At 45.0% G+C, this 71,743-nt stretch overlaps 1 protein-coding gene across 1 annotated transcript; it reads left to right on the forward strand.

Moving 5' to 3' along the window:
• The first annotated feature begins 3,176 nt into the window (after positions 1 to 3,176).
• FGF9 (fibroblast growth factor 9) lies at positions 3,177 to 32,478 on the forward strand. Its single transcript, XM_037376533.1, has 3 exons — positions 3,177 to 4,424; positions 10,853 to 10,956; positions 29,542 to 32,478. Exons 1-3 carry the CDS (start codon positions 4,148 to 4,150, stop codon positions 29,785 to 29,787), a joined length of 627 nt encoding a protein of 208 aa, XP_037232430.1. The 5' UTR covers positions 3,177 to 4,147; the 3' UTR covers positions 29,788 to 32,478.
• The last annotated feature ends 39,265 nt before the right edge of the window (positions 32,479 to 71,743 follow it).

Below are 71,743 nucleotides of genomic sequence, written 5' to 3' on the forward strand. Positions count from 1 at the left end.
TTATGCAATCGGGGGGAATGAAAAAAACCAAACCAAACACCAAACCACCAAAACTCATTTTCTTATGGCAGGCTGATTTATTTTTTTAAATTACACTCAAAAATTGGTATGTGAAAAGTTCATGTAAAGCTGAAGTGGCTGGCAGAGTACAGGTGAAACAGTTTTTTTAAAAAAAGTCATACTGTCTAAATCTTGCCAGAGGCATCACATCAATGTGAGGAAAACATGTGCCAGGAACTCCTCAAGAAATGCAAGATCCTTCTGACCAGCTCTGCTTGCAGGAGTTAAAATCCTGCATAAATCTGATGAGTAAGCTCTTGATGACTCATTGTGGCAGATGCAGCCTTTAATTCCAGGAGGGTATAAGGGAAGTGGGTGTGAATCTTGAACAGAGGAGAGCTAGGGGCAGGGATGTTCCTGCCCCAGCGTCTTGGGGATAAAAGTACAGGTTTTTAACATGGCCTCAGCTATCAGTAATGCCAAACTTCTGTAAGGGCTAAGTTTGACATTACACATCACACATAGATTTTATGTGAAGCAGGGTTGGAACACCACCTACTCACAGATGGGTATAATTTTGGGGATGTCCTGCATAATTCATGTGTGGCTTTGATACTTATGAGTAATTCAGACATCAAAGCCTCAACTTAGATAACACTTTTATAACACTAAACTTCCTATAGCAAATAATCTGTGGGGTTTCATTTAAGTTCATTTAAAAAAAAAAACAAACCCAACGAACAGCTATACTATTACTTTCTTCTTTACCTTCAGATATTTTTCATAAAGTATGCTGCTGGTGTGAAGTGCAAGGTAGAAAATACTGAAGCATGGACTAGAGAAAAAAATAAAAATCCATATAATACTCTTCACTGGGACTAGAAATGTAAATTTTAAAGCACTGGAAAGGTGCTGGGAGCCTCTTTCCCAGTTGTTTCTAGATTGAGAGCACACCAGATACCAGGCCCTCCAGTCACTCTGCAACATTCCCTCTGCTTTGCCAGTGGCACAAGCCTTCACTTTTCAGCAGTCCATTTCCCTAACAAGCAATTTTATGTTCTCTTCCAAGTTAGCCATTACGCATGGAAAAACCTTCCCATTAATAACCGTAAAGCTCCTTTATTGTTCCCCTTCAAATCTCCTTAAAACTTCTTTCTGACACCAAACACTTGTCATTGGCCAGGCCTGTTGCTTTTTATTCTCAGGGCTGCTTTTCCATTATCCTTCCCCCATGGGTCTGTAGTATACACCTGTTGTCTTTCATCATGGGTTAAGATCATAAGCTCTCTGGGCATAGACCATCTCTCTTATTACATGTGTCTGCAGTATCCGACACAATGGGACTGTGAGCCCTGAACGGGGGCCTCTGGGTACTGCCATGATCCAGTTGATAAAGAATAATGATTTTTGACATGGTGAGTTCTGTGGGTTTTCCCAAGTCATTCTGCAGTTGTTCACGCTGATAGAACCAGTGTGCATGTGTGAGCAGTGTCCTTAAACCCGATACACGGGGTAAATGGTATGGAACTATTTACCGGAGAGTGCCAACTTTCCTGCTTTGGTGTTGGTTGGGGGGCTCGCTTGCACATTGAAATGCACGGACTGACATGCAGCAACTGTTTCTTTTTGTGGGTTTGTACAGAGCTAGCGCGATGGGACCCTGCTGTGGAGCTTCTGCATCCCGTCCTTCACATAGGAATAATGACCAATGGAGTCAAATGAAACAAGGTGGCTCAAACACCACTGGCATGGAGTGTGTCAGCTCCCTAAAAGGTCTGTGGGGGTTCAGGACACAGCCTCGCTCTGCTGCAGTTTCCCTGCTAGACATGGAAACTAGAAGTCTCTTTCCCTCCTTTCAAGTGTTAAGTCACAGTGTCGAGTGGGGGGATGCAGAAAGGCTGCACCAGTCGGAGCTGGGTTGCTGGCTTCAGTGGTGGGGAAGGCAAGGGGAACTGCCCCCTCCACCACATGCCCACTGAGCAGGAGGACATGCAGGGAGTCGATTATTTTTAATTAACCCCCCTGCAAAATTCTCCTCTGGAGCTGTTCCCAGACTCCACCGGTGACCTTCCTGGGCCTCGCCACCTCATCGATGCACATCATCATTCACACCGTGCAATCTCTCCCCCCAGCACCAGATACTATGTTTCTTCTCCTTTTCTCCATGCCTTTCTCCCCCCAAGACCCCCAAAAGAGCCCATCTTCGGGATTTGCCCTTCATTCAAGGGGCTGCCCTGCCCCTCATGCGAGCCTCTGCATCATGCCCGGTCCTTGAGCTCAACCCTCTGCAAAGGCAGGAGACCCTTTTGCTTCTTTGCCAATTAATGCAGCGATATCGAAGGGCAAAACCACAGTGACACCAATCCCCGGCCTCGTAAGAAGAAACAGCAATCCTCTCAGTCTCGCCGGGTCTCGCCGGGCGGTGTTAAATGACTTTTTTTTTTTTTTTTGGGGGGTGTGTGGGTGTAGAACACGTACTTTGCACCGGCACTCCCGCCTCCCCCATGCCTCCTCCTGCCCGCCTCCCCCTTCCCTCCATCGCGCTCCTGGAAACTTGTGCCGAGCGCGGGCGCGGGGAGCCGCGGCCCCCGGAGCGCCCCGGGCGGAGACGGCGGGTGGTCCCGGCGCGACCCGCTCCCGCCGCGGCATCCCCGAAGCTGCCCCCCCGGCACCCGGCCGCCGCCGGTAGCGCAGGGGCAGAGCGGGAGCGCAGCGGGCAGCCGGGCGGGGAGGCGGGGGGGAGAACGGGAAAAAATGCGGCGTGAGCGATAACGCCCTACCCCCCAACCCAGCTCCCAAACTTCCCGCGACCCCGCCGGTCCGCCGCCCCGAGCCGAGTTTGAACCCCACTTGGGACGGCGGCAGCGCGGTTACCTGAGGAGCGGGGCGGCCGGGGCCGGGGCCGGGGCCGGGGCCGGGGCCGCGCCTCCGCCCCCCCTGCGGCGGGGCAGAGCGGTGGGGCCGGGGCCGGGCTCCGCTGGCAGCGCGCTGCCCGCCCTGCTCCCCCCGCCAATGTCAAGGGGGACTCGGGCTATGCGGGCATCTCCCGAGGAGCCCGCTCCCCGCAGCGGGCGGGCTCGGTATATTTAGCATCGCGCCGCTTTTTTTTTTTTCCTCCCCCAAAGTTTCGCCCACTTATTTATTTATTTGCCTGCGTGCGCCGCGCTGCCGCAGAGCAGTAAGAGCGGCTCCACGCCGTGCTTAGCGCTGGAAGCGGCTCTGTATTGCAGCAGGTAGGGCTGAGCGCTAGGACCTCGGAGAATCCTTCCAGCAGCAATCAGGACTACCTTAAACCCAGCCCAATGCCTCTTCCTGCGCCACTCTGCGTGCTGGATGGAGATCCACAGTCAAGAGCTGCAGCTCAGTGCTGGAGTACAACATTTCACAGGGAGCCCTGCAGAAGCAACACCTGTTTCGAGCCAGCCAAGAAAGACACAAGCACTTGTATGTTGCTGCTTTGCTTGTGGATCGTCAATAATCCTAAACCAGTGGACATCTGCTGAGCCTCCTGAGAATTCTGGATAATAGATTTGGACGTCAAAAGTTTTTTTTTTCTTTCTTTTTTCCTTTTTTTTTTTTTTTTGGATTTATCTCAGCCAACAACGTGAGATTTCCCCCCTCCCCCTTTGCAGGATTCATGCTGATGTATGCAGTCTGTTATAGAGTAAAAACAGCGCATGCCTTTCTGGAGTCAGAATCCATAAATCCTGACGTAGCCTGTGCATCTTAAAAAAAAATCCCTATAACGCCTAGGTATTTAAGTTGCTATGGTCATTCTTATCTTAAACCAAATGGAGAAACTACGGATTTTTTTCTTTATTACAGTTGGATGGGCTGAAGACCGTATTGCTTGCTAAGAGCTGGGGATATATGCATTTATATAGATATACACATCTATATGTTTATAAATATGTCAGTGTGTGAGTATAAAGTGGTGGTTTCTTAGACTAACTGGTTTGACCTTGAACCTGTACCAGTCAAAACAGAATATTACTTTTATTTATGCATTTAATGGATTGAAGAAAGAACATTTTCTCTGTAACTGCGCTAGGGAGGGGAGAGGAGTGGAATATACCTAATCTTATATCTCCTGGGTTTGGCACCATCATTATTGTTTATTCTTATTCTCTAAAAGCAGAATCTTCTGATGGCTCCCTTAGGTGAAGTTGGGAACTATTTCGGTGTGCAGGATGCAGTACCCTTTGGGAATGTGCCCGTTTTGCCGGTGGATAGTCCGGTTTTGTTAAGTGACCACCTGGGTCAGTCTGAGGCAGGTGGGCTACCCAGGGGGCCTGCGGTCACGGACTTGGACCATTTAAAGGGGATCCTCAGGCGGAGGCAGCTATACTGCAGGACTGGATTTCATTTAGAAATCTTCCCCAATGGTACTATCCAGGGAACCAGGCAAGACCACAGCAGATTTGGTAGGTATTATCCTTAACCCTTCAGTGGTCATGTGATGAAATAATGGGGAAGAACTGCGGGCGGGGGGACGGCGGGGGGGTGCGAGGCGGGCGGGGAGGGGGGTTTGTGCCGATGGCTGAGCCACCGAGGGGAAAAATGAACGTGTCCGGGATTGCAGATGGACACAAGCGGCACCACCGCAGCGGAGCAGGAGCCCTCGCCGAAGTCGCCGGGTGTTTGGTAGCGATGTTTGCGTAGCCCCCAAGTTCTGCCTGAGAGCAGACGCGTACTGGGAGGTGGCGGTGGTGGAATTTTTGCCTAGGACGTTTCTGCTGAACGGTTTGATTTCGCGAGTTTAAAGGGGTTTTAATCATTAACCACTACAATTTAAAATCCACCGAGTTTCCTGAAGGGAGTGGCGGTCGTCCTGTACGCAAATTAACGAGGGCTTTTCTTTCGTTTTCCCTGCCGATTACCTGCCCTAGTAACTGCTTGAATTGCAAACCCAGCCTATCGGGCTTCTCGGCGAGCATCCACCGGCAGCGCCCGCAGCCCGCAGCGGGGCCCGCAGCCCGCAGCCGTGCGGCGCGCCCGGCGCCCCGGTAGAGAGGGAGCGCAGGTGGGGGCCGCGCTGCCCCGCACCCGCCGGGAAGCCTGCACCAAACCCGGCCTCTGCCGAGCCGGCTGGCGTGTCAGGCTGGCAGCGGCGAGTCTGAAGGAGCATTCCCTGGGTTTCATTTCCAGGGGACGCTATTTGTGACTCAGCAGCGAGGGCTGCAGGACTCATGGCTTCGGCCACTCTTGGGAGCCCGGCCATGCACACCCGCACACCCAGTCCCGTGGGCTTGCGGGCTGCTTTGCTGCCGGGGAGGCTCTTAAAGGCCCGCCAGATCCAACGTGCCAAAGTCACTCAAACAGCCTGGACCAGCCGATTCTTTGTTTTGTTGTGTTTTGGTGTTGGTTGTGGGGGGTTTTTTTAAGGGAGGGTGAGGAAAATACGCCAGGTTAGCTCGCCACGCTCCCAGCTGTTGGAAGGAGTTAACTTGTGAGTGAACCAACCTGACAGCACTTAAATTCGGTCGTAAAAACAAAGTCCTGTGGTGATTTCCCCCCCCCCCCCTCTCTCTTCGTATTTTAATGCCAGATGTTGAGCGATATCTAAGCTATATTTTATTGCTTTGTGAAGCTGTTTAGATGATGTCGGTGTTGCAGGAGATGATCTCCAAAGGGCGCAGAAGAGAAGGGGCGGGCGGGGGGGGTGGGAAGAGGGCTGAGGCTCGCATGGTCGCAGGTTTATCCTCCATCCCTCGCCAGCCGCTGCTCCCTGACACTCTCCCTGCTCCCAGGCTCTGCCTCCCTCCCTCCCGCGCCGCTAGCCCGCCCGGGGTCCCCGGGGTTGGGGGTTGGGAGGGGGGGGGGGAGCGTCATGGCTCTCCCGGGGATCCGACATCCACGCTGGCTGGCGAGAAAAAGTGCGGAAAGTGTTTTAGGCAGTGAGGAGAACGGGGGATTTTTGCCTCTAGGCATTTCCCTCGACACTGGCAGGCGCCGTGCGGAGCTGCCGAGCCGCAGCCGCAGGTCTGCCCCTGCCGGGGCCGGCGGCAGGTGTAGGGCACCGGCGGCGGGGCTGGGGGGGCGGCACCGCGGGGCCCCGCCGCCCCGGGGGGGGCCGCCAGCTGCTCCCTTCGCAAGGCGGCCGTGACCACATTATTCGCGGCGTCTATTTTTAAAAATGGCTTTCCAGCCGCAGTTGTAGGAAGCTGACAATTCCGAGGGGCAGCTCTTCCAGCCCTTGCAGCGCCTTGGCTTTAAATAGATTTTTTTTTTTTCCTTCTCGGTTTGATCGCCCTCTCCTCCCCAGGATGCACCCTCGTGATAACTCTTCCCGCATGGAGCGCGCCGGTGATGCGCCTGCTCAGTCCGGGGTCGGGCAGACCGGGCACGGCAAAGCTGTGGGATGCGTTGGGGCTCCCGGCTTATTTGGGGGCGGGGATCTCGATGCTTTTGTATCGGTGCCGTGACATTGCTGTTGTGTTCGCCGGGAGGTCACCGATTAGCAGATGCTATTTGGGTTTTGATGGTTGTAAAATCTTCTGATGATCCTGGGAAGGTCTGCATCCCAACTCGGGAGCTGCCCAGGGGAGAGCGGGCTAACTTGGGCTCCTCTGAGCGTGTGCGGGAAATCTGCGTGTGTGTGTGTGTGGCGGGGGGGGGACGGACACGGGACACACGAGTCGGAAGGAAGTTTTCCTCTAGGAATAAGGAGGACAAAGAAAAAACCCCGGGGGCTGCGCGTAAACTCCTCTCTGGGCTCTGCCCTGTGGGAATCCCCCTCCCCGCGCACACACACACGCGCACACACCTCTGGAGAGACATCAGATAAGAGTAATTCTTCTGTGATGCTATGTTGGATGTGTGCCTATTGCATACAATAAACCGAGCCATATTGTGTGTCTATACTCGCCCGGTTCTGGGAGCCCTGGCATTTCGCAATTCCTGCAGCAAGATGTCCATCTCTAAAAGAGAAGCTCCCCGGGAGACCCCGGCTCGGTCCCCCCCGTAATGCGATCCCAGGTGATCAAAGCTTTATCTCTCCTGGGTCACAAAAGAAAATTTTTTGATGCAGTCTCCTTTAGTCTAGGGCATTTGCTAGACAGTGGAGTCATTGTAAATTCAGGAACTCTGTAACAGCGGAGAGGCGTGCCTCTCTGCGTCAGCACAAGTACTGCATGCACAGCATTAAAAAAATAGGAGCATGCAGGAAAAGGAAAAAAAAAAAAAGCTTGTCAGCAGGTGACCTCCGCACCCCGGGACCTGCTGCTACAAGGAACCGCTGCGTTCATCGTCTGCGGGAGCCGCGCAGCCGCCCGCCCCCCCGCGCCTCCAGCTCGCCCTGCTTGCGCCGGCTCCCGGGCTGGCGGGGGGCGGCTGCGGCTGAGGGGTCCCTGCGGCCTCTCCCGCTGCTGGTGCGGGGGGCTGGGGCTGCCTCCCCCCATCCCGCCCCCCCCCCCCCCCCGCCCCCCGCCGTGCTGTCTCCGGGCGGAGCCGGCAGAGCGGGGCGGAGGGGCGGCGTGTGATGCATGCGGAGGGCTCTGGCCCCCGGGAGTGGAAATCGGGGACCAGGTTTTAGGGGGAGGGAAGAGCCCCGAGCAGCCCCCGCAGTCTGCCCCGCTACTGAGCGTTGCAGAGGGGAGGGGATGCGGGGCGGCTGGGGGCGGGGGGGGGAACGGACAAGAGCTCTGTAAGAGCCTGAAACTGAAGCAGGGCCCTGCTGCCTCCTGGGGGGCTGTGGCTGTCTGCGCTCCCGTCTCTTAATTGGCATCATGTGGGGGAGCGGGCGGAGCGGTGACAGCTGCGCCAGGCGGGACGCATCCCGGGCGGAACGCTCTGCTCAGCCGAGCGCCGCAGCCTCGGCCGGCGGCGGGGGCAGGGTGACGCTGGGGAAGCCCCTGCCCTCGCCCCATCACCGCGCTGACCCCCCCGGCAGCTTCTTGGCCACCAAGGGCTCTGCTTTCCTCGCCCCTCTGCTCTTCCCTGGGTGAATCGTGGCTTGCGAGGTGCGGGGCAGCGCAGCCCGCGGGTCCCTGGAAGTCCTACAAAGAAGTGGCTGGCAGAGGTGCTTGTTTACCGTATTCGTTGTCGTAGATGGCGTGTAGGGTGCGAAGTGGAAGCTCAACTGCTTCAATCCAGCAGTACAAAGAGAGCCCATGTATAGCCAAAGACAAAAATGTGCAAAGAGCGGAACAGCAACAACAAAAAGATGTGTAGCTGCAGAGATGTTCGTTGCTTAAAGCCATGGCAAATGCTCCTGTAGGTCTGGCCTTCACCCCAGCTAAACCAGAAGAAAGTTGAAATTTGTGTCAATGACCCAGCTCCTCTCCCCTTGAGCCTGGCAGCAGAGCAGGGCTGGCCCACCCGCTCAGCACCATCAAAGCTGGATCATGCGGCAGAAGGTGCTGCTGCTGTGGACATGCAAGGAACAACTTTCCCCAAAACTTTCTTCCTGCCCTCTTTGTGGAGGAGTGGGTCTTTGCCTTGAAGTGGTTTCATTAAAGAAAATGCTCCGTGTCTGACAAGAAGATAGTCAGAATCCCATGTATTAAGACAGTCATTTCTTCTCTTTCCCATTTTTCTTCTCTTTCCCATTTTTTAGCTATAAATAGGGCCCTAGCTTTTGGAGTTTGGAGCTGTCCTGATTTTTCATTTGGTCCAGCCTCATTTTGTAGAGGAATATCTATCTACTTTAATATCTGGTTCAGGTCCTAAGCACTATCTGTGTATTACAAAAACTATGCAGTGCAAATATTCACAGGAGTGTTGGGCCAAATCATGCAATCCTTAAACTGGCAAGACTTGTGTAAGACTGCATGCTTGGCTCCAGGTAATATCTTGAAGGACTTAACAGCATGGCACATAAAACTTGCTGTGAATAGGCTTTTGAATATTTCAGATGAAGAAATGTCTACTCTGATCTCAAATACATGGATGCTCTTTGCCCAGTACTTTAAATTATTCTTCTGCACTTACAATAGGATGTGACAGTGCTTTTTTGTTCTTTTGACACACTAAGCAGCATATACCCACATGTTTGAAATGAGGACAGCAATTAAAGACTACATTTCTACTGATGTGAAAGATGTCAGACTTGCTAACTTAGCTATAGCATGGTATAATACATGCTTAAGATTCAACCTCAGTTAAAATTGCTTGGTAATATGTATCAGGTAATATGATAGTTTGGTAAAAGCTTTACAGAAAAAGCCTTAGTAAGAAATCTGGAAGCACTGCTTATCCAGATATAATAGGAATGTTTAAGCTGTTTCAATGGGTCGATTGTATCTCAGATACTGCATATAGCATATAAACAGCATACTACCACTTTTTATTACTTAAAAAACCCACCATCCATAATTATAAATATTTCCTCCCAGTATTTTTTTGTTTGTGCATATGTAGAGAATAATTTAAGATGCCCAGGCCTTAAAACAGGGTTATCAAAACAATAAGACTATGGTGTTTGTAGTACTGAATAATATATAAGGTAATGATCAATAATCCCTTACAGGGAATACATTTCATCTTTACATTAGCTTGGCCATAAATTTTCCCTATTGGCTTCAGATTTTGCTGTGTTAGATTTATGTGATTCATGCCTGTTATTGATTAGTGCACAACTATTTTGTGGGAGATGCCAAATTAATTGTTAAAAAAATCCATGAAAGTGCTTTTTTATTGGCCACGTGAGGCTCAACACATACTATACTGTTATTATATTATTTCATGTAAATGTAGTTTCCAATAAGCTTTAAAAATAGTTACATGCTGTGCTTAGACATGAAAATTCACAAAATATCTGGAAAATGCTACTCTGTGCTTGATTTTGTGGCTCAGAAAGTAGCGTAATGCAGCAGCGTGCTTCTGAATGTTGCTGGATAACTCCTGTGAAATCATGACAGTCTTACACGAGCACTCCCAAATAGGAAGCAATTTCCATTTTTTCCACAAGACTTCTAGGTTCACACAAGGTTTGGCTGGTAGCATCCTCATTGAAGAGGTAAGCAATTTGCAGGGAAGGCTGCCAAAAAAAAAACCCCAAACCCTCAGAACTAGATGAGCTGATACTTGAGACAGATACTTGCTCTACTGTGCGCGCTGATGCTGAACCCAGGAGCTTTGCAGATGCAGTGCTTTTCTGCAAAATGTTATCTCCACTGCACAAATGTCTGTGTGAGCTTGCCGTTGCGTGCATGGGAAGACTTAATCATTTATACACTATTACTTAGGTTTAGAGTATTTTAAGCTTTGAATTTGAGATGAGTAAAAAATAACACACCAGAGAGAACAGTTACTATCTAGACAGAAATGTGTGAGACTGGACTGTACTAAGGATTTTCTTTTCTCAAGCCTCTGGGAGATCATACTGTGAGTAAACCTTTCCCCGTATTCTTAATTCATTGATGCCTGGAAGTAGATCTTTTGGTTTCATGTGTAATGTTGTTTTTATCTCACAATTCTGATTCAAATGTATTTTTTTTAGAATTCATTTTGCCAGAAAAATTTCATAGGCTTTTTAATACTGCTAATTTTGGCCATCTAAAAACTTGGGTATTTCTTCTTTGAATGTATTATTTGTTGTACAAATCAGAATATGACTGAACTTTAGATCTGTGTTTAGAAATTATGAGAAAGTTTGAGAGTAATTTTTTAACTTGGTACATTAATGCTGTCTGCAATGCATCATTCTAGCAGAGACTCAAGGACTTCACTGTTCAGCTATCATACTTTAAAATGTATTTGCTTGTTCTTCATCTTCCTCCAAACAACTCTGAAAATAGGAAAACATCTTTGAAAATATCTGCTTGTCATTCAGGGATCAGTCACACCTGAAAAAAAAAATATTTCCATGGAAACAGTATGTACATTGTTTGTTTTTTCCTGCATTTTATAGGTATACTGGAATTTATCAGTATAGCAGTGGGCTTGGTCAGCATCCGAGGAGTCGACAGTGGACTCTACCTTGGAATGAATGAGAAAGGGGAACTGTACGGCTCGGTAAGTTCCTGCTGGCCTTGGGCAGTCATGAACCTTACAAGCTGTGGGGAAAATACTTGCTAGCTTCTATAAGCCCCCGTTGCACTAGGTGCTGTACAAGCACTGCTTCTGCTCTAAATGTCTTGCAGTCTAATTTGAAACAAGACCCTGTGGGTGGTGTAACGAACACGGGAGAGGGAAAAGGTGGCACAATCGGGAGTGAGTAATAACGAGGACGGATGACAATTTAGATACAGGCAATTGGAGACTGATGGCCAGAGCTGGTCACTGAAGACTAAAGGATGTACTGTAAGATTTGTAAATGTGTCCTTCCAGTAGAGACCTAAACCAAGACAAAGTCGCTGCCTCTTGTGTGTAGGCAGAGAGCTTTCTAGGAATTGACAAAAGAAAGTGGAGGGGGAGGTAAAGAGTGGCATATGTGCATGAGAAAATGAGAAATAGGAGTAGATAAAAGTTATAAAAAGTATAGGAATGAGGGCAAGAGGCTTGATGGTCTTGATCTGAAACTTCAGCTGGTGCATCCTGAGGGATGGCAGCAGGAGTGAGTAACGGGTGGGAGGGAGGAGTAAAACTTGGTATTTCAGATGTGGGAGTTAGGCTGGCGAAGCAGCCTACCTGCAGCTGATGGGTGACGGTTCTGGGCAACACAGGCTGTCTTGCAGCAGAGAAGAATGTGTGTGTGTGCATGCATGCACGCGGCGTGACCCTGACCTGGGAGTACTCAAGACATCTGATGTACACCGGGGTTCACACCCTGGGCAGGTCGTGGGTGGGGGAATCTGAAGTCGAGCAGGTAACTCCCCACACAGCAGAAGGCAACCTTTTCTAGCAGTACAGTATCAACCTCCAAAGTTGACAAGGACTAGAGCAGCAGTTGCATTTGAGGAAGAGGGTGACAGGTCGGAGGGTAAGCAAATGTGTAAAGTGGAGGGAGGCTGTGTATCCACTGGGGTTCGTTAGAGGCACAGAGGAGAAGGTGACAACACTCAGCTGATGGTGTAAATGTTGCAAAGAGAGACACTCAAAAAGGAGTTACAGTGACAGAGAGTGGCTTTGGCTATAGCTGAAGATACAGGTGTCAGAGGGGAGCAGTGGTGACTGGGAGGGAACTGAGTGGGACAGCAGGGATAGAGGGAGGACACATGAGAAGATGGTGATCAATGGGCAGGTGAAAATGGAAGGAGTGAGAAGGAAGTCCAGCTTCCGTATACGTGGTCCATGGAGAAGTGTGAGGAAGAGAGACCAGGAAGTCCAGCGGAAGTGTTTTTGTATGGGTGCCTGGGTTCACTGATCCCTTCCTAGTTAACATTTTGTGTGAGAGAAGAAGGTAGAGCGGGGAAGGGGACTGTCTTCTGAACAAGAGCAGGCTAGGGGAGGAAGCCAGAAGGTACAGATCATGACAGTGTGTGTGGAAGGCAAAAAAGAGGCGGTAGAATGAGGGTAAAGGCTGGGATGGAGAATGTGTGGACATGGGAGTAGGGAAGGTGCAGAGACAGTGAGAACCAGTGAGTGGGAAAGGCCAGAAAATTAGCACAAATGGCAATATGAAAGAAGAAAATATTGGAAGGATGGAAAGGAAGAGAAAGGGAGAGGGAAAGGGAGACAGATGTGCAATGACAGATGTAAACATGTTGCCTGTGAGGAGTAAGTTGTCTTAAGTCACAATCCTTGTGCAGCTGATGAATGGGATAAAGAACCAGTGAAGTCATGAGTACCGTTATGGCTCAGTTAGGCAGCAAAAAGGCAGAACAGCAGTAATATGAATCAGTAATGTTAATAATCATCAGTAAGAGTAATCTTTTAAACAGATAAACATAGTGTATCAGTTGCTGTACACTTCAAATATTCAGAAAAAGAAAATGTGGTTATTAATAGAGCTTAAATGTATGGACTTAGTCAAACATATTGCAAGCACAAAATATAAGTTGCACAGAAAAGTGATGTAACACTTGCTTTCCTATCAGAGTGGATTACTCAAAACGTCCTTTGCTGAAGAAATGTGTGCAAGGAATTCTTTATGTATTACTAAGCTCACTGTGTTAATAAAATAGTTGTTCCATGAACAGCCATTCTAAAGGAGCCTGCTTTCCTAGGGGTTTGTGTCTCACAGTCCAAGACATGGGTCTCCCTGACCTTCTGTCCCTGCAGTAACACAAATTTCCCAGCCTTTTGTGTTCCTTGCATGGAGAAAGAGACAGTGTTAGCTGTCCATGCTCACTGGATTTGCAGTTTGCGGGGATTACATAGCTCACCACTCCCAAGCGGGATGTGCAAATGCTCTCTCTTCTTTACCCTGCCTCTGATTAGTTGCAAAGCTGATAGGAACTTAATTTTCTTAAAGACCTTTGCCTCCTGATTGAAACTGGTTGAAAAGCTAAGGAAGGACAGACAGGCAGGCAGATGGATGTACTATATAATTGGATAACCTCTTTTCCCTAAGAAATGATGCTAAAAATATGAAGCCATTCATAATGGCGAACTGGCAATCTATAGGGCCAGAATGCAAAGTTCAGGTTAAAATCTGATGGATGATATGGCTTATTGTCAGCCTCCAGAGATGGGACATACTAAAGAGTGATGGTAATTGAATTACATTACTTCCAATGAAATATAACCTCTAATGGCTAGTCAGTGTGACGATGCTTTAAAGCCTTGTCAACACTAGCAATCCTAGTGCCTATATTTCAGCAACTGTCAGCCCTTGTAGAAACACTGAGATAAGCAGGCCTCAGAGCAGATTTTCGTGTAGAATTGGCTGGACATTTTTAAGTGACAGTGTTTTGCTTTTGGTTTTGGTCAAAAAATGCAATTAATTGAAAGTGAAGTTCTCTGATAGGAATAAATGTTGCAGTTTGAACCAGAAGCAAGGCACAATCCTGCACAGAATTATCTTTCTGGTGAGAGGGAAGGTCAGTTTAAATGAAATTAGTTTCAAGGCTGATACGTAAAAGACTGAAGTTCAAGTTTTTCACCTGAATTAAGCAGAGCGGTCACTTGAGTTGAACTGTTCTGTAGCACCAGCAAGCTGTCCTTGTGCTGCCCATGCTGGGAGGTGGGTCCCTTTGTCTTGGTTTCTTCACTTAGGGCTGTGAATAGCATCAGCTTTGTCATGGAGCAGGTACGCTTAGGAGGCTGAGTGTGTTTTGTAAGGTGGGAAAACTTTCCCATGCAGAACTGAATAGCAACTGAAGAAATTCCTGCTCTGCATCAGCGTTGTGGATCTTAGCAGGTGTGTTTCTGCAGGCATTCAGTATTGCAGCACTTGACACTGCCAGAATAGATGCCCTGTGTCTATGACACTATCACATTTATATGCAAATTACTGCACGAAAAATATATTAGATGTGACTCAAATCAGCTATGGAAAAGACTTCTATCCTTCTATATTTGTGTCTGAAACATTTGGCACAGGAAGATTTTTCCCAGCATATTTGTGGTGCCACTGGAGATGGGACATATGGCGAAGCAGAACAGCCAGGATGGGTGATCGCTGCCAATTTTCATGAAAGGCAACAGTAAAGACAATTTCAGTGTATCTTGATCCAGACACGTTCCTCTTGGCCTTCTTAAAGCACTGCTGTCCTCCCAGATTAGCTACCTGACAAACTCTTCCCAACTTGCCACCATTACAGGGGGCAGTTCCTACTACATCTTCTGGTTAAAAGAGCACAGTGACACTCCTGTTGCTCTCAGGCAGCGATGTATAACATAGGGGAGATGCTCTCAAGTTCCTCCTCATCTTGTGGGTTTAACCAAGGAGAGCTGAACATATATGTATGTGGTACTGCAGAAAAGCCAGCGGTAGCTATGTAGACGATGACTTAGAGGCTGGTTAGTGACCGCAGCTTTCCCTCCATCTCACTCTGTTCCTGCTCTCCCTTTACCTTGCCTTCCCCTTGCAGCCTGCAGCTATGACTCATCATGTTTCACAACAGCTACTGTGCTTGTCACTGGAGAGGAGGAAAAAATCCAAACTACAGATAGGACCTGAAGAGTGTTAAGAGGAGACACAAAGACCTTTTTCCTTCCTCAGTGCCAAAAGGCTCTTGCCAACAGCTCTGGCAAGGGTGTTAGCAAATGCGTCTTAGCTGTGCTCCTCAGTGCCATGCCATGGAGGTCTTCCTGATCAGTCCCATGACCTTCATACCTTCATGGGCTGTCCCTATGTAGCCTTAGGAATATCAACAGTTGGCACCCACATGGCAGGCAGTGATGAGCACCCACACCAGGGGATGCCCATCAGTTTGCACTGCAGGCTTCCTCTGAGGCAGTGCTGTGCTACTTTGAGCACAGCAGGACCATGGACATCCTTGCCTCAGCTGCCCTCGCTGTCCCAGGCTCTCCTGCAGTAAAGAGGTGTGCTACATCCTGCTGCTTGCATGCCTGTCCCACTGTTCTCCCATGGACACAGATCTACCCCACTCCTCTTCTCAGACTAGAGGAAGAAATTTGTTACGATGAGGGTGGTGGAACATTGGAACAGGTTGCCCAGAGAGGTTGCAGATGCCCCATCCATGGAAACAATCAAGGTCAGGTTAGATGGGCTTTGAGCAACCTGATCTTGTTGAAGATGTCTCTGTTCATTGCAGGGGGATTGGACTCAATGACCTTTAAAGGTCCTTTCCAACCCAAAACATTTTATGACTCTATGATGCTGTGAAACGCTGATGTCTCCATTGTGCCTTGTGTCCTTGGCAGGTGGAAAAGGCAGCTCAGGCTGAGTGCTCAGGAGCAAACTTGGGACTTGGAAGATCTGGAGCAGCTACAAGGGGAGCTGTACAGGGGCGAGGAGGAAGGTGGGAGGGGAGATGATGGAGGTTCTGGGGAAGGGAGAGGGGGCTAGAATTCTGCAGGGAGAGGAGAGGAGAGAGGCTTCGTGTGTCCACGGAGCAGCTGGGACGGAGCCAAAGAGCCCACCCAGATCTGGAGCCAGGGAAGCAGACTCCTCACCTTTGGGTTTCAGACTTACAGGGTGTGTGCAGAAAAGGGGGATTTAGGACTGCTTCAACAGGGTAATGCATTGCTGTCCTTCAAAAAATTATCTAAAAACTTGTTTGTCCCAATGTTCTTGGGACACTAAACCTGTCTTTTGCTCCCAAAACTACTGGGAAGGAAAGAAAGTACTGTCCTTGAGGAAACATGTTTTCCCAGTAAGCGTGTGGGGAGGTGATGATACGCCTCTTTATTGTCCCAGCAAGGCTGCACCTGCAGTGTTTTCTGCTTTTCTTTGGGTCACCACAGTCCTGGAAGGACTATGCAGCTACAAAGATGGGTGAACAGAAACTTTTTGGACAGAAAAGGGGCAGTTTTTCATAGTTTACTGAAAATTACTTGGCATAGGTAACAATTTGTTTTGCTGCATTGTAAAAATATCTTTTACTTTCCCATGCAAATAAGGGAGAGTAATTGTTCAGCCCTTCAAATGGTAGGTCAAGGTGCACGGAAACAACGTGAAGAAAAAACCAGGTTGAAGGTGCGTGTAGGGAGCAGCATGTGGGCCAAGTATACAGTTATTACAGATATCTAACAATAGGATAGATAAATAAATTACCCTGCAATATCATTCACGCTTTCCTGTTAAACACCTCCGATCTAAAGCGATGCCATATGCTGCAGATTGATTATTTTTAAAAAATAATTTGGATTATCTATTCATCAGTGTACACGCAGATGCCTGTAGCTGAGGTGAGCTTGGATACAGGACAGTTACAGGGCATAATTTTTGGAGGAAGAATGAAATGCAATTTCCCTGAGTGAAGGTGCAGGGTTCTAGACTGAAAGTTGTCAGATCCCAGAAGGGATAACGGCTGTGGCAGCAGGTTTAACACCCTGCTTGTGTATAAAATAATAAAGCACCTTTTGGTAAATGGTACAAATGGTGGCGAGACAGAGGGCAGCTCCTGGGGCAGCTGAGTGGCGAGGAGTGGTGAGGTGGTGCCCAAGGCACAAGCAGCATTGCTCAGGGAAACCTGGCCACCCCGTGATCAAAAACCCTGTGGTGTCTCTCAGCAGTAGCAGTGACTTGTATCTTCCTGGATAAATCCACTTTAAGCAGAAGAGTTGTGAGAAACAGGCCTGTAGCTGATCTGACAGGGCAAACTTTGGGATCTGAAGAGGCCCAGTTCAAAAACGTGCTTATGGCTCTCGATGTGGAGGAAACTTGAAACTTCATCAGAGATGTAGAAATCCTGTGGAAATGGTATCCCAGTAAGTGTGAAACTGCTGGGGAGGATTTTGAAGCTAGTAGGCTGTGGGTGCTTGGCAGAGGGTCTGTGAGGAATGGCAGGAGGGCAGGTTGCAGAAAAGCCTGTGCCTTAGAAGTATGGAAGCACGGGGATAAAATGGAAATTGCTGCAAGAAAGCTGACTGGGGCCCTGAAATGTGTACTAAAATACAGGGCAAAAATGTTTTAAGCTATATAAATGAGAAGGGAACAAGAGTATTTACAAACACAGTGTATTCAGGTGGGAGTGTAAATGCATTGTAGTCTGAATGTGACTGCTGACTGGGCTAGCCAGTATTTCTGACAGACTCCTTGGGGTGGTAGCGCGGGGAGGGGGGGCTCCCTGTTGTGCAATTAACAAAGGGAGTGAGGGCAGCTGACACCACCGCTAAAAGAAGCGGCAGTTTTCCCTCCAGCCACCCTTCTCCTCCCTTTTGCTGGCACAAGCATTTCTGTTGCTGCCCAATGAATTGAAGCAGGGAACTGGAAAACAATGTGGTCAAGCAGAAGGGCTGTCTTCAGCCGCAGCAGTTCCCTCCCAGGTCACTGCAAGATGTGGTGCAAAGGTGGGAGCGAGCCCGACTGAGGGAGAGCTTGCTCCTTGCTGAGGAAATGCAGGTGTTTGCTGGCTTCAGGTGTTTGTGGACCTCCAGCCACGTGGTTTGTGTTTGGCTGGAGGTACAACCTAGGAAGCTGGGAGGGCTATCTGTCTGATTTGGGTTGTGCTCGGGGCATAGGAACGTGCTTTTAAATGAAGGAGTAGAGGACAACCTGAATGTATGTACAAGATGAGTTTACTGAAGCTGGATAAAGAGTTTCAGGCAAGCCTAGTATTCTATTTTTGGTAGGAATTTCTTTTTCTAGAAATGGGAAATACGATTGTGCTAACCTGTATGACCTGCAGAAGAGAGCATTTGCTACAGTGGGTAAAACGGGTGTTAGTAGAAGACTTGTATGATAGATGGTGAAAAAAGTGAAGACAACAATGGGGAGTGTTGAAAAGTATTTGACTGGAGAGAAGCTGTAAGTAGAGTTTTTATGGACTGGCCCCTGGGCTAGTTTTACTCCCTGTTTTTATTAGGGACATTAAACATCTTGTCATAAAAAAGTAGCAGTGTGTTATTGAAATTGTTGCAAAGTTGGGAAGTATGTTCAGCACAGAAGGCAGCTTCACAGAAGGGACCTGGTGACCTAAAGTCCCCAAGATATTTCACACGGGGCGCAGGGAGAGCTCTGTTGGTGCCACTGTGTACAGCACTGGTAGGATCCAGCCTAAATGCAAAGTGCAGTTGGTCACTTGTGTTAAAGAAGATGAATTGAAACTGAAACAGGTGCAGAAGGAGCTTACTGGGATGATCAGAGGGATGAAAAGACTATCAGATGATAGACTCTAAAGATCTTGGCTTGTTTAGCCTGCAGAATGAAAACTGAGAGGGTACGCTCTCCGTCTCTGTAAATACACTGAGGTTTAACACCAAGGCGAGAAAAAAAGTCCTTGAAATAGAGAACAAGAATGAATTGGTTTGAATGGGTAACAGGAAAGCTTAGGCTGGATAATGAGGAAGTTTCAGGTCATGAGGAAGTGAGATCTTGAGCTGGTCTGAGGAATTTTTGCAGGGAGGTGGGAGATGAAGAACAAACGCTTCCTCTCTGCACTGCACAGTAGGAAACAGCTTTGTAATTGTGGACGTTTTCTTTGTGGAGGGCATAGGTCCGAGAAAAGCCCTGAAACTTTAGTTTCTTGGGAAGATTTGCCTACAACCTCATCTACTTCACCTTTGCAGAGAGCCTCTCTGAATTCAGGTGGGCAGCCTTTCTGAAAGCTGGGTACTGTTAAATGGTGTTCCTCACAGGTGCTGGCGTTGGTGATGAGAGCAGAAACTGCAACCCACTCAGCAAGGTATGAAGCACTGTAAAAAAGAAAGGTCTTTTGAGACGTTGCTACTGGTGTAGGAAGAATTGGTAGGTGAATGCATATGCTTAACACAGGTAATATGGGAGAAAGCTCTGTGAGAAACTGCAGCTGTTGTGGTTCTTTTTAAACTAAGGCTTCGGTCTGTTTTTTAAATCAGAATTTCACAGGTTGTAACACCTGTCACCAAAGAGGGACACCTGCTAATAGCGTCCTGTGGGATAGATACTACGCTTTTCCTCAGGTCTTTGATTTTGCTCAGAGGACTTCATTCCAGGTGCTTACTACGTCTGAGGCAAATTTTATATGAGAGAAAGCCCTCAGCGATCTTTACCTTGGTTGGCAATTCTGTGCTGAACTTAGATTCTCACTACATGCCTGGAACAGGAAAGTATTAGAATATCTCCTACACAAATTGTATATTTTTATAAATGTGTGTGTGTATATAAAGCCAAGCTTTGGTAAAGCAAAATCCCCCTCAAACCTTAATTTAATGATATACTTTTCCCTCATTAAACATGTCTGCAATTTTGTGTTCCTACATAAACAGGAGATTAGAGGTGCTGCTTGAGGAGGCAGCCAAGGTGATCTAACACCTTGCAGAAAACCCCTTCCAGAAAAGGCAGCCCTGCTTCCCTGCCTCCGCTGCGTGCTTCTGCTTCCTCCCTTGCTCTGACACCAGCACGCATCTGACCTGTCACGAGGCTGATTTAGGGACCCAAAGCCACAGAAGAAAGCTTATCTTTTTTTTTTTTTTTTTTGCAAGGTTGTTTCTTTGCAGGTTTAGCTCCTTGAACTGGCTTGTTGCCTGTTTGGGCAAGCACTAGCGCTCAGTGGGGGAATCACCTACAGCATGGGGTGGGACAGGGCTTGAGTACCTTGCTGTTGACGGCGGCTGGTTGTTAAAGTGGCATAACTGCACCGCAAACCCGAGTCCTACCCAGCGAGCACGCGCGGGGTATGTTCAGTTTGAATGCCTTCAGATTCACATCTTTGCAGTTGTGTAGGTCCCCAGTCACTGCACATTTCTGGAGCTATAGCCCTGTGAATGATACGGAGGTGTGAAAAGGTTCAGTGTCTTCATTTGATCTGAGAATGCTATGTTGAAGTGACATGCTAAAAGAACATCACCAGCGGTGCAGTGACACACTGCGATATGTTTGGGGATTATTCGCTGCATCAGATAAAGATCTGATGTGCTCTGTTTCTGACTCAGGAGCCAGTGGGATGTGAATGTGGCACTCTTTCCCATTTACCATTCATCATTTTCTAAGACGGAGTAGAAAAAGTCTGCCCTGCGGGGACTTCGTTAGGGATTTTGTCTAGGTTGAGATTCGCTTTGCAGTTTGAATGTGCTCAGGCTGATTTGGTGATGTGCAGTAATGCAGTTCATTTGTGTCACATTCAAAAAGCTTAAGAAATAAAGCTTGTTACAGTGCAAATCCGTTTCCCCCCCTTTTATAAAGCCCTTTGGTTTCTTTTTAATTCTTTTTATAAAGGCAGACCTCTGCTGTTATTTTTGATTTGAAGATCAGATTTTATATTCATGCTCCATGACTGCTGCTGAGGAAAAACTGGGCTTGTGGTGTGGATGCTGCACGCTTTTGAGGTCTGGCCCAGGCTGTGCATCTTTAATCTGCTAAACTTTACTCTTCAAATTTAACACAATTATGGAGGCAAATGTGACTCAGGAGAAATTTTGACTTGATTCTATTACGTTTGAAATGCCATTGACTTCAATGGAATCAGGATTGGACCTGTTCCTGTAAAACCACCAACTAATTTTATGGTTGTGTCAGCAGACCCCACTGAAGATAAGAGCTCTACTGTATTCATCATTTTAAAAACCTGAATCTAGATAGGGTTCCTGCCCATGAGAGTCTGCAATCTAAAGACAGCCTTTTAACATGTACGTGTTTATTGCTTTTGCATAGCAAGAGGGATTTTAGCCTGCTGACGCGTTTGTTAAGACAGCATCTGGTATATAATCTGGACTCAGAACAGGAAACTTATTGGGGAAGACTTCAGCAAAATCCTTTGGGTCATTTTAGCATATACAAATGTTGTAAAGTTTAAACAAAATCATCAGGTTGTTTGGTTTTTTTTTCTTTATACTTTAAAAATCTTTGGAAGGTCTGTGTGCTGCTGGTACCTGGTAGACCAACTGTCTGGTCTTTGAGTTCTTCAGTCACCAGTTCTGTTGAAGTTATTATTATGTATCTTCTTTTTTTTTTTTCAGACAGATTGACAACTTCTTTCATCAAAGCTGAAATTAACTGCATGGCTGAAGTTTGACCCATTGAAAGACAGGTCCACTGATGTGCATGTGTGTGTGAGGAGTAGGGGGCTCATGGAGGAGCAGAGCCACCCAACTTCCTCCAGCATTTCTCAAAGGCTGGGTCAGCTGTATCACTGAGAACCTAAGTCAGGGCATAGCAACACCAAAGATACGTGGATTTTCTGAGAAATCTTAGGGAAATCTTTTTCTATCCTACTCTGAAAGTGAAATACTAAAAATTGTGTATCTAGATTCATGACTTTATGGTGGGATTGCTTCTGGGAAAAGGAACGGGGGAAGTGTCCAGAGAGTCCTCTCTGGAGAGACTGCTTATATGAAATGCTTGCCAGCGGAGGAGCACTGCTGTCTGAAAGGGCAAACATGACATCTTTTCTTCAGCAGCAGCTCTTTGAAATGCTGGCCTGCTCTTGTGTCCAAAAAAGGTGGGAAATTAAAAGGCCTAATTTTTAAACAGTTCAAACTGAATACACAATTGAGTCCTGCTGGGTAAAGGTCTTGGAGTACCAACCCTTTGCTCTACTGCCCACCAATGCACTGTAGGTTTTAAAATGTCTCTGGCAATTTTATTGATTCCCAAGACTCCAGTGGATGTTTGGCATTTCAGCGAGGAGGGCTGGATCTTTCCAGAATGTGATAGCCTGTGATGCTTTGTTTGTTTGATGACCCCCCTATCCAGAACAACTGCATGGCCAGTGATGTCCCTGTCCTTTGAGCTAGTACCTAGCAGTTAGCTTTACATGCAGTAAATAACAATACAGAGACAGGCTTTTGTTCATCAGTCCTTGACCAAGTCATCTTGCTGAAAGAATAAAACATGAGATACTTCTGTAGTGCACAATTTTATTGCTACATGTTTATTATAATCACTTGGCCCATGTGGCAAAGCTTTTATGAAAGGCCCAAGCATTCTGCTGTTTTTATGATGACACCTTGTAGCTAAGGTGCTTTGCTAATGATGGATAAATTCAGTTTGAGAGGGGGACTCGCTGACTGTAGAGACTTGTGCAGATGAAGTGCTTTTTATCACCCACTTTACAATGTCTTTCAGTGTGTGAGTTAAGCTGCTCCTGCAAAAGGCAGCACTTTCTGCTGAAGGAGGGCTACCTTCCCTTTAACCCAGCATTCTCTGCATGGAGAACCACAAAAGAAAGTAAAAAATACTGACAAAACACTATGACGCTGTGCTCCATCTCAGCTGTATTTAAGGGAAGCATGTTTTAGTTAAAATTCTCTATTCAGTTAAAAGCGTAACTAGTATTTCAGGCTAAAGAGCATGTGTGTAGCTGTAGGATAACAGCCCTGGTTTGACACAGACGTTGTCTTTTGATAGAAGAGAATTTGTGGAGTGGGGAGCTGGGTTAGTTCAAGTTACAGCTTTCAGTAAATCTGAGCGTGCCTGAAATGGTTCTTTTAGTGTCTTAAAATATTTGTTGCCTTTTTATCATTGCAAGCCTGATCCAAGTTCCATTTAAGCTGATGGGAACTTTTCTCCTGTCTTCTTTAAAAATTGGCTCCGGCCCTCGTATCAGATTGCATACCACCTTGCTTTCTGATTCTTGGAAGGGTTCAGCCAAGCGTTATGAATTAGATGCTTAGATAACATTGATGACTGCAGTTCTTGACTGTGCCAGGGAAACCAAAAATAAAATAGAGGTCAGAAGTTTGACTAGTAAATGGCACAGTGTGGGCCCGGTCCTGCTGGCGCGGGAGGGAGGGGAACACACCTGCTTGTTTGTTTGTTTTTTAAGAGTTGACATTGTCCGAGTTCTGCTCTGCTGTGGCTTGGAGAAGGAAGCTCTTCAGCTTCCAGAGGAACAGTGCTGTGCAAGCTTATGTGGCCTCAGGACCTACCCCTGGAGATGTGTCATGCCTTCCAACAGAAGCACGAGCAGACCCTGGGTGTTTAGGTGAAAATGAGTTTGCATCTGATGCACTTGGCTGGGAAGATCTAAATCAAACCTTTGTGGATGTAAGCATGGCGGCGGATAGGCAACCTGTGCTGGCAGGTGCAAGCTCAGGCACGGTGGGGTTGTTTTTCCTATAATGATTTCATGTTCAGGGAGGGCATGCTTAAAGCTTGACAGATGCTGCAAACTTGAAGTCTCAAAGGAGTGGATATCAGTAAAACCAAGAGCTGTGGATTTGGCAGTGGCAAAAATGGATAAAGGCCTAATTGGTGTCTCATCCTCCTGCAGTTCATGTCAGAAGGGCTCTGCAAACAGCCCTGGTATAGCGTAGTGCCGGATCCCAGACTGGTCCCTCTAGAGGAGGTCCATGATGATGTGGAGAGCAAGGGAGGGGGAAAAGAGGGGCAATGGGCCAAAGGGGAGAAGCAATGAAATCCCTCCTACATTGGCAGTTTCCTGGGCTTTTATTGTTGATGCTGCAGTCCGCTTGCTTTGTTGAGGAAGCTCTGCTTTTCCGTCTTCTTCAGGACATGGAAGCATCATGGTGTCTGTATCTGTGTGGTTGTTGCAGCTTTTGATGATAATTTCCCAAGGGGACCAGGTTCTGCCAGGTCTTGGGGAGTTTTACAAGCTTTTTGTATGAAAGATACTAATCTTTAAGCACTCTTATAACTGCTCCATGGCAGCAATACAGAATGGTCACACTTTTTTTTTTTTTTTTTTGTAAGTGCAGTTTTATGTATAATAAAACCTTTATACAAATTAACTAGAAGTTGAGGAGGAGAAACTAAAATGAATACTCCATCTCTCTGAAAGCACAAGGTGACCTCAGGTAGGGAGAATGCAATTGCCCAGCTGTGGTTTTGCCAGGACACCTTGCCTAATTTCCCTCATCTTATAAAAAGTGCCATGGAATATGAAATGCGTGTGAGAGGCAGCACAGGTACCTGGCTGTTTGCTTGGTCTCTCCTCTGGCCCTGCAGGGCAGGGTTTCCTGCTGTCTTTCTGAAGTGCTTGTGGAGAGGCACTGACACAGTCAGCTAGTCCTTTTGGCAGACTTTCTTTTTCCTTCTGCTTCCTTTTATCCATGTTCTGTCAAATTATTAAACAAAGCATTCTGAAAAAAACACTGCTTGGAGGAACTGTTCAAAGAAAACCCTGCGACACTCACCGAGTCAGGCACTCCATGTGCAGGGCTTGCCTGGCATCGCTGTCTAACCTGGAAAGGAAAGTGGCACTGCTCGGACACCGGTATTTGGCTTCTTGTTGTGGCTGGAGGTTGCCTGCCCAGCCACAAACAGGCTTAGCATGGGAGGTCAGGCAACACCACAGCAAATGCTGAACTACACCTTTATTTATGACAGCTCTGGGTGAATGTTAATTATTAGCTGAATGTAGTATGTTCTAGAGGGTGTTTGCATTACAGCATGGGAAGGGCCAACTGCATGTAAAATCTGTGTGTTTGTAGGCAGAAGAGCAAAGAAAACCACTTTGGATGAGAATAGGGGTGGGGTTTGTTTCTCTTCACTACATTTGCTGTTTTTATTAGTGTCATATAGCCATAATGAGGGATTTGCATGAATTTATTTAGGAGACTATATTTAAACATGATTTTGTTAAGAGTGTGGATTAACATGGTGATAACATGCAGCAGGTATGTAGGAAGTGCTGACTACATCAGATATACTCCTTGCTAATAGTTGCTTCAACTTCTGCATTAGGTATTTTCTTGTGGAGTGTCTCTACGGAGTCAGCATAGCAGTCTGCAAAAGGGAAAACTATACGTGACATAGAACAGAATAGTTTGGTAGACATGAAATGAATTTGTTGTGATTTTAGAAACGATGATCTAAAGAGGTTTCCTTTTGTCAGGTTACCAAAAAAAAAAAAAAAAAGTTTCAGCTCTGTAGGCTTATTTAAAAGAAAAAAAGAATATTGATATGTTTTATACAGGACCCTGTACTGTGCTTTCAACAACTAAGCAGCACAGATGTCTTACCATTCTTTAGAGTCATGAGACCATTCTCTGGGCACTGTACATATGTTTTGCCTATTTCTACTTATTTCCAATATGCTGCTTCACAAGAGATATCTATTTTTCAACAAGGTGGCAAATCTTTTGTTGTGGTGGCTGTAACTTTATTAATTTGCGATCTCACTTTTAATCAATCTACCTGGAAACAGGATAACATTATTTTTCTCCTTGGTCAGATGGTAGAAAACGTAGGAAGGGGAAGGAATTCTGGGATTACTAACACTGACCAGGCATTAGCAGACTTTTGAATTAAATCTGCCTTGGGTTTCTGCCCTTCTGGTATGTATATCTTTGCACAATTCAGTTATTTGAATGCTCCAAGTTAAATAACAGGTGAATAAACCCAACAGGTTAAGCATGGAAATGTAGTAAAATGGGAATCACTATGTAGTGGAATACTCTATGGACAGTCCTCATAGAAAATATGTTGTATGTGTTGTAACATTTGATTTATGTAATTTTGAGGTCACATCATTTGGCACCTGATGATTTGATCAAAGCATGCAGCCTCCCTTTTTGCAGGAATGCAAGTTACTTTCCATCGCTGTTCCAGTTGGGTATGTTTGGTATTTGTGTCAGCCTTCGACAAAGATGTCTAGTCACATTAAGTATGGTGCAAGGAAATATTGGTACTGGAAAAATGATAGAGAGGTCAGTTGCTAGAATAAAAATATGCAAAATTTGCTGTATTCTAGGGCTGAATCTTGCTTGTGCATACAGGGACTTTCTAAAGGTCATAGCCAGAAGGGGAAATGCAGGACACTTGGGATGTCTTTCCCATACTGGGAGAGCTGGCTTTCATCAAGACTTTCTCATCCTAAGCTGATGAGGCGAGAAGGTGCTTGTTGGCAGGATGGACCAGCCTCACCCCTGTATTATGCTCATTTCTGGCTTGAGTAAAGGTCTGTGTGCTCAAAACATGACTGTAAGCTAGTTTAAGTAGTGCTGTGGTAGTACTTGGTTTAGTGGTGGACTTGGCAGTGCTGGGTTAACAGTTGGACTCAATGATCTTAAAGCTCTTTTCCAACTTAAATGATTCTATGATTCTACTTCTGTCTGTTGTGGTACTAGATGAGCCTTTATTGTAAGGTTCTCCCAGGGCATGGGAAGAAGGATACGCTGGCATTTTGATCCCCACATTATTTACAGGGCAGGCCTGGTCCAAAGTCACCAGCACTGATTTACTCCAGCGGTCTCTGACTACAACCAGAATTTCTAGGTGTCTTGTTAGTGTCCCTACATATCTCAACCTGTGTCCTGATTGCTTGGTCAAGTTAATGTTGAAGTATTTACTTACTGTCTATACATGAATTTCTGAGAATTTTGATGAAGGACAAAAGAGATGTAGTGGTGTCGTAAGAGGATAAAAATTAAAACCAGGATAAGCTGGTAAAACAGAGATTGAACTTGTAAGTTTGAAATCCATTGAACTCATCCAGAGCGCAGTACCGTGCAAACCCCTTTATTCAAGGTCTGCTAGTTAAGTGTACCACAGCACTGTCATGATCCATCAAACCTGCCAGATAAAGAGAGGCTATTTTAAAATTTCTGCTTCGGGGCATGGGGAAGTTCTGTTCTTGCAAAGATAGAAATTTATGATGATGCTAAAAAAAATGCAGATGAAGTAAATAATTAATGAATTCAAGACAGGACTGAAATATCTTCCTAAAATTATGCTATTTTTAGCAGAGAGTGCTTCTGCAGTGCTTGCCATGTGATCCCATTGCCTTCTGAGAGCAGGAAAACAATTTAAAGTAGTTTCTCTTTCCCCATGGACCTATAGGCCAAGCATATAATACCCTTAGCATCTGTTTTTGCCTTAAAGCAAACAAAGTGATTTTAGACCTCATGCAAAATAAAACATTAATGAAAGCTGTATTTAAAGACAATTTTTATAGCAGCTGAATAGTTTTTATAATAGTTTGTATGCTGAGGCTGTACAAGGGGGCTACTGCAATGTGTGTAACTTTAAGTTGCTGTTGATGTCCAGTAATAAAAATTGCTCCAGTTTCCAGCTGTCCAAGGACAGAGGCAATTATCAATAGGAGGCTGCAGGATATGCCCCGTAGATAAGGATTTAACGTAAACAGAGTTGTTCTGCTTTTCCCTATAACCAGCACGGAGTGTTGCTGTGCTTGAGCTACTTCACGCATTAAAAATGTTGTAGTTAGAAATGCCTCTAAAATAAATTGTTACATACAACCAGCCTGCACACATGCTCATCCACAAGTGCTCATGCTTCTGCACGTGCTGCTTGGTGGGACCTGCAGGGAGGGACGTCTCCTGGTCCAGCTGCAGGACAGGGAGTGAGGGATGGGACTGCTGTCTTCTTCTCCACCATAGGCTTCTCCTTGACCATGCAAGCCTCAGCCACCTGGGCCCATGCAGGGACATGGCCACTGCTGTAGTGAATACTCAAGTGTTTAATATCCCAAACCTGGTCCTGTTGGGGATTTCCCTTTCCCCAAGGGGTGATGAGGTTCCCAATGCCCATCAAAGGGGAAGTCAGGACCTGCTTAGTTGCTGCCTTCCTTGCCTACTGGAGTTGCCACAGGTTGAATTTAGAGGAAACCTCCAAATCCCAAACTTTTAGGCACTGAGGAGGACCCTGTTTTTGCAGTCCCGTACCCAGTTTGCAGGGGTGCAGAGGGGTGCTGACTTGCTCTCACCACTTGTGCAGGTGTTGCTCTCCCCAGGTAGGTTCCTGAGTGGCTCCTGTAAGTTGCATAGGGCTCCCTGGAACTGGCTAGGATGCTGGTCCCAACCCTGGCGCACTGCAGAGCTCTATCCTGGGAGCAGCATGCTTGCCAGACAAAGCAGAAGTGAAACACCTGGGCTGAAGCACATCGCTTTGGGAGAGGGTTGTGAGCTGAGTCCTGAGAAGCAGAGGTGGCCCCAAAGGCATCTGCAGCCCCAGGGCAAGCTACAGGCTTTGGTGATGTTGGATTTTGGGATGCTCCATGGATGGTGGCTTCTTGAGAGCATCGGAGCTTGAGCTGTGGCTCCTTAGTTGTTTTTCTGGCACACGTTTACAGCTTAGATGCCCTAAATGCTTTGCTGCATCTGGGCCTTGGTATTCATTTTCCCTTCTCTGTGTATCTATCTAAAAGGACTGTTTTAAGATTTAATGTCTGTAAAACACATGCACAGAGGTCTGTGTTGTGTGGAGCTTTGTAATAATTAGAAATTGATTCACAGCTGGAAGCTGAGTTTGGTCATTGTGACTGCTATTCAAGTGAGAACTCTTCTTATGTAAAAATGCATTAAATTATCATTATTATATTTTTTTCGCCAGCTGAAAAGACTATATCCAGGCTTATTTTTCCCAGCTTTCTGGCCTTAGACCTTACCACCTTTTTTCCAGTCTTCTTGCTCAGTCACTTGTGTGAGTCCTTCCTAAGATGAATCTGGTTATCAGGTGGCTGCTTTTTAAGCAAACCCCATCTATTTGGACCAAAAGGATATAAAGGAGTACACACAAACTGAATGAACCAGTGGGTGAACTGGAAGGAGTGGGAGCCTGTAGCAGGGGGGCTCTGATGAATGGTTACTGTCTTCAGTGGGTTCCATCAGTGGGACAGGACATGTGGACAGCACTAGCCTGGAGGAGTTTCCTCACCTAACTTCATCTCAGCACATGGTGATCGTGCTCCTTCTTGAATCTCTCTTGGGTTGTGGTTCTGTGATACAAATTATAAACCAAACCAAGGGTAGTCAATTGTATCTTTTAAAATTAAGGAAACATAGCGAGTTCTCCACGCAATGAAAGGACATAGAGATTTTAAGGCTCCAATTTGTATCACAGCCCTGAAAAGCAGTTCTAGTTTTCTTATTTATTTCTCTTTGTTTGAATGCCTGCACTCACGATTCAAGCAATCAGTTACACAAGTCCAGTAACTTCTTTTGAGCTGCTTGGGAATGGTCAGGAATCAAATTATCTGTTTTCGGTTTTGTTGTTGATGTTTTGATCTGGGCAGTGAAGCTTTCTGAGAATCATTTTTGCTTCACATAATTATCCACCCTTGTGACTGCTTAATGAAATACCCAGCAATACGTCTTCACTTAGCTAAAACTGGGAATATCGAAATGGTTCATTATGAATTGAGCAAGGAGGTACCGATTTCAAGCCGTGAAAACGGTAATTCTTTGAAAAATAGCTTATTTTTGTGGCTATCTATCTCCTTACTGCTTTTTCTTTTCTTTCCATAGGAAAAATTAACCCAGGAGTGTGTATTCAGAGAGCAGTTTGAAGAAAACTGGTATAACACATATTCATCAAATCTATATAAACACGTGGACACTGGAAGACGATACTACGTTGCATTAAATAAAGATGGGACTCCAAGAGAAGGGACTAGGACTAAACGGCATCAAAAATTTACACATTTTTTACCTAGACCAGTGGACCCTGAGAAAGTACCGGAACTATATAAGGATATTTTAAGCCAAAGTTGACAAAGACAATTCCTTCACTTGAGCCCTTAAAAAGTAACCACTATAAAGGTTTCATGCGGTGGGTTCTTATTGATTAGCTGTGTCATTACATCAGCTCCACTGTTGCCAAACTTTGTCGCATGCATAATGTATGATGGAGGCTTGGATGGAACATGCTGATTTTGTTCTGCACTTAAAGGTTTGTCCTCCTGGAGGAGAGCCTATGCCCACTCGCTTGATTTAGTACGAGAGGGAGCGCGAGAGAGTGAGTGAGAGAGAGAGAGAGAGGGAGAGAGGATGAATGGGAGTGAGAGCGTGAGAGAGAGGAGCCAAGGGGAGGTGGAGGAGGAGGAGGAAGGCCTGATGCATGCTGGGGAATAGACACGCTTTTAAATTTTTGATCAGTTGTACTTCGTCATATATCAGCATAGCTGCCATACTTTGATTCATCAGGATTTTTGGCTGGTGGCCTGCTCAAGTGTACGCTGCATTTACAAAGGCATGGAGGGTGCAGTCTTACTTAAACAAGAGACTTTTCAGTTAATCGCTCTCTGGGTCTCACCCCACTGAGTTTAAAGCAAAGACCTCTTAGTAAAAAAATAAAAATAAAAAGTTAAATTTATTTATAGAAATTCCAAAGGCAACATTTTATTTATTTTATATATTTATTTATTATATAGAGTTTATTTTTAATGAAATATGTACAGGCCAGATAGGCATTTTGGAAGCTTTAGGCTCTGTAAGCATTAAAATGGCAAAGGCCACTATGAACCTGTGGTAAATTCATGCAAGTAAATATAAAGGTGCATGGATAAAAAAAAACAAAACAAAAACAAACCAACAATAAAAAGATAATAATAATAAATTCTAGTGACCCTCATGTACTAAAGGCGACAATCTCTTTTGTGCCCGTATTATTGTACAAGTATGCACACACTCATGACACTGAGTCCTCACTCTTCTGACTGCTTGTTTCATAGCTTACCCCCAGAGGATTAAAGAGAAAACTGGGTCTTACCTTTTTTTATGTGTCTGTAATATTTCCTCTCTGATAAAGTGACTTCTTACATCATTGTAAACTTCACAGCTGTGGAAAATATAGGGGTTGGAATATATTCTACTTGTTAAAACCTATTGCAGTTTATACCAAAGCTAAATGATAAATATGCTTTTTTTTCTTTTTTTTTTTTCTAAAGCAGAATGCCAGAAACAACATAAGTAATATCAACAATTGTACTAATTTTAAGATTCCACAATTAGCACATAATGGTTTCAGAGGGCAAGAACCAGGTTAACAGGATCACTCTTGTAAACATGTTTATTTGTGCACTAGACTATCTACTATGAAATTATACAAGTTCCATAGGGGTCATTGTAATATCTTTTATGGAAAATTGCTTTCAGTGTGAACTGTCATGATACATGATATTAGCACCCTTCCTAAAGTAAAACTTGCAAAGTGAAACTAATAAATCTATCAATAACGACAATGAGGGGGACAGTATTAGACTTGGGTTTGTTTTTTTTCCTGAAGTACATTCAAATATTCATGAACCGTAAGTGAGCTGACAGTATGTAATATTTAAAGGATTGTAGCATTTTACGTTAAGCACACAAACATGCTGATTAGCAGTTACTATTTCAGATTTAACCCTTAGGAAGAGGCATTTTTTTCCCCAGCACCCTGAAGGGAAAAAATAAAAAAAACCAAAAGAAAAAATCACATAAGGTCCATATGACAAATGGATTTTGTGGTTGTTGTATCCCTTAGGATTTGAATCCAATGCCATTAAGTTGAGTGTGACTGTTGCCATTGGATCTGTCAGGAGCATGGCTGGTCCTGACACCCTTGGCTGTCCACAGAGGCAGGGAGGCTAAGCACAGATGTACTTTGGAGGAGCTATACCTAAGTCTGTAGCCTATTCGTAATCAAGTAATTTTTGCTCTGAGGTACTCTTGTCCATGTGATATATATTATTTGAAATGTAATTCTGTTCTGGAATAACCTCTGGCTTGGTGTCCTGAATGAATGTGACCTTTCTGTTCTTGAGCAGGTAGCAGGGGCCATGCCTCAACCAGCGATACCAGTGATATTAAATAAGCTGTGGCATTTTATTATAATTGTTTATGAATGAAAAAGATACATAAGTTACATTAATTGATTTGAGAGATACAGTTAGACATGCTTGTCTAGGGACTGTTATTGCCTGGGAATTTACAGCCCTCGACTGCAGCCCACTAGTTTGTTTTTAACCCTTTGGAACTGCTGAGACCTGTGGGCAGTTTGGCTGCTGCAGGACAAGCAGGTGCCGAATCATTTATCTGGGCGATACGAAGCTGTGCCGGACTGCGGGAGAGGAAAGCGAGCTTCTAGGGAGGGCTAGGGTTCATTGCTCAGGGTTAAACAGATCAATCCTACTGCGAGGAAGGGTACAACTCTCAGCTTTTTCAGCAATCTGACATACACCGAGAAATTAATTGCAAAGGTTAAAAATACTACGAGTTGAGGCCACAATAGTAGGCCACGGTTTGAGTCTTAATGTTAAATCGACTTGGATTTTTAGTCATAGGCAAATAATTACTACTAGTTAACACATTTTATTTAATTTATTTTTTTTTATTTGTATTTTTCTAAAGAAAGGATTAAACCCAAGAAATATGTTATGAGTTTATGGCAGTCCATATAAATAAACTGTAACTGATTTACTCGAATAACCCGTAATGGTGTGTAAATACTGACTTTATGTAAATACAGAAACATGAAATTTAACGTAGGCATTATCGCGAGGCTGGATGGTCTGGGAGCGGGCAGTTTGCCGCTCCCTGCAGGGTCACTGGGTCAGATTCAACCTGTTTCGGGTAGCGAACGACAGATTCTGTTCAGTCGCTTCTGTAAAATGAGTTATTTCTGTTGGTTTTCTGGTGGGGGGTGGGCAAACCCACTGTCACCTGGGTGCTGCTTAGCTCCTTTGGCAAGGCGTGAAGGGCTATGGGTGCCCTCCTGCTCCTTACATGACCCTGCTAAAATGGGGCTGGGGAGAGCTGAAATGGCGGGGGGCGGAGGGGCCTTGCAGTGCTGCTTCTCCTGTGCTGCGGGCAAACAGAAGTCTTCATTTTCTAGTGCTAGCCCCATCTGGCACCTTTCCGGAGCACTAAAATTTCCTTGAAGAAAAATCTGAGGGAAAAACAAAAGAAAAATTGGTGTTATTTACTTTATATTCTGTAATGGTGTGTAAATACATACAGAATTCTGTAATTTGTATAAATACATTGCTATAGAATTTTGAAAATTGGTATTATTTGCTTGATGTCCCTTCAGAGCATTTTCTTATAACCATGCACCTATGTAATAATGGGATTGCAAAAAGATGTCCTTTCTTTTTCCTAGAAAGGGATTGAGAAAGTTCCAGGAAGACCAAAACCATCAATATTTTCTATGTCTTTTTGCTAAATTGGAAAAAAGCCGGGGGATATCTTTTTGGCAAGAATTGCATTAGCGTTTCACCCAAAAGAGATATGTCTAGGCAAGCAGCATAGGCAAAAAAATATTGGAGATGAGAGCAATGTTATTATTGTATGGGCTGGTTTTCAGCTGCATCTAGTAATGTGGCAGGCAGTGCTCCCAAACTTAAGTGGGGTGGATGAAACCTAGCAGAGCTGGGCAGTACAGAGAGTGGAAAGAGAAAAATCAGAGGAAAATTGTCTTAAATTGTCACCGATCAGTGCAGAACTTAAACTGCCTACCAACTGGAAGGAAAAAAAGATGTCTTTCATAAATGACTGAGTGCAATATGTGGAGGCTGGAGATGGGACTCTGGTGTAAAACGTCAAGCATTGTTCTTGTCCCCCTGAAGAAGAGAAATGTGTGTTTAATAAACACAAGTAGGAGGGATTTGAGGAGACTGCTTCCAAGGCAGCCTCTTAAGTTTCTTTGGAGACAGAATACGGCAAGAGGTAAGACAAGATGCACCTGCAGCATGTCTTTCAGTCCCTTGCGTCATCTTCTTAGCTTATGCTCTGCTGTGCATACTCTTGTACCAAGTAAAGAAGCGAATGTATGTTCTAGTTCTGTTTCCCATGATTATAGGAGTAGAAATAGATGGGCTGTGAGCCATGCTTAATACCTTTTCATGTGAAGTCCTGTCCCAGCCAGTGAATTCTCGCGAGGTGCCTGTGGGGTACATTAGCCAACATGGAGAGAGGGATATGGCCAGGCACCTGACAACTGCAGTTTGTTTTGCAGAAATGGCAAGGTTCCAAATTCTTTGAAATTTCGATGAAATCTTGGAAACGCAGCCCCTGCTGATGTAGCTGTGTATGTGTAGGCAGCCGTATTTGTAGGTAGGGAATCTGGGAGAAGTAACCAACAACAACGTCCTCAATTTTCTTTTGCACACAGCATATCGTTTGCTGATGTGAGACTAGAAATAAGAACACTTCTGTTTTCCAGAATTTCATGTCTGTTCTTAAAGTGTTAGAGCTCTCCATGGGTTGTTCACAGGTCTGTTCTGTCCTGCCCTGCTGCTATCTTTCACCTTACCATAACACTACAAGGTGGTTTTGCCATCTGGCAAAGAAGTACCAGTAGTATAACCTCATTTTGTCTTGTCAAAAGGCTGGACCAGCCTGCCCGAGAGTTTGTTGCTGAGCAGTTTGGCATGGTGAAGTGAGCAGGACATGGCTAATTAGCAGCTTAAATTTATGATTTATAAAATTTATCCATCAAGGAAGAGAAAGAGAATTAGTGATGACAAACAAAGATGCTATTGTGCAAGGTGTCTTGTCAGTTCAGTTGTCTGGGGTTTGAAGGCAGAAAATGTTTCTTGATGTTTAGGAAATTTGAAATGAGAATAATAATCAAGTTCCACCTGCAAAGGAGTTTATAAAACTCAGGTTTTTTGTCTTTCCCCCCAATGATTATGTAACTTTAGTAGCTTGTGTCCATTTTCTCCTACCTGATGGTATTGGAAAAGACTCTTTTATTTTTCATTCATTATTTCTGAAGTCCAGCTGTCTTTGTATAATTTTTCAGTTATTCTGGTCTGAACCTTGGGGCAGGAAAGTCGCCATGTGATCCTGAGTTCAGACAGAGGATTAGATGCATTACTAACATGCTGTGGTTGTGCTCAGAGTAGCTGGTATAGTCCATAGGATGACCTCATCTTATTGTAGCTATTACACAGGGGTCTACAACATTATTTGTGCCTTAACACATTGTACATTGTTGTTATCACAGGAGACATCTTTTCAAATGATCACCAAGTCCTGCTGGCTTTATTAAACCTGGATCTGTCTCTTGAACACACGCTCACAAATACCCTGTCATTGAGATCAGTGTATAAAGTAAATTTTAGCTCCATATTGCTTAGTGATGCAGAGGAGTTTCACCTCATACAAAAAAAATTAAAAGAAGAAATAATTCCTTTTTTTTTTTAGGTCGAGGGAAGTTATTTTTATGTGCAGTACTCACAAGTAGCAACTACAACATAGTCAAAAGAATTCTGGAATTAGACTGAACTGTCAACATGTTTCTCACATTTCTGTTTTCTTGAGAAATCACAGACCATCAAATTATAGTGATATGCAAAATATGCCCTGTAGATTTTTTTTTCCATGTCCAGAGGGCCTGGATTTATGTATATCTTACTGTTGGAGGCAGTAAGTCTAGGTGAAAAGAGCATTTCTGTAATGTTGTAACTCATTCATTTTATTGACAACTCCCCCCTCCCCCTGCAAAGTGTAGCTTTAGTTAAAATTATTATTTCTACCCTTGTTGAGAGAGTAAATGTAAACACTGAAACACTGTCTTGAAATATTCCCTCACAGCTGTGCTCTTGAATGCATACTTCTTTTATATTTCTTGTGAAATATAGTTTCTATTGCTTTTTAGAAACCTTTCTGCTTGTTATGAATGTCCTACACACATTGGCTTGGTTACAGCCAAATTGTTTACCTCTGCCTTCTTTGGTTAGGGCAATTTTCTCTTTCTGGACCTCTTATTTTATGGCAGGCAAGATAGTAAGTTCTCAGCTAGGACCCTTATTTTTAATTTTCTCTTCTTCCTGCCACAATCAGTCTTTTTTATTCACGGACTGTAGTTTCACAAACCTTCACAAAGAACCTGCATGGTAAGACTGCGTGTCCTGCCTTATCTTCATTCCAGGGAAGCAGAAGACTTGCTGCTAATGATCCTCTGTGCATTCTCACCCTTGAGGCATTTTTTGATTTGACTCCAGATGGAATCGGTGCTCCTGTCTTCCTTTTCAGGATGGTTTGGGTCTTTATCTCTCCTGTGTTCCTAATAGGAACATTAGAAGGTTGTTTCATATACAATATAATTTTATACAGATGTGGCATACCCATTTCCACTTCTCCTTCCACAGTGTTCTGTGTAAGCCCTTTTTTATTATCCATTAGGATCAGTTAGCGTCTGAAGTCCATTGAAGACATCACCTTATTAACTTGAAAACTCTTCATCAGCAGCTTTGTATTACTCCATGTTTGCAAGTCATTTAATCATAATGATTTGACATGTGTGTTAAAGATGCAAAGTTTGGTTGTCCATCGCTTCCGTTGTAAGACCTGAATTGTTCTCTGAAGAACCAAAGTCACGTGCACATTTCCAGTTCCAGTAAGGATATTTTCCTCACTGGCAGCAGTCCACCTCGCTGTCTTTCAGAGGAAAGCATTCCTTTTGACCTCCTCAATGTGCATGGAAACCGCTTCCAAATGGCCTCCTGTATCACCTGCTCTGCTGTATTAGTTCTTTTCCTTTTAATAAAAAAACCCCCTCTTCCAGCCAGGTTGTTGGGGGTTTTTTAGCTGCTTCCTCCTATCAACTTAATCTTCCTAATTCCATTCTGTGGTATTTGGGTGTTGAGGCAGATACTGTCAATGAAACCTGTATTTTATAATTGTGATTGGGTCCAATGTACCCTCATTTTTAATTAAGGCAATCTTTGTCCAGGAAAAAAATTGGAAGAAACAGTGAAGGAAAAGAAAACTACATGTTGTTACCCCTCATCTCAAGTGGGCTTGAAGGAGAGCTAATGCAAGCTTGATCACGCTAAGATTCCTCTTAAGAGATTTCCATACTCTTAACTGTCTTTTGGGGCTTCTGTAATGTCCCATTATTTCCCAAGTGATATTATCTGCATCCTAGCAGATTCTTCAATGTCTGTGAAGTTCATGTACAATGAACTCCTTGAATGCTCTGCTAGGAGGATGTTCTTGCTGCTGTGGTCACTGACAATTCCAATTTCTTGAGACCAGCCTGCTGTTTTCCAAGCCAAATGTCTCCTGCTTGTTTCAGCCTCTGTAACAGCGTGCCTGCCAGGCTGCTGCTTGGTATAGCAAGGAAGATGCTGTCTCTTGGTTTACTGTACATTTCCAGTTCCAGTAAGGATATTTTCCTCACTGGCAGCAGTCCACCTCGCTGTCTTTCAGAGGAAAGCATTCCTTTTGACCTCCTCAATGTGCATGGAAACCGCTTCCAAATGGCCTCCTGTATCACCTGCTCTGCTGTATTAGTTCTTTTCCTTTTAATAAAAAAAACCCTCTTCCAACCAGGTTGTTGTTTCCTCAGGAGTTTCCTCAGGAAGGGACCACCTTCCTAGTTCCAGGACCACGTGAAGGAATTCATACTTGGCTTCAGTAGAATTTGTACCTCTTATCTTTCCCACCTTGGCCCATATTCCATGCACTTAATGTTTCTATTTTTATGGCCTTATTATCTATCTGAAACCTGCACCGCTGGTGTATGCCAGAAGGCTGTTCTGAGCAGACTGGTGTTTTTCTCCTGGGCTGTCTTTGTATTGGTACATGCACACACAGGTACACTGCATCTTCTCCCAAGGGTGGCTAGAAGGATCTTGTAGCCTTCCTTCTCTTAAGACCACAGGCCTGCTTGGTTAGATTAAGGTAGGATACTCCATTCCAGGAGGATCCCTACTCTCCTGCGGCAGCATCATGGAAAACAGGCAAAGTTCTTGTCCCAGTTGTCAGTAGCTCTCTTTGGCAGATAAACTTGGTGGCTGTGATATGTTAAAAAAAAAAATAATCTAGATGAACAACAGGCTTGAGAGTACCTGCAAACCAGTTTATTTCCAGCTCCTCTCTTGCATTACTGAAACAACCAATTAAATATCAGCCAAGATACTCTTGAGCTGAAATATTGAGTTGAAAGCCATGTTACTTGTAGTCATAGTTTCAGTTGTGATAATAGTCAGGTAACTGTTCCAGAGCTCATGAAGCAATGTGCAGCTGAACGCCCATTTCTTTCTTGATGGAAAATGTGATTTGTTCATAGAAATGTAGTCTTGGAGACCATATTCAGCTGTTACATGGGTATGTGGAGCCTCTAATGCACAGTAAAAGTGCTTACTGCCCACCTGCTGCAGATGCCCATTAAACCTTCCCCTCGGCTGCCTGTTGCCCAGCTGCAGGGCTGAACCTCCACTGGGATAAAAAGCATAAATGCTCTCTTGGTCAGGCTGGGACGCTTGTCCGCCTCACAGGTCCCTGTGGAGAGGAGAGGGAGGTGGCAAAGAGAGAAGTGGAGAAGACAAGATGCATCTAAGAAGGGGTACCATGAAGATCCTGTGTTTGCCAGGGGAAGATTAGCACAGGCTGGAAGCAGGGGCAGAGACATACATAACGAAGAAATACAAATGTTTGTTTCTTCTCCCTGCTTTGCCTGTCTGCTGCCCCTTTTCCCCCAAGCACACCTGCTGTTCTTCACTTCCCAGCTATCATGAGCTGTAATTAAAGTAACTGGAGCTTCTTAGCAACTTCAGAAGAACGTGCATTGCACACCTTTAATGAGTGACCCACCTCAAGGGTTAGTTCCATAATTCAGGTGGCACTGAAAAGATTCAGACCATGGAGGAGGACTTGATTTGCAGCGCTTAGGGGGCCCTTCTTCCACATATTGAGGGCTGTGACAGCCCCACAGTTGACATGAGCAGATGCCGCAGGGTTTGGTCTGCTGGGGTGTGTGCGGGGTTGTGGTGATGACAACTAAGGTGTCTGCTGAGCAGAGGCAATGCCTGGCATCAGGGGACGTCTGTGCCCCTTCTTTGCAAAATCCCCAGGTGATCCTAGGCAGCTGCTGAAGGTGTGGGCAGTTTGCTCTTACTTCATCTTCACATAAATGAGTTTAGAGCTAAGCTCTGGCTTGGAGGAAACTGTAAACCTGCACGATCAGTGTAACTGATGCAACTAAGCAATCAGGCTTAATAGTGAGAGAAGGTAGAATAGCCTTGAAGTTTTCCTTTCTTCCATAATGCTGCTCGTCACAGACACAAATCTATGTTTTTTGTAGAGGTGTTCCTCTTGCTAGTGTCATGCTCATTCACTGCTTGGTCTCCAGCAGCCCATTAGGGTGTATTATTTGAGCTATATCCTGCTGTAGAAATAAATGCATAGTATAAAAACAACATCGTGAACATCACATAGGGTGAAAATAACATGAAAATAAGATACGGTTAGTTCTAGATTGGTCTGAACCAAAACCCAAGTATCTGAAGCAGGACATCTGGGTAACCTCAGGCTTCTCCCACCACTGCTGTCCCCGGGACCTGCTGCTTGTCTCTATGGGCAGCAGCAGGCAGGGTGCACAGCACTCCATGGGGCACTCACCCTGGCCTTGTCTCATTGCTTCTGGGATGCTGAGGGTAAGGGCTGGTCCAGGAGGGATGCTGTGGCCCTCTGCTTCAGAGGAACCAAGGACCAGCTGTCCCAGCCTCCATGCACTCAAGCAGTGGATCTGGGGGGCAGGACCAAAGCCATTTCAATGCCGGCATCAGTTCCTCCAGCTCTCTCTCATCAAAAGGTCCCCAGATTTCAGAATTAACATCCAGTTTAAAAGTAGGGGTTTCTCCTAAGGTTAAGATTTGATTAAGATAAATGGGAAAATTTATGTCCCAGTGTTATTTTTAGAAGCTATCAGGCATGTCCCTGGATCAACAAGTTTTTTCCTCTTTTCTTTGTGTTTTACCCTTCCTACTAAAAAGCATCCAAATAGCAGCTTTCCATGAACTTTCTCTGCCTCTTCTCCTTTCCATTCTTGAATGACAATTTGTATCTGCAGTTAATTATGGTGGACAGGGCTTTAATCATGTCCATAAGGCTAATGCCTAAATTAGGGCCTTTAAAGACTAATGGAAATCCATTGCAGTGTGGTTCTTCTAGGAAGAAGGCAGGAGATGTGAGGCTAAGGAAGAAAGCTGGCACTTTGTTTTACTTCTGCCTCCCGAAAGTGCAGAAAGAGTCCCTTTATAATCTCTCCAAACACTGACCATCAAGTACAGCAGTGTCCTACCACCTGGAGTGGTAACCTGCTACTGAGCTTGGAAGCAAAATGCTTCTGCTTTCACCTGTCCTTCTCCAAAGTGTTTGTTACAAGGCTGGGAAATATCAGAAGCACAGAGCTTGCCACCTGTAATCTTTTATAGAAGACGCAGACAATGAGTTCACCTTTCTTAAATCGAATGTCCTGCCCAAAGCAAACAAAGAAACTGTTAGACCTTAGCTAAACCCCTGCATTTTCTGGTATCATTTCCTCATCAGGAGCTACAGCTTACATTGATCTTGTAGTACTCGCTACCTCTGTTCATGTCTCGTAAGAGCAGGCAATTCTTCATCTATTGAACCTTATGTTGCTGCTCATGCTCTGACCATGAAGCTTCATGCTGCTGTTCCTGCCTTGGCTAAAAGGTGTGTGTTCTCTGACATGAGCAAAGATGTTGCTCATCCACACGGAACAGCTCCTGTTGAGATGCACAAGAACCTTCTTCTTCCCTTTCCCCAACACCCAAAGAAAGCCTGGGCCAAGAATCTGACATTTAAACTGGTGGAAACACACACACTCACTCTGCTGAGGTAACAGCAATATAAATCAAACTGGAAAACTGAGATTGGCTCAGTGTCTTCTACACAGCTTGGCTGAACTGGCACTATTTTAGCAGCTCACCTGCAGCTGTTCTGGGGAAGCGAAGTCCCAGTGCAGCCACCAAACCGCCCTGCATGAATACATTTGAAAAGAGCAGATTGTCACCCTGCCTGAATAGGCTATGGCTCTTTGTGTGGCAGCAGAGCTGAAGGGCCCCTGATCTCTATTAGAGGACGTATGTATGTTTTGACAGCAATCTTAAATATATCAGACTATGAGACTTTGAGCAGAACTTGGTCCTGAATTGCTTTGAAAATCACAGGGAACCACATGCAATTGCCTGCTCCATTTTACTTTGTGGAGGAAGGATGGCACCAGCCATTGGTTCTGGGAAGACTTGGATGGGGCCATCTCCAAAAAAATTGAAAACACACAGGTAGTTCCCACTTTGTGACTAATGAGTTATGCAGGTGTTTTGGAAATAACCTGCACATTGCAAGGGGACTGGAACAGCAGCTGATGAGCCAATACCTGAATGCATGTTGTAATTTTGGGAGGCAGCTGTTTAAATTTGCAACCACACAGCCTGTATGACGATATGCTTAATGAAAACACAAAAAAATTGCATGCTTAGCAAAACCACAGCAGAATATTTGATTTCCAAAGCTAAACAAAATAAATCTAAAAAAATTCACCCCAAACTGTGATACTGAAACAAAGAATGGCTGGGAAGATTTATTGTCCTTTCAAGGTTCTGGCTTTAATTTTTTCCTTTTTTTTTTTTTTTTTTTAATTGAGCATTCAGCACTGAAACTCTTGTAAGATCCATAAAAAACATCTCACTTGCTCCTGAAGTCTCTGTCATTGGAAAATTGTCTTAAACAGCAAACGGTAAAATGAATAGCTACTTAGTGAGCTGAAGCAGCAGAACCACTGCCGTTCAGACCCTTCTACTTTAGCTCACTAAGTAGCTGTTTTATTAATGCAGCCTTGGAAGCCCCTTGGCTTCTTGATTTATTTTCTGCTCCAGTCTTGGCTCAGGTCTCATTATTCCTGTATTTCAGGTAGCTATAGGATGCTTATCTGCCTTTGCAGGCCATTTGTTGTAACTATCTTGGTAACTCTCCATTGTAGACCATCTCTGGTTTCTTGCTATCCCTTTGAAACTGTATGCATGCGGTGCAAAACTGGACACAGCGTTTCCCATTTTTTACATGTTGCAGACATCGCCCACCTCCTTTATTAAAAATAATGGGGCTCCAATGAGCCAAGTCCCTTTCATACCACGAGATGCAATTATCGAACTCACACCCTCTTCCTTGTCCTTGCTTTAATGTGTTAGATTAGAGCAACGTGTCCAGTTACTTAAGCATATCAAAAGGTGGAGATCTGCTAGAAGTGCTTGGTTGATGGGACTAAATCTCTGCACTTGCTGCAGAGCGTGGTGCAGCAGAATGCATTCTTCCTGGCTCCTTCAGAGCAAAGTGACCTTCAGTAGCAAAATCCTTTCTCTGAAAACAAAACCCATGCATTTGGAATGTTAATTAATCTGTAGCTAGCAGGCTTGTTTTAATTTGTGTTCATGACAACACATATTTGAGGAGAAGCAGTTGAAAAAGGTCCATACTCTACCGTGGAAACTAGACCAGGGGAATTTCTCCCATTTTGTCTCTCATGCCTTGGTTTTACCATGGTATTTGAACGGCCAGTTTTTGGACTGACCTGTTTGAATTGCATGAAAAGGTAGCTGAAAAGCGAAGTACAAAGAAATAGATCAAAATATAATTTCCCTTCATGTGATATTTATTGTTTTATTGCTACACAAACTCACTCACTCCACCTTGCAGCTAGCAGGGAGGCAGTAGCTGTAAGCCCTGGGCATGTGGCACCGAGGTGGGCAACGCTGCTGCTCACAGAGCCTGCCTGTGTGAAACAGGCTCATTGGTATGCAGGGAAGCCTGAGGCTTGAGCCAGCACACAACGTGGTCCTCAACACCCAGTCCCCCTGGACCAGCCCTGCCTAGGGGCTGGAGGAGCACAGAGGCAGAGGCAGCAGCTCCTGTGGTGGAGATGCAGCTGGGGCATCTCAGGGGCACTGGGAAGGATCCCACAGGCTTGGAGATGGGCTTCAGCTCAGCTCCTGCCCAGGGCACCCTTTGCTGCCCTTCTTTTTGCCACCAAAAAAACCCTACCAAAGCGGATTATTTGGCCCTGAAAGTCAAACATTATGACAGCTGCCATGCATAACTGCCACTTGTCTAATGCGCCAGGTTTGATTTTCTTTGACTGCTGCTGCAGTAAGTATGCAAAAGTGGAGCCCCTGGCCCCAGGAAAGACCAGCAGCGTGAGTAGGGATTTGGCTAAATGCATTCCCTGCTGTTAGGTAGTTGCTGTTCTGTAAACTCAGCTTCCTCTCCTGCTGGGACAGAAAAAGAGACAAATTAAGCAAACTGTACAGTCCTGCTGCTGTAGGTACTGTGCATTTTCATCATTTCTCATCCCTCCCAAAGAGTTTTTTCTCCTGTCTCATTCCAGATGTCCTAAGACAGCTAGAGAAAGATACTCAATGGGCAGCACTGCTTCCAACTGACCAACTGAGCACAGCTTATCAAGAAACCTAAGTGAGCTCAGCCACTGTTCAGTTGTGTTGGTTAGGCCCGGGACTGTCATCATTTTCTGTCTCAGACAGCAGTGACCACCCAACCAGGCTTTAGCAAATAAAATACCACAAATACATTCTGAAAAATGTGAACATAATACTCATGAAGGACTATTAATGTGTGCAGAAACTATGCAGGCTGCAAATACACCTTCATCCTGACCTACAACATTCCTCTTACTTTAGTCCTAATGGAGACGGCCAATTATGGTTTTATGATATAGATTACGGGTGAGCGCCTGTTGCTGTTTGTGCCAATCAGAACTTTGCTGTTGGCTTCAGCAGGGTCTGAGCTTCTCGTTTTTGCATCTAAAAAGAGGGAAGCTATGCAAGTTACTAGTTACTCTATGAAATAATTTAATTATAAATACACGCAAATGTCACTGGTATTTCAAACTGGTGCGTATTTTTTTTGAACTTGACACACTAGAACTGAAAACATGTACCACAGATGTGGGGGAAAAAAAATCTTCTTAGGACATTTTGCGACAACTAGGATTATTTCTTACTGGATACTTTGATATTTTAAACCCTCTAAAATGAAAAGACTCCATCTCACAGGCACAGGAGTCCTCATTTACCAGCAGTGGAAGAACAACAGTAAATAAAATCTTCAGTGACAAAACTTCAGCTCAGCTAGACATTTCAAGAGGAAAGTCCTGTGTGGAAAATATATTTTGGATATGTAACATTTGGGCAATACCTAAGTTAGACATTTTCAGTAGGACTGGAGTCTGTGCTCATGGAAGACTGTGTATGCTGCTCTCTCTTTGCATACCTTTTTCTTCCACAGGGGGCAAAACAAGATGGAGAAATTCAAAGGGGAATTTTGGGAGTTCCCGCAACCCACAAGGAGGTCTAAAGGACTGAGTCACAAAGTGTTGAGTTGCTTTGTCATTCTTATTACGGCAGACCAGAAAGAGCAAATCTGCGATTTACTGTCTGATGCAACATTATTTTAAAACTGGAGGAAACAGGAGGTGGCATTTCCCCCTCACAGGCCGAACAGCTATGCTCAAGTGGGAACCACCTGAATATGTATCTGATGTGCAGCAGTGTATCTGGTGTGTCCTACCTGAGTGCCATCTTAGTTGCAAAAAGGAAATGCAGGGAGCTGATACCTGCTCGTTTGGAGTCTGAGTTACACGAAGGCCTCAGTGCTGTAAACAGTTCATTCCTTCCAGCTTCATATTGAGTTTGCCTTCTCTTTATATTTTCTCTTGATATTTTCAGAATATTTATAGTCTATTTGTATTTTCCATTTGACAGTATCTTTCTAGTTATTGTTAGCATAGCTATGGTATTTTGTGTATCGGATCGTCAAGTTTTACCTCCCCACCCACCCCATGTTCACCTACAGCCTCCAGCTAGACAGACAGAAAGACAGACATCTGGGATGTGAGTCGCCCCTGCCTCCTGGTATGAATCACCCTGCATCCAGTGCTAACAACACTGTGAGATACCCCCCAGGGCCAGAGAAGCACTACGGCTTTGCTGAAGCTATTCACCCCCTACTTGTTTGACCTTTCCAATGCAAATGTTCCCCCCAGAGTATCTGTCCCCAAGCCACGAGCAAGGCTTGCTTATGCTTTCAGGAGAAGTGGCCGCAGGTCTCTGTTTCTAAGAACACCACACATGCAAATTCCTAGAACACTTTTGCTCTGTGTAAGTAAGCTGGGAACGTTGTTTTGCTAGACAGAGTATCTGAATGACAACCCAGTGCCCATCTACTCAAGTCCTCTGGAATGTGAATAGATTTCCAGCAGCGGGCTGAATACTTCTGTTTGTTAACTTAGTGGAAACCACTTGGCATAAGAACAGGTTCGAATCATGATGCAGGCGTTTGAAATTAATACAAAGCACTTTCACTGGCTGGGGATCCAGCTGCTGAAAGGACCCGTGAAACCAAACTCGGTTTTTTTCAGTTTTGTTCACTAGAAAAGGTTCTACAAAGTCAGTGCTGCAGATTTTGCATTTCTGCTCTGTCAAAACTAATCCTGAAAGTTATCTAACCTGATGTACCAAAATATGTCTACGCTGGACAGGTTAGGCAATGCTGAGTCTTAAAAATGTGGGAGATATTGAATTAATAAAAGGAATTTCTCAATGTTTTTGCCATGTTAAATTGTGTCAGGTGTCAACAATTTCCTGGACTTTAGAGAGATGAATATTCAGAAAGCTGCTGTGTTTCCACTCTCTCCAAACCTAAGCGGCTTCAGTGAGACCCTGTTGCAGGCAGAACCTGCCTGTGCAAATGCTCACGGAGGTGCAGGCATAAAGCGCTTCCATGTTCGGCTTCCTCCAGGTTCCCAGTAACCAGTGGTTCTGTGCTGGGCTAGCATAGGGACACAACAGAGGACAAACAGGAACATTCAGAACTTAGCGGTTTAAACTATTAATATTTGTAATGCTAAAATTCAGCACCATGTAGAATCTATTTTAAGGTATTACCTTCCTTAGTTAAGAGCATACACTTTAAAGTAGGGCTGCTCCCAGCTCCCTCAATGCTCTCAGCTCCTGTTCTCGGTTTAACCCAACTTTAGCTGCCACAACAGCTACTGGGGCTAATGACTGACCACAATTCTAGTCCTCAGACTTTCAGAGTGCAGCCTTGAAAATGTATTGAGAGCTGAAGCCTGGAGGAGAAAGTATGATGCTGCTGAAGCAGCATGAGGGTAAAATCTAGTAGTTCATGAACTGCTGTCCAAAGTGAGACAATTTTCTCCCCTAAAGGAAAAAATTTTTTGCATCAACATACTTAATGCTGATAGGAGATCTTCAAAGTTTCCCAAGATCTGAATTTTTGCTTTAAATTTCAAACAAAAGTGCATGTAATTCCCTAAGTTTTTAGGTAATCAATAGAATTTTGTACGTAAGCTTCAGTTTTACGAATCATGGTCTTTCAGAAAGCTGTATTTTTTAGAAAATTCAACTATAGAAAAGCGTTACAGATGGATTTTTATTTTTTTAACTAGATCTAAAAATAACTTCATACACAAGTGAACTGATTTTACTATAATTTGAAAAGGAAAGAGAAGCCCAGTGTAGGCATAGCATTCTAGTGGGGCTGGCCAGATGAGAAATAAAGGCTACAGAAATAAAAGTAAAAAAAAATATCTGCTGATTTCTTCTTCTCACTGTCTTACTCCCGCTGCATGAGTCTAGGGAATTGGAATAAAATGAGAAACTGTCAATCTGCAGGGTGTCCTGTACTTGACATTGGTTAAGACTGAAGAAGGTTATCTGCAGTGCTGAATGAGCCGAGCGGGATGAAGAAGGGTATAAACATCTGAGCATTTTATATCATGCTTTTCTCCACAAACAGGTTTCAGGATAACTTTGGGCAGAGCCCAGGGTTGCCTTCATGGCCAAGCATGTCAGAAGCTACTGCAGCAGCTTACAGGCATTTTTTTCAAAGTGTTTCTAAGACCTACATAAATGAACAAGGCAAGAAATTGTCCTGGGGGGAAATAGGATAAAAATCCCTCTACCACCAGTGCCAGCTGTGGCTTTGGGTAACCCCTGTGGCTAAAAGGGGCTCAGCTGAGCAACCTCTGTGCTGCTGTTCCTCTTCTTTGGACACACTTTCCCCTACCTCCCCAGCACTCTCTCATAAAGAATTACAGAAAGGAAACTAAGATGAGAATGTGCTTCTGCAGCCTCAGCTCAGTATGGTGTTGTACATAATTCCCTTCTTGCTTATGTGCTGAGCTGTCATTGTAAGCAGTAGGTTGGTTTTATATTTAGAAAGTAATGTATTAGCTGAGTGGCAGTTCGTCTGGCATGCGGTTTGCTATCTTTCTTTGTCCAGCTTTGTGTAATTTAATTCTAGGAGGCAGCAATTTCCACCTTCAAAAGAACATCTCGGCAACATTTTCTCCAATTCCTGATTGTTAGAGGTTTTTATTGAAGAAAAGGTTTCTGCTTCTTGTGGACAGCTTGCCCAGTACAAGTTTCCTTCATTGCCTCTAAAAATTTCAGATTGACTCCAGGAGATCTGATACAGCACCCAGCGTGCTGAGCTGTACCCAGCTGTGGTAACGCTGTTCCCTTTGCCATAAATACTGACGTATTGAGAACTTCATTAGAGCTTCAGTAAAAGCACCCGAGATCCATCAGGAAAACAGAGGTGAACAATACAAGTCAGACATTATTTTTAAAATTGATAACCTGGGAGAAGCCTCATTGCTCCTGGTGGGTGTAGCAAGGTACAATTCAAACTTAACATGAGAACAAAGTGGCTTTTGCCTTACAGATTGCCAAAGTACTGGGAGCCACCAAAGAGGCTTAATGTCCCTGTTGGGGTGGTAGGAGAGGGCTGCCCAGAGAAGCCAGTGTTGGGCCAACCTGTGTAATGGTGGAAACTGGAGGGGAGTGGGTGGGAAGAGGGCAAGGGCTGTGGGTCAGCTGGGAAGCCTTTGAGGGTCCGGGCAAGACAGGCTTTGGAGTGCCCTGGGGGATGGGACAGTCACTGGGTCAGTGAGCAAAGAAACCATCTCCTGAGGTTTGAGTCCTGCTGGGTTTAGGGCAGCAGGGCTTTATGTGTAGTCTTTAAATAAACAGGATTGCAGCAGAAAACAAAAGAAATCCTTGTTTGCGTCATTCTCTTCCCAATGGAAACATGTAGGACACTGAAGTTTGGCTACTTATGTCACAAAAATGTTGGGTACTAAAGAATAGAGGAGGGAAAAGGGGGTATTCATAGACAGCAAATTGGGGGGTGAAGCAGAAATAATCGATGAAACTACAGGAGACGAAGGGTGATTTTTCCCAGTAATTATTAACCATAAAGTAGAATTAGAAGATTATCCTTGTATCTTTTGTACACAGAGGAGGGCTGGGACCGGGCTACTGGCAGAAAATATTCCAGTCAGGGAATTTTCAAACCAGAGATACAATTATTGTGGAGACACTTTTAAGTCTGTAACAAGGAGTGGTGTTCAGACTTCAATCAGAGCATATTAATTTCCAAAATTAAATATGTGGTCTGTCACAGTGAGAGTTGAGCTGGCACCGTCATCACAGAGGACGATGGGGCTTTTGGAAATTACTTTCTCACATCCGTGTGGGTGCAGGTCCCCAGGATGCACACCTCGAGGCAGCTCCGTCCACTGCGCTGGGTGTTGCGGAGAAGGCAGCAGCGGGGTCTGTGCTCTGCCTGACCTGGATCTGTTTCCCCATGCAGCAGCAACACACAGCAGAGCTGCAGTGCAGCATGGAGAAGGCTGCACCACCCAGGGAGAGAGCAAGCACAGAGAGTAATGCAGCCACGAGTAACCTGTCTGATCAAACTCAGCATGCCTGGCACCCATCTGTTTTTTTCCCTGTGCAGGGCATTTTTGCCCATACTGTAGCCAATTAGAATACTGCCTTCCTGATGTGCTGAATGTGCTGAGCCTGCCGTGGGGGGTGAGATGCTGCAAGCCAGGCTGGACCGCTAGCACTTCCCAGAAAGGTGGTAGCTGACAGCCGGCAACAGTGCCAAGTGTTTTTTTCTCAGCCTTTAATAAAACTGTGAGATTCCTTTTACAGCTGTGCAGTCCTGGAGAAGCTGGAGGCTTGCATGGATTTACACCATGGCAGAGTTTGTCCCTGGGAGTATAGGAGGGGGAACTGTTAGCATTCTTGTATGAAGAATATGACCAGAGACAGCTGGCCACCTATTTCTGGTACTCACCACTTCAGTTTCTCAGATGACATCTGAGAGCACCTACCAGCATTTAATTCTCATTAGTACATTCTCAACAATTGTTGGAGTTTGCATGATGTGAGAATTCTGCACCTCTTTTCCTTCACTATGCGTTAGGAAAAAGGTTGTCACAGAAGACACCCATCCAACTGTTTTCTCCAGCCATGTAATTCCCATGGCTGTGCGCTTTGGTTTGCACACAGCCATCACTGCCTTTAAATAGACAGTGTCAAGATTACTCCACCCTCCCTTTCCTTTGTTTCTCTGCTCTAAACATAAAGAAGTGAGGAATGAGCCAAAAACTGCCTCTTATGCCACAGTATATAAAGGATTTGTGGCAGCATTCAATAAACTAAAAAATCTTGAATGCTATGATTGGAAGTAGTATAATAAGGGATGTCTGGAGTTTACCAATATATGATCCAGGGGAAAAAACAGGTGGCTCACGCTGCCTGCTTTAGGCTATGTCAGGCTTCAAAGTGAGGTGCAGTTCAGTGTGCTTCAGGCAGGTACCTCCAGGGCATGCCTGAAGTGAGATGGAGACCCTTTCTGGAGAACAGCCCTGCTTTGGAGAAAAGGATGGAGATGGCAGCCTCTGCAAGCTTTGCAAGGAAGAGGAGGGGAGGGGAGAGTTATTGGATGATATCTCCAGTGGTTTCTATCTGCAAAGAGATAGAGGAAGGCAGCTCATTTTGTTGCTGAAAGGTCATGTAACCGTGCTGGGGAGGAAGAAATGGGAAGTCCCTCAAATTGAGGGGGAGGACAATGTTCAGGTAGGCTGTGAACAACTGTGAACTGGATGGAGGCAGCTATCTAAAAAGGGATCAAACATATAACCAGTATGTGAAGGCTATCTGACTTTCAGAAATGATCGGCTTTTCTCTCCAGCTTTTGCTGCTCTTTGTAAGGAGTGCACTTTCTGTGCCTCTGCAACTTCCATTTTACTCTTTTGCTTTAGGCTTTCCCTAAATTCAGCTTTAATCTCAGAAAAGAGAGAGGGAGAATTTATTTCAACTCCAACGTGAACTTGTGAGCAAAAGAGGACTTGTGTAAATCTGTTGAATAGCCAGATCTAGCTAGAGTTTTCCATATTTCTGCAGTTTGCTATACTGAGCCTGCCTTGAGGATGGAGTCCTCTCACCTTGGAAACAAAGATGGAAACAACTGGGAAAGTATCACATTCATCCTACCTTGAGGAGGGACCCCTAGTAGCATGATGGTTCATAAGGTAAAGACACATTTCTATCCAAGAGTATAGTGAGTTTCTTCTTAGATTTTGGTGAATACTTTTGGTCTTTGACTAAAAAGAAGAAAGGAGATGAGTTTTTCTTACAGTAGAGAAGCAGTAAGGAAATAATCTCCATTCTGGTTAGTATAAAAATGGATTTAAAAATGTGAAAAGTCACTCTTGTACATGGCAAGAAGGAAAGCAAGCTGACCTCATGTCTATCAAGTTTTCCTCCTACTTCATCCTCCAAGGTTGACCACCACTGCAAAGGAGATGTGGCCTACACTGTAGGAATGGAAGATGTTTTTAGACCTTTCCTGGGAAGTGTGTGCCCTTTGCAGCAGCTTTGGGTATCCCAGAGTCACCCCAGGTCTGCTGCAGCACCAAACAGGGCTGATGGCTGAGGACTTCAGAGCTGTGTGCAGGGACCCCTGGCCTTGCTGACAGACACATGTGGGGTGGGTTCTTGTGTCTGAGAAGATGATGCCAGAGATGGCATTCATGATGGGGACCTCGGGGTGCTGTGCAAGGTGGCTGGCTCAGCCTCGTTTCCCACAGGCACACTTTCTGCATCTGCTCCTGGACTCCTCTGTGTGGGAGAGTGTTTGGAGGAAATTCCTGTGCTCTGAAACAAGATTGCAAAACTCTGCATAGTGTGACTGATAGTGCTGGTTTCCTCTTTCCCTATTTTTCAGCAAATAAAGAGAGAAGCAATGAAGAACCCCTCACTTAACAAGCAGCAGGAGCAGCACCCAGCTGGGCATCGATGTGCATGGGGTGCAGTGCCCACAGCAGCACAGCACCCAGCGCCTGGAGGCTCTGCGGGGAGACTGCTGCCATTTGGCTCTGCCCTGGCAGGGGTGTGGGGATAAGTGGTGTGAGGGTATGTTCAGATACTCAGGCAGGACAAAGATGGACACAAGGGGCCTGAGATGGGAGCAGGTTGGGAGCTGCTGCTCAGGAGCAGCAGGGCCATGGTGGAGCTGGAGCTCAGTGCCAGCAGGAGCCAAACCAGAGAGTGGGCTCTGAGAGCACCAGTGGGACCCTCATCTTCAGAGCCTTGCTCTGGGCTGTCCTTGGGGCTGGGTTACATGCTGTGTTGGTCTTTTGTCAGAGCTTTCTACGGTGCAGGATCACAGCTTCTTTATTTCTTGTCACTAGAAGACTTGTGCATGAGCTACAAAGGGGGCCAAAGCAGAGGGGTCAGAGGCATTTCAGCAGTCACTTTAGGGTATGTTGCTACATGACACCTGATCCAGCCCCCTTAAAGGGCTTTGTGCACAGCTGGACTCTCCCCAGAGGCTCACATCTCCCCAAACCCACCCCTCTGAGACTCAGCCCTTTGGCAGTGCCTTTGCTGGGAACCACTGTGTGCTGCTCAGAGGGGAAAAGTAGGCTCCAGGTCCCAGGGTGAGCCTGGTGCCCTGTGTGCCAGATTCACCCTGTTGGAGAAGGAGACATGATGCAAGGCCATACACGGATGTCAGCGTTATTCGCATGGCAAGGTTCTGTAGTGCATTTCTGCACTGTTTATATCCAACCTGTGTTTGGGCCCCAGACTGCACAGGTACTGTGTATGATGTGTATCTTATGCTGATTTGCATACAGTTATTTTTCCACTGTCTCCATCGAGATGCAAAGAAAACTCCCATTTTTGAGTTGAGAGCACACAGGATGGGCAATCCCAGCTTCTGGGGGGGGGGGCGGCGGGGAGAAGGCCAGTGTGCTCTCCCAACCCCTAGCACCAGGCTGGCAGATGGAGGTGGGGGCAGAAGCCTTGCTGCTTAGAGGTTTTGGAGTCATTCTAGGGGAAAAAAAAGCCAGAAACCATACAGTAGGAGTATTCCCAGACCAGGAGGGAGGTGAACCGCCTAACCCCAGCAGGTGCTTTCTGTCCAGTTTTCTTGGAAGGAGGGTGGTGGTGTGCTTAGAGCAACAGTAATTAAGACTGTGAGGACAAATTAGGAAAACAACTGCTGGTTTAATAAGGTTGGACTGCCCTGCTGCCCACAGGGCAGTGTCACCTCCTGAAACTCCCCATGGGGCCATGGCGAGGGTGCCAGGCCTCAAGAGGCAGCTGCTTCGATGGCAGGGGCTGGTGCTCTCCAGTGATGCCCCAGACCTCCTCTGCACCGTCAGAGCAGCCCGGAGTTTTTAAACCTGTCCCCTCAGGTGTGCTCCTGAACTGGAACAACACCTCGCCTTGCCCTCCTAGCCCAGCAGGGTTACTGTCTTCAGAACAGATTTTCCACCTTTCACACAGCAAGTATAAATCCTGGGCTCAAACAACTTGCAGGCTTGTGTAAAGCTCAAATTCAAAAGGAAAAAGCAGAAAATTACCCTATAATTTTCTAATGATACAAAGCAATATTGCAGAAGCAAACCTGTCCTGTTCTACCCCTGCTTGAACTCTGTAAACTGCCCCCTGCCCCATTCTCCGTCCCAGCCTGCATCCTGCGACCTGCTTCATATCTAATCTCACTATATTGCACAAGGTATTTGCTAACATCCAAAGTATCTTTTACTGTTCTGAAAACTCTTATCAAAGTCTTGGAGGCAGCTTGGTGTAAGCAGTAAGTCTTGTTAGGCAAACAAACACTTTTTCACATTAAGTTGTACTTAATATCTCACCAGAAATTCACCATCTCCTATTAATAAAATGCTTAGCTGGAACCATCTCAAGCTTTTTGAGCACACCTTCTGAATATTTACATCTGGAGAGTACACAGTGTTTACAAGAACTCATGTTTATTTATCCAAGAACACTTTCACAGAAAAGCTTCTTTATGACTAGCTGTACATTTTCCTTTGCCAGTTTATTGACCTTTAGGAATGCATGGCTATTTGTTTGGTAAAAATGATAGTCTTAATCTTAACCTGCCATGTGTAATACATCTTGGTAACTACTTTCCTTTTTTAAATAGAGATTTTGGGTGGCAGGAAGCCCCCCCACCCCCGGGCACTGGGAGGAGGGTTTGGATGCAGCCAGCTCAGTAGTGAGCAAATATTGCTATCTGATGACACTTGCTAAGTGGCTAGAGGAAACCGAGTCCATGCTGGGACCTCACTTGTTAGCACATCGCTGATGACCCCAGTGGCACTTTCAAGCTCTCCTAATAGTTTTTATCCTTGGGCGATGAGGGCTGTGCAGCTGGATGCCCTTCCACCCAGGTGGCCCTGCTGGGTGCTGCTGGCCCAGGGCAGGTCAGGAGGCAGGCGTGTGGCTGCTGCCTCTTCCCTGGTTAATGGGATGGCTTGCAATCCCCTTGCTGCCTACTCTGGCATTTCCTCAGAACTAAGTATATTTATCCAAGAGCACTTCCTCAGAAAAGCTCCTTTATGCTTTGCTATATATTCTCCCTGCCAGCATCCTGACCTTTAGCACTCACCCACGGGTTTGCCTCAGAAAAGTTCATTTCAGCAGAGTCCCTTCAGAGCTGTGCAGAGGCTGGTGGGCACTGGTTCCTGAGGACCACTGTGTGCAGAGCCTGGCCTCCACAAAGTGTGTCTGGCTGCGCCAGGTACTGCCAGTATTCCAGCTCTGTGAGTGCCTGGCTAAGCAAAGCTGAACTGCTAGAAAGCGAGGGAAGGCAGGAGTGAGGGAGGGAGGCACATCAGCAGATGGCAGATGCTGATCGACCCCCTGTCCACAAATTGCAAGGGCAAAGAGTCTTTAATTCCATCCTTGGTATGATTTGAGATTACCTCCAAGTCTGAGTTAATTAAAGAAGATTTCATGCAGCATTTCTTTCTTTAGAGACGAAACTATTTAACTGTGCAGGAAGAGATTTGAAAGAAAGACCTGAATTTCTGTTTCACTATTTTATAGTTTTATATTAAGTAGCACAGGAGCAGAAACCGAACCTAGTTTTCAGGATTTCCGAGGGCGCTCAGCCCAGGTTGCAGAGTCATAACCACATTTCTCCAGCCCAAGGAATAACTAGACCATGCAGGCTGGAGCAGCTGTATGAGACAGGGATGGAAAGTTGTATTTCAGATGTCCACACATCGGGCACTCACCGCGCCACTGGTAGTAGCTGTAAGTTCAAGATGGGACCTGAGGGTGGGAGCACTGTGCATAAGTGCCCTGAGCACTGGGTTTGCAGTGAAAAAGGAGAGGGGGAAAACTGGTTAGGATGGTGAAGGGGGAATAACTGAGGGTCAACAGACAGGACCAAGCAGGAAATCTGCAAGGGTAAGTGAGAAGTGGAAGAATCAGCATTTTCCTTTTTCAAATGGCAAGGAAGCCATGTAGAAAAATATGCTAAAAAACATAATTAAGTTTGCAGAATTGACAAATGAAAAGATGAAACCTGCTAGAACAACACTACACAATGAACATCTTAATGGCATGGGCAATTATATCATTGGGAAGGCTCATGAAGGAGATGTAGTAGAATGCACCACCTGAATGCTTTAAATCAAGACCAGAAACCTTAAAACACTGTCTGTGGTCTCCCTAGAAAGGTATTTCTCTTGATTGAGGAACCATTGGGGTAAATTCTGTAGTAAGCTTTATGTAGGGACTTCCTCTAGGTGTCCAGGCTGCTCTGGCACGGTCTGGGAATGCCATACACTTGTCCTGGCCATGCTAATATCTGAGCCTGACTTCATCTCTGCCTCTGGCAGAGCCTTGGGATAGCTGAAAGGAAAAGATACAAAAAGAGCAAAAGCCTCAGTGAGTGCTGGAAAGGCAGTGATGGAGCAGAGGCATCTTGAGAACCTGGCTAGATTTGATGCTGAGTCTTCTCCATTGGTTTATGTAGTCAGGACTTGAATGTGAATTGCCAAGGACAGGGCACTCTGACCAAAGAGTCCCTGTCTCTCCCAAGGAGCAGCAGTCACTGGGGACCTACACGTAGGCAGAGGGAACCAAGATGATGCCAGTAAGCCCTGCAGGTGCTAAAAGATAAATGTTCCCAAGCTACTAATGGAGGAAGGTGAGAGAACTGCACTTCTCTGTAGCCTGTTTCCCCAAAGCTTTTCTCCATAGCTGGTAAAATAATACCCTTTTTTTCTAAAGCTTTGAGGTCTGAGTTCAGTATCTGCAGTTCTTCCTTTAGGAGTCCCTGAGTAAAATCAGTGAGCCATCAGGTAAGTGTGGCTAACGTGTGTGTACTCTCTGCCTGCTCCTAACTACTCAAAATTTAATTTTGGTGAGGAAAGAGCCCTGGACTTGATGCCTCCCCAGTATGTGGAGCCTGGGGGTAGATGTTCACCCAGCTGGGACAATCATGACAGTCCTGCCTGACTTTTAACCCACTGAAAACCTCCAAAGTGCAAAGCAACTGGGAGTTAGATTGTGTTCAGCGGTCTGGGCTGTCAAAGAGTGATTTTAATAGCACATTAAGTATGAGATGCTGGAACGTGATCAGGACCTAACACAAGGAAGTAGCTTTTAATTAACAAGTTCCACATGCTACATATGAAAAGTAACAGCCATTATAAATTTACTAGAAATAAGTTACATATCAAAAACCCTCCAATGTTGAGTTTAGGTGCTTTAATTTAAAATAAACATTCTACATTGAGGTGGCACAAAAGAAAATTTGCTTAAGTTTAATTTTTATACTGCTAAAAAGGATTTAACAGCTTAGAATACATGCTTTACTTCACACCATACAATGCTGAAAATTGGATTAATTGTACTGCTTTCAGCAGTTGTACCAGCATAAACCATTAATAATTTAGACTCATGGGGTTTGTTTTGTTTAATTTATTTCCAAAAAATTATTTTTACTGCAGAATGCTACAGTAACATGTAACCAAACATTATATTTATATGGTGAGTTTCAGCCAGTAAAAACCTTAGTTAGAATGGGATTAGCTGTGTTCGGACCCTGAAGTTCTAGAGAGTTTTATCAAAAGCAGTCATATGAAACCAGAACCTCGAAGAGGTAGTTTGGTTTAGTTTTGCTGAAGTTTCTGAGTTAACATGCATTATGGCATTGCTGCGATAAGTACCAGAGAAGTGAAGTCATGCTTAACTGCATCCTCATCCTCACAGCACTGTTGTCTCCCAATTCTCCCTGGCTTTAGCACATCATTTTATTACGCAAGAAGATACCTTTTAATGTTCTCACTGTGTCATAGTGCTCTGCTGCTACTGCTGAAGGGCTGCAATTAGCCAAGTTGGTTTTGTGGATCAGATGATGGGATACGCATATTTTGAAGTCCACTTCACAAATTAGATCATAATCTGTGGTCTCCTAGAATGTTCAGCAGCTTTTTAATGTTGCACAAAAACGTCTTAAGACTTTCTATTTAAAAATAAAATACCCCAGAATGAAGCTGTATGGAGGGAGAAAGGAATAGATAGGGCCAGACGGGACCTCTAAGGTCACTGAATCCAATCTTCACTACTGCAGGCAACCACACCACAGGGTCCTTTTCAAAAGGGACTCATAAGCCTTTTGGAAAGCATTCTTCACTCTGCAGGGCCTTTGATATTGAATACAGCCTAATTATATAGCACATACATTCATGATTAGAAAGAAAGGGAGAAAAATAAAAGAAATACGATAAAGCCCACACTGACTGAAATTAATACTTACCTAACAGCAGAAACCATCATTTTGCTGCTAAAATGTGATGAATCAGAGCTTACTCTGTTGCCCGGGACAGCCAAAGACAGGACCTGCTTTGCAGCATTGTGTTGGGTTCAGATGACCAGGTACTATCCTTGGAGCGCAGCCGCGCTGCCCACACGCTTGCTGTAGGAGGTTGTGATTCGGCCTCCTGCCTGCTGCTGTATCACCCACCCTGAGCACTCCCAAACCACCACAAGCCACAGAATGTCATCAAATAGAGGTAAATATTGTCATTTTTTGACTGGGATTCTGAAGCTCTTGATTTAGAGTTTTCAAGCTTTCCTCCATAGTCAGCAGGGCCCCAGCCTATTTCTTTTATGAAAGTGATGGCTGAAACTCTATAAAAACTACTCCTGGCATCAGGAGGTAAAGCTTATCCCAAGGAGGCCAGGAAAGCCCACAGGCTTCCTGATGCACCAGATGGGGGTGGTTCTTGCAGGCATGTGTAGGCAGAGAAGTTCTCGTGTATGATTTTGTTCACCACGTCTTGTATCCCCATGTCAGCACAGACTTCACGTATTTTCTGCCTGTATATGCCTGCCGCAGTGTTGGTGGCACTTGTGCAAGCCCCAGCACACAGGTCACTGGAGGATGCTTCGACTGACATCATGTTTTTTCCAAGGCAAGCTGCCTTTCTGCAGGTCCAGCTCCCTGGCTTTGACATATGCTCTGCTGATCTCTCATTTGAATGCAGGATGCTTCATGCTTTTGTAACTCTTGCTCCTCCCCAGAACTCTTCCAGAGCCCCACAAATGCCAGGCTGCTGTGGAGGCTGCTGGCTCCCTCCCTTCTTGCCCACATTAGTTCAGGGGATCACTGATATCTGAGCTTTCCACCGCCAGCACGACAAGATTTTCACAATTAGTATGAGCTTTAGCAATTTCATTTTCTACTCTAAGAATCACGCTCTGAAGCTTCTTGCCTCTGTACCCTGCACACGTGTGCAAGCCCATCCGTGCCGCCCAGCACCTCCCACACCGCCCGTCCCTTGGCTCTCCCCTCGCTCCCTTCCACCGCTGGTGGTCAGGCCCGCCTCGCTGCCGTGCCAGCTGTCTGGATTAATTGCTCTCTCTCTCTTTCCACCTCACCAACTCCCCATCTGTTTTTCAGCTATAGCTTAAATCCCTTTTGATCTGATCCTGAATCACTGACTTCTACAGGAGCCTGCGCACAGCCTGTTTCTGGGAGCAGGTCCCTCCCTCCCTCCCGCTCCCCGGCTCACTATGATGTTAGCCTGCGGTGCTTACTGCTGCATATTGAATTTCTCCTTGCCAAGGACTGCATCCTGCAATGTTGGGGGAACCATGGCCTTCATCCTTAAGAGTGCACATATAACTGTATTGTGGAAGGGTGCGGGGGGGAGCTATTAATTTGATTGAAATCAAGACTGCCCTTAGGGCTTTTCTGGAGAGCGTCCAGAATGTGTAGCACATGGCAGGATTGAATCTTTCTATCCTAAACTGTTCTATAGGCATGCTGCAATGCACAGTATAGGTAAGCACGTAGGGAGCATTGATCCTCTCATTTCATTTAAAAGGCATTTTATTCACCCTAGCAGTTACTTGATGCCATCATCGATTTATTCAGTTTAGTTAATGCACCACTATTTAGACAACATATTTGGACTGAAGACAGAGACATCATGTTAATTGAAACTGCAACATGATTCAGTTATTGTGTAGTCATGAAAACTTAATTGTGTGATCAGAAACCGTTACTCCTGGTGACTCTTTCGTAGCCCAGACACTGGCATTGGTTGTAAACCAAAAGGCAAAATATTATATGTAAGAAAAATCTTCACAGCTTAATCTGTCTTCCGGATCTTGAAAAGTAGTAATGCAGAATGCCCTGTACACCCAACATTTCTCAAGACTAAGACAGTCTTTTCCACCCATGGATGAAGTGATTAACCAGTGTATTTATGAACAGTTGGACTGTGCACTTTCCAAATGTGTACTTCGAAGTGTCTCTGTTTTCTTGGTGTTATGATAGATAAAACAGGTACACACAAGATACATCCACTTCCACAAACATGAATGCAAAGAGCTAGAGTATACACACTGCAATTACAGGATAAGCAGAGAGGCACTGATGTAAACTGTTACTGAGGAGTGTGTGTTTGGGCAGCTGAGTCTCCCTTTTTATGTGTGGGAGCTAAGCAGAGAAAAGGATCAAGGCAAAGCTTGCAGGTGAGCACAGAAATCTGCTAAATAGATAAGCAGTATCTGGGAATTATCTGAGACACCTAATCCATATAAGAAATTACTGTACCCATCTTTTTTTAATAGGTTGATAAATGGCATGCGGTAGATTACACCAGCAAGAAAATCAGTATCTTTGGTGAAGACATGCAAATTTATAGAAAAAGAGAACAAATGGTAGTCATCACTCAAGGTAAACCAAAGGAGAAAGCTGAGCTTCAGGGACTACCATTAAGCCTACTTTTAAGGTCTGATCTTGTAAAGCACTGAATGACCTCGCCTCCCACTGAAATCAGTGGAAGCTGAATGTCTTCTGCAAAAAACTGAGTCAGCACTTAGGTGATTTATTGTATGCAAAATACTGGAGTTGTTTCTGTGACATCAGAGGAAAGTTCTAGAAAGATCTGGAAGGAAGATCAAAATCCCGTGTTTCAAAAAGCAAGTTGTGACATTTGAGCAATGAGAGACTCAAAGGGGCTAGAAGGGAGAGGGTGAGTTGCCAGACAACTGGTTTAATGAGGGCTTGCAGGAGCCATACGGGTGAGGTCTCTGGGCTTCCTCCCTATCCCCACAAAGGGCAGGGGAGGGACAGATTTAAGGTGATAATGTCCCCAGCAGGGGGGCAGGTGCCTGTCCTTTCTTCTTCAAGCAAAGCAACCTCTGCTTCCCCCTTCTGCCCAGGAAGGTGTGAGGATGCCTTGTGTCTGCACATGGTGCAGTTTGCAGGTGGTCTCACCTGGAAAAAAACAGATAAATGAATTTTAGCAAAGCTGGAAGCAGCCCCCAGTGCATTGCATTATTCTCTGTGGTCCCTGATTGTACCCAGTTTCACATTTGACTATTCCACCAGGCATAAGCTGGCACTGATGGAAAGAAAGCAGGAACTGGCAGTGATGTGCTTGTGTACAGACCTAGAGGCAAATGGATGCATGGGCCTGCTGGGGTGCCTGAAAGCCTTTCAGACTTGGTCCTTCTCTGTGCCAGCTTCACCTGTCCTCTGCATATCGTCATCATCATCAGGCAACACAAGCGCTGTGTCTCACTGAGACACCTAACCCAGCTGCGTATGCTCTCCCCAGGTTCCCACCCTTAACAGGACTGAGATCCCACGCCAGGCATAAAACCTCAGGCTTACACATACTCAGCTTCTTCTGTGAGCCCTGAGGGACAAAACCACTTCTGTCCCGCTCCTTGTGAAGGCTTTTCCATGGGTGGAAAGTATCCATCCTTCACTTGTCTGCTGCTACCATGATGTCTGGTGCAAGCCTGCTCTGGGCTTTTAAGTAACTTTCCTTCATTCCTCTTTGGCATCGGAAAGCTCCAGCCATTATAAAATTACTTTTTCCCTGTAAGGAATTGCTAGAAAGACAGAAGGGTAAAAAGAGACCTTTCCCCTCACAGCTGTGGTGGACTGGCTGGATTCAGCCTCAGCTGCCCCAGCTGCAGGTGCTTCCTTTCTGTGTCCCCTCCCTCTTCACAGTCCCCTCAGCCCATCCAGCCACTGCTCTCACAGCTTCTCAGAGCAAAGGATGGAGAAAATGGATGGTTTACAAAAGAAGCACTGGGCTGACCCTAGGAAGAAAACAAGGCTAGGACCCTGCTGCCATTGGCAGTCGCTGAGCTGGGAATTCTTGGAGATTTTCTGGCTGGGGGCTGGGGAAACATGCCCACACTCTGATACACACACACACACACAGAGCTCCCACCCGGTTGAGGTGTCTTAAGCCTCCTGAGGGTCAGGCAGATCCAAGCTGAATCCTAATAAGCTGGTAGGTACAGAAGTATTGAGTCTGGGATCTGGGAAGCAGTTAGCTTGGCTGGCACCAGGCTACTGCTTGTTAATGAGTTCTGTCCTTCTGCAAGATTCATTAACTTGGCCAAAACACTGGGTTGACCAAATTGTTTTGGAGAGCTCTGTACAGCTTGCTGACAGATCTTGCCTGTGCTGGTTTGCCTGTCCTACCTCCCAGCGGGAGCTGAGCTCCAGCCTGGAGGATGTATTTTGAAGATACATTTAAAAATAAGCGTCAGACCAGGAAGCATTTCTGCACCCAGGCTGAAGCTCTAAGTCCTTGTTTCAAGAGCTATATACTGTGTGACTTGAGCTCTCTGCAAAAAGGTATGTAGGTAACTGCCTCTTCTGCTCTCCAGCTACCCTGCCTGCACCATGAAAAAAATAACACTATTTATCAGGAGCTACAGTGTGAAATGCCTTGGAGAAACTATCCACAGAGGAACAGGCAAGGATATGTGTATGCTTGTATACAAGATAGGCAGACATATCTTGGAAGAAAGAGGAAAATGAAGAATGCAAAGCGAAGCCATACCTGGAATTCATTGGGCTATCTGCAAAAGTACTTAAGGGGGCCTCCTTTGGCTTAATTCTTTCATGGGTCGCCAGAAAAATTATAGTCTGGTTGAGTTATTTCGTTCACATTAATCTTTCTGCAGCAATCACCACCTTCTTCTTCATAATCTTTAGATTAAGGCATGTATTAATTATTTATACAGCTCCATCCATGTATGTGGATGTTTTACAAAGCAAATAAAATGAGTCCTTGTTCACAGTAGAGGGTATAGTTTAGCCCAGGCAGAGGCAAAATGGGTGAAAAATTCAGGTGTTGAAGCAGCAATGAAGAAGAAATTAAAATGGGAAGGAAGGACTTGCAGAGGAGGTTGTTTTTCTAGAAGAAAAGCAATGACATTCAGTGGCTGGGGAGGGCAGTTCTTCTGGGAAGAAGAGCTTGGAAAGGATGACCAAGGCTGGGGTGTCTGGAAGTCGGTGGGGGTGGCAGGGTGTGAGGCAGAAGGAGCAAGTCCTGAGTAAAGGCAACAGAGGTGATAGGAGGACATGGTTGGGTTGTCCAGGATCTCTGGTGTGACTGAAACATGATGAAGAAAAAAATTCCTGGGAGAAGAGCAGATGAAGAATTTAGGTCCAGTTGGTTTTCAATGTTTTAAAGATCTTGCTCTTTTGCAGGATCTCTATTTTTTCTGTTTATCAGCTGAAGACCATGATGGTCTGACCACGGAGCTGCTTCAAACTCATTTCAGGTAAGTGAAGGCGTAACAGCCACACAGACACAGGAGGATGGGCTGTTGTCCTTGTGTCTTTGTTCACAGCTTGTGCTGTTCAAGGAGTCCAGGGTTCAACCTTTACTCATGGAGTGTTGCCGGATTTCCCATGAGCTGTGCATTGGAAGGTATGGCCTTTGCTCCTGGACTTCGCTCCTGCCCCTGCTTGAGCTGGCGCTTCCTACTGGAACAGCTGTTCGGCAGGAGGAGAGAGGCATAGCACATGCCAATGGCTCATTTCTGCTCATCTGATCTGCATTTGAGTGTCCTCCATGACGCCCACCAAGAGAGACGGGCAGTTCAAAATGCAGGTCATTCGTGGAACCAAGAAACCACCCCTCCAAACTCCCTTCTCCGGGAAAGTTGGGGCAGTTTTACATTGTCTCAGGATTAGTACAAGCAGCTCCCCCGTCCCCTGTGCTGAGGTGCAGCCTGCAGCCTGAAACTCTTCCTCCTTGGCCCCTCATGACCTGCAGCCATTCAAAACTGCCCAGGTAGAGAATATGCTGTTACTATGTGTGCGTCTGGAGAGTATGGGGGCCTGGGGACACCCACCTCAGGAGGGTTTGCGTGGCCTCCCCCCAGCTAGCATGCTCTCGCATGGGAACAGGCTGTTTGTGGCGGTTGGGTGCCTGCTCAAAGAGACGCTCACACTGCAGTGTGAACAGAAAACGACCAGAGATCAGGTATCATTGCTGGGAAATAATCTTCCTACCCCGTGAAGGTCTGAGATTTAAAAGAAGTTCCAGTCTGACATATCCTCAAGATATATTGCTGTTTTCCTTGGGAAAAGCACAGAAAAAGAGCTCTCCTGGATATTCTTCTTGTCACCAGACTTACTCATGAGGAGGAAAACTCATGCTCAAACTTCTGCTCTAGACTGAACAAACCTTTTTTCCCTCCTAACTGGATGCTTTGAGTACCAACACATTACAAGGGCTCTTCCCATTTCTTTGTCCCCATATTTCATCTAGTGCTTCAGAGCCCTTTTCTGAGTAAACTTTAATCAGAATGGGTAACTTTCTGTGAAACCTGGTGCTTTTGCTGAATCACCATTTTCCAGCAAAAAATTGCTCAGCTGAAAAATTCTCCACCTAATCTCTGGGTAAGTTTCTGAGAGGGGCTGCCTTTGCATACCTGCACTGCCCTCTGGTCTACCCCTTGTGAGAGAGCCCCTCTCTGCACAGAACTCTCATGTTTACAGAAGAGAAGCATTTATTTATTTACATCTTGCTACCTCTTTCTGTCAACCCTTGCCCTCCATGTACAGTTCCCGTGGTACAAGTACTCTGTAAAACACTCAGCTGTTGCATCAGGGTTGCACTGAGCTCGAAGTCTGTCCGTGAGGTCCTGCACACCCTGACACTCCCTTCCTTGCACAAGGATCTGGTTTGATCCTGGGCATGCTGGAGCTCAGTCTGATCTGCTCTCCCGTGGTGCTTCCTGAGCAGTGGTGCACAGCCGCACAGCCCAGGCACCCTGGCCAGCCCAGGGGTCTGCAATGGAAAGTGAGAGTGGTGAGACCCTGCCTCAGGCAGAGCTTTTGGGTCAGGCTTCCTGGAAGATTTCACTGAGACAGAGCACACCAGAACAATGGAAAGGGCTCTTAAACTCAAAATCCGGGAGGGTTTGAACAGGAACAGTAACAGGTAAATTTTTAAAAGTAAAGCTTAAAATCTGTTTGGTGAGTATAAATAAAAGATTTATGATCTGGTCTTCCTCTGCATGCTGAGTTTCTGCAGATGGGTTTCTCCTGCAGACTTGGCTGCATACCACCAGTTTGTGACTTTTGGAGGTGCTGTGGCACCACACAGCCTGTCTGTGTTATGACACTGACCCTCATCCATCCATCCATCCACCCATCCATTGTCCCTCTCTGGTGGATGCCTGCTCCATGCTGTTTGCAGCACGCTCCCAAACACGGCTTTGCAAAGCACCAGCACATGGGGATTACCAATCTGTGGCTCTCCTGGTCTCCCCTCTGCCTCATCTCATGCTTTCTCCTGCTTTCCCTATGTTCTTGTGCTCCTGGGAAGGCACAGGGTCCCCTCCCTTACCTAAGCCCCACACAACGTCCAAGGCAACAAGCTGCCTTGCTTCTCCCACCCAGCCACAGCTTTTTAAAAGAAGTAAAAAAATACAACAGGTACTGTCTGTTGCAGCTAATAAAATAAAATGCCCATAGAATTACGTCTGTATTCTTGATAATGATAGAAATAGATGTTGGCAGAGGTGACTAGCAGCAGACTTTGTGGCTGGGTATCCTTGTGGTGACTCCTGGAAAAGTCTTACAGACTCAGGACTGCCACCAGTGTGTAAGACGTGAGACACAGGGTCTCTTACCCGGTTGTATTTGCACCTACATTAAAGCAGCTTACTGAGGCTTCTTGGTAAATGGTCACTATACTTTTGAAATAATTTACCACTTGAAATGTTTTGCCCTAAAGATGCCTTTCCCTGCCCTTCCTTCTCTGTCTCTTCTCCCTCCTCTTTAAAAAAATACAAACTGAAACTGAAACAAATGGCAACTGCAACAATAAGAATCTTTGATGATTTGCTGGAATAACCCCCCAGCCCCTCCATTTAACCGGAATGGCATGGGGGAAGGATAGGGTGTACTCTTGCCTGATTAAATTTTCTTCTGTAGGTGTTTTCTGAAATATAACATTATTTTACACAGGTGATTTCAGCCTCTCTTCCTGGGTTTCTCAGTGCCACTTCTTTCCCTGGGTGACACCAGTGCTTCTCTGTTACACGAGAAGGCTGCTGTACAAGTGATGAATGAGTCAGCCAAGAAAGTAAGATGTCCTGACCTCAGTTAACTGCTATAAAATATTTTTCAGGATAAAAAACAAATTGATTTTCACCCATGTTGCTGTGAATATAAAGTCAGGCCTCTCACGAACAGGTTTGAATTTAGTAGTTTACTAGGTAAGTTGGTTATGGGTTTTAGCTTTTATTGATTTACTCTACAGTTCTTTAACCAAAGATACTTTCTGTAGCAGCTTTCTATGTCACGTTACTGCTAATATACAGCAACTTAAAGTAACACATACCTACGCACAAATCATGGCGTGTGTGGGCTTGACATCATTTTAAAGGTCATCTCTATTTACCACTTAACATATTTTCCTGCTTATTTAATAATGGTGTTTTTGGAAAACAACATGTAAAATATTTCCATGTCATAGTCAATAAACAGCTTTTCTAATTAAAAAGGTGAGGAAGGTTTATATTTGGGGGAGAAGGGAAATAATGGATACAAGACACAGCTGCTGATATTTGGATACTACTTTGTGAGTGTAATATAATGCTAACCACTCAGACATAAATCCCGTGCACTCAGCAGTCCACTAGGCAACTGCTTGCCTCGTATCTGTATTTTAATTTTTCTTGCAAGTGTGTGCACACCAGGAACCTGGTCACTCAACAGCTGGATTAGGGCATCAATGTCTTTTAAATTCGTGCAGTTTATCCCCTGTTTAATGGTGAATCGCGTGCTTTCTTGGTGAGCACTGTCCCATCATTTCTTGATCACTTCTGGTTGTCCCTGTCTGGTTTATCTGCATGAGAATGGGCCTAGATCCAGTAAAATATTTAAGCATGTGCTTAACTCTGAGTACCTGATAAAGGAGAGGGCTTGGGAAGTACTGACACAAACACTCCTCTAAGAGCCCGTCAGCTATGTCTGAGAGCTCTTCGGCTGAACAGGCTGCAAAGATGGGAGGAACAATTGGTGTTGTCATAGACAGAGTCTGTCACAGAGGATCCTGGAGAAAGAAGCACAAGCAGGAGGTAGCTTATCCCCGGGACAGCAGTTAGCCCTATTCTGGAAGTGCTGAGCCACTGACCCAGACACGGTGCCCGCTATAAATGCTGATACCCATCTTTCTCACAGCTGGAGACAAGACCTTCTGATGGGTCCCCACAACTTTAAGGAGGAGGTCTCTTCTACACATGTGAGAGGCCTCACAGCATCGTGTCAGCAGTGAATGTCATTAACGTAGTCTTCCTTTCTGTGCTGAAGCCGTCCTTGGCACTGCCACACAGAGATGAGTCCCCAAAACAGCTCTTGCAAAGCTCCACTCCTCATTTCCCCTGGGTCTGCAGCTTTCTTGACCTGCACAACCCACTGACACCTCCATGAGCATCTTCTCCACCCATCATCTCGAGGGTTCTGTGCCCATCCCCATCCATGTAGCATCTCCAATGTACACCAGGTGCCTCGGTGGAAACCAGGCAGAAGAAATACAACACATTTTATTTCTGAAGTGTATAATTAAATAATCATTAATTTTGTGATTTGATGCATGATTTGTTTTCATTAGCTTTTAAATGCCTGTTGTAATCTGTTTCTCCCAATGTTATTGACAGGGTTCATTCAGTAAAACTGTGAAATGATTTTTCTCTCATTTTAACTGCTGTCAGTACTCCCACTTGAAATAAATCACGGTTAGATCCTGGAGAAACCTATTAAAAGAAAACAAACATCTACGTCAGGCTTCATCCACTGTGACTAGTTCAAGAGAAGCTGACTGCATTCACTCAGCTGGGCAATTTAAGCTGCTTCATAACCTGTTCCATTGAAAAATATAATTGTGTTTTATTGATGTCGAACAAATGTCACCTATCAAGTTCTTCCTGGTTTGCAGATGTTCAGTGATTTTCTCTCAGTTTTATGCTGTTTAAATTAGTATTCAAACTAGTTAGGCAAAAACGCTTAAAAAATGAACAAAGAATACTTTCCACATGAACACTTTCTATACTTTCTTCAGTCTTTTAATACAGAAAACCAGGACAATTCTTATAAGGTTCAGAAAGAACTGTATATTAAAATTGAAATTTTACTTTTGAAGGGAACGCTGTTTGACAATGGTTACACAGATTTTCCTTCCATAGTGTTTAATTTAAAACATATTTCACTACATTTACTATATTTCAGTGATTTAATAGAGTATGATTTTAATTTTAATATCCATCAAAATATAAAAAAATTAATATAGAACTCCTTTAATCCCACTAATGAAAAGCACTAGAGCAAACTCTTTGCCAGAAATACAGATACTCTGAAACAACATCTCAGAAACACTAATGTAAATTTTGTCGCTAACGACTCTGAGTTACAGCAAAGTGAGTCTGAATTCTGTCTGTTTTCATAATCGCACTATCAAGGGGCTAAACATAGTGAATTTTATAAGCAAAATATTCTTTTTGCTATCACTGAATATTATATAGCCAGGGGGTTAGTTTTGATGAAGGTGAATACTATTTGACAACTTTTCTTGTCTCACAAGTCTTTTGAGGATATTCTGTGACCTGATGCTTCCTTCTGTGTTGTCAGTGACTTCATTTCCCAGCGCTGCAACAGGCAGGGATAATGCCAGCCCTGTATACTCGGGATGTGTCTCCCCAGTGTACGGCAATGCTATGCAAAGCTTCCCAGGTAGCTCTGTAGACATCCCCTGTATAAACATATTTGGCTTCAGTAAAATAATTGAAAAATGCTATATAAATCTAACCTTAACTAATTTATTTGGGGAAAGTACCTAAGATGATGTGCGTATTACCAGGGGTCACATAACATTATTGCAACCAAATTCCCACACTTGTCTTTGTTTTTCTTTTGCGTTTTCCCCACAATAATCTGCATATCATCACTCAAAGATTTGTGTATTACATAGATTAACATCTTTTGGGGCAAGAATCTTGCAGGCATTTTAAGAGCATCTACAAGCGTTTGAGGTTACATACATCACAAATAACAAAATTGGGATGCACAGATTTCATAATATTCAGGCTATCTAAGCGTTTTGTCAGATCAACATTTAATATTAAAAAATATTTTAATAAAAATTCCACATGTGGGGTTGGATATGTTTATTAGTTTGTGAATAAGAAGATTGGAGGTTCTTATGACAGTAGTGATTAAAATACATAATTTCTCAGCAGTCTCCTTTTGCAGACTTGGATGAATCACAGTAGAATAGACAAGAATGATAGACAAGTCATTACTGCAGAGGTTGGGTGAGTTTCCCCCTTTCTCAGGGGTAAGTGCGCAAACACAGCAAAAGTTTTCCCCAGAACCCTTTTGCACAGCTCTCAGGGGCCAGTCCTACCTAGGGTGAGGCACTGTCTGCTGAATGTCCCTGCAGTTCTTTCCTTGGAAAGGCTTGCAGTTGTGTCATATTCGTGAAAAACAAGAAAAAAACAACCCACCCACCCACCTGAAAAAACACCCCACAAAAACAGCCACAAAAACCAAACGACAGTTTTGAATTTTTTCCAAACCCCATGTCCCTCCTAAATTTGCTGTGCCGCTTTGGGACAAAGTCACAAAATGTGCTTCATCTGTCTCACAGCCAGTGCTTTAGAGAGTTATCCCACACCCGCCGGGGCAGACCTGGCTTTCTGAACCCCAAGTGACCAAAGGGACTCCATAGGCACTGGGGCAGCTACATGGGAGGTGAAACTCAGAGTCAAGGCAGGTTTAAGAAGGAACAAGTGCAACATCATCTCTGCTTTCTCAGCAAGCAGACCGCCAGCTTAGACTTCCTTCACACTGAGAGGTCCCTCCCAGCCCTTAACACTGGTGTTGCTGATGGTGCAGGACACAAGCATCAGGCCCCTCGTGCCCCTACGTTAGAGCTCATTCAAAAAAGAGAGTCACCTGGGTGCAGTCTGATCCCAAGAGTGGGATTAGGACATAATCTGCAGAAGCACCTGAGCTCCACCCATAAAACACCTGAATCCTGTTTTTACTAACAAACACATAGCTTTAGAGAAAGGTGGGTGGAGAGGGCAAGAAAAGCATGTTCACAAAGTTGTGTAAGCTCATTCTGTGCACAGCTTGATAGTTGCAGTATCAATTATGCTCCTCAGCTTCCAAGAAACAGCTGACCACAAGGATGAAACTTGTGTGGGAGGAAGCAGGAACATGTTTGGCAGCTGGCCTCAGACACGGGAATCGCTGCCACAGAAGGACAGGTTAGTAACAAACTGGCCTAATTTGGAGCACAGTGCAAGATTTCCCCGTTTCAGACTCGGTTCCTTCCATGATCATAGAATCATAGAATCATTTGGGTTGAAAAAGACCCTTAAGATCATGGAGTAACTCTCAGATGGGAGAAAAGAGGAGACAGTGGTGCGGTTTCATCCTCTGTGCAATTTTCACATGTGTGAGGCACTTGGTTGCAGTGATGGTGGGGTTATAATGGTTTTCTCCTATAGATCTAGGACACTTCGTAGTCATGACTTGCATTTTCCCTTGTATTAAGCTAGCCTGGGTATGTAGTGCTAGATACCTATATTCTCAAAGGATATTGTCACCATAAGAGATACAGTAACTCTGGGGGAAAGGAAGATTATTCCCTCTTGTTTGGACATATTTTAGGATGATCTAGAAATAATAGTAATAATTAATAATACTGTAGTGTTACAATTTCACAAAGGGAAAACATTAAACTTAGGCTATCCTGGAGAAAATACTATGTTAAACAGAGTTTAACATTGTGTTAAACACTTTATGACTATAAAGACTGATTTATTTTTTTTTCCTTGGGCCTTTACACGCTGCTGATATAGAAAGAACAGTCATCAGTCATTTTTAGCTGCTGCTTTCATAAGTAGGAACCAATAAAACATTTTAGGTCAAACACATACATGTTATGTTTAGAACAACCACCCACTATGTACCATATGCTGTCACACTCTCTTCACAGAATGAGAGAGACTAAATTTCCCCTGTTGTTTTTAAGGCGTTTCTCTTTAATACCTGCCTCACTGCACTTAATTTATGTCAAAATTTACAAATGACAGACGCTATTTCTTTTCTAAAGTAGACTGAAGTGCAGGTACTTGGACTTCTATGGTCACGGTATTGTAATGCTTCTAGCTCTATATTACCTACTTTATGAAGAAAGTTTACTGAAGTGAACCAAGCTTTACAACTAAATTGAAAATCTAGTACAAGCTACTGCATTACAGCAGGTGAATGAGCTAGAGTACCTAAGTGTGTGGGGCCCAATCCAGCAAAACACTTTGCAAGCATGCAAAGAGTCTTGAACAAAAATAGAAGTTATCCTGCAAGGCAGCAAATGTTTTGCAGTACACACTGTAGGTATTTTGCAAAAATGAGCCAAAATACTCCGAACTTTATGAAACTGATGAGTTTCTTTATGTCATGGTGTCATCTGTGGGTTATTTTGTAACAGCTAATATTTTTCATTGAGCTAAAACAATGCTGAGGTCTAGGAAAGAGTGGCACACGGGCCATACCTTAGGCTGTGCACAGCTTCAGGTGCAGAGGGGCAGGGAGGGCTGAACTGCCCACAGCTAATGCTCCTAAGGCTCCCCCAGGAGCCAGGAAGATGCTGGGTCCATCTAGCAGGGTCGTCCTGCCAACACAGCAGTCACAGAGGGTTAATCCCTGGTTTGGGTGTGCTGTGGAGGTGCGAGGGTAAGCTAGAGTAACTAAAGTTAAAAGCTACCCACGGTCCCAGCTAGCATGGCAGGATTCCTGGGAGGCACGTGGAGGAGGGGGACAGACCACACACGGCCCTGTGCTAACACGGTCATTTGGAGTTTCATAAGCCTTCTTCCCTGATTCTAAGAGGACAGTTAGCTTTACACATTTTCACGGAATCACATTAATGTGCAGAATACTTTTGAGATGGGATGGGCTTTTTCCCTTTCCGAGACACCTTCTACATTTCTAACCAGCCTCTCTAAAACAGAACTGGTTAGTCTGAGGTACCCCCGGTGAGTGGGGGCACTGCCTGGTTACTAGGACAGTTTTTCTATTTTATTCTCTGCCACACTGTCTCTTTTCTACCCGTCTTATGCTCCTGCACTTTTTTCTTCAAATATTTTCAGACCCCGTGCATATACATGAGCAGAACAATACAGAATTAGCCTGTGTCCTCAGAAAGGGGGTTAAACCACAGAGGAGAGTGTCTGCTCCCTGTGTGCTGCCACAGGAACAAAGTGGAGGAGACAAGTGGCTTCAGCTCATGGAGAAAGCAGCCATACCGTGCATATGCAAGCGATTACCTTTTGAAACAGAACTAGCCTCATGGAAAATGCTATTTATTGCTAAGCTTTCATAAAGGTTACCATAATTATAGAACAATTAGGCGGCAAGATCTACAGGGCAGGGTCTTTATCAACCCTGAGAAGCATCTAATACACTCTGACATACCCTAAGCAATGACACCCAGCCCCATCAGACTGTCCAATGAGTATACGTCATGCTCCCATGCTCATTGAATCAGCTAGATATATCAAGAGAATAATCTAAAGAGTAATAGCTGAGCAGTAAATCAGATGGTAGGAAAGAGAGTGCATTGCCTAGCTATAAAATGTGATTTTTCTGAGACAGTGGTTTTGGGAGAGCCTTTCCGTTGGGTGGTTGTATTACTGGATCAATTTATCCCAGAAAGCAGTTTACGCTGGTAAAGTGCTTTCTTTGCAAGTGAGTAGATGGTGTGATGCTTGCGATCTGCCATTCTTCAGGGTCTGGAAATACAGTCCCCATCGTAGTGGCAAAGGACACAATTTACCTATATAGCATATTTACTCCAGTGATGGTAGTACAGCTGTAATCATGAAAGACCTTTCCCCCATCTATTCTCCACCTGTTCACCACC

The sequence above is a fragment of the Falco rusticolus genome, chromosome 2 (assembly GCF_015220075.1).
Source record: "Falco rusticolus isolate bFalRus1 chromosome 2, bFalRus1.pri, whole genome shotgun sequence".
In the NCBI taxonomy this organism is placed as follows: Eukaryota; Metazoa; Chordata; class Aves; order Falconiformes; family Falconidae; genus Falco; species Falco rusticolus.

Excerpts from the sequence above, each read along its gene's own strand:
- FGF9 (XM_037376533.1), top strand. The coding sequence starts at position 4,148 with ATGGCTCCCTTAGGTGAAGTTGGGAACTATTTCGGTGTGCAGGATGCA. Across the intron at positions 4,425-10,852 it reads GCAAGACCACAGCAGATTTG|GTATACTGGAATTTATCAGT; the intron begins GTAGGTATTATC and ends TGCATTTTATAG. Across the intron at positions 10,957-29,541 it reads AAGGGGAACTGTACGGCTCG|GAAAAATTAACCCAGGAGTG; the intron begins GTAAGTTCCTGC and ends TTCTTTCCATAG.